Source organism: Helianthus annuus, chromosome 17 (genome assembly GCF_002127325.2).
Source record: "Helianthus annuus cultivar XRQ/B chromosome 17, HanXRQr2.0-SUNRISE, whole genome shotgun sequence".
NCBI classification, from domain to species: Eukaryota; Viridiplantae; Streptophyta; class Magnoliopsida; order Asterales; family Asteraceae; genus Helianthus; species Helianthus annuus.
This window is the reverse complement of record NC_035449.2, coordinates 100,533,115-100,605,203: the sequence shown is the minus strand read 5'-3', so window position 1 is coordinate 100,605,203 and position 72,089 is coordinate 100,533,115.

Sequence of the window (72,089 nt, the reverse complement as noted above, 5' to 3'; positions counted from 1 at the left end):
TCCGAGGTTATACCTTGTGGTCGCAATGTTAGGCGTTCCGAACGCGTTCTACGCGAACGACGCGTTAGGGTAGCATAAGCTACCTAAACGGGTCGTGATGGGGCGTAAGCACTTAGGTTAGGTTTCATTTTAGTATGTAGGCTTCGTTAAACGATATTACATGAGTCTCCATACTCGTTTGGTTTACGAACCCGCATACTATCCGATCCTTCCGATTTGGTCTGGTATATTAACATAGCTACCTATTAGGTGCCGTTTGATATCCCGTGATCTTTAGCATTATCTGGTTTTTATACAAGGAATTCAAAGCAATCTCAGGTGAGTACATAGAACCCCTCTTTTACTGTTTTCCAAACTGTTTTGGGGTGAAACACATGTGCCTATCTGTTACTTTCATGCTTTCCATATTTTCTCATCGTATATCTGCTATGCTCATTAGTACATTATAGTACATGATTTCATTACATTTCATGCTATGTATGCCCATTGTGTGCGTACTTAGTACATTGATTTACATTACATTTCTGTTGCATATGTTTACTCAGCATATGGACACATTGATTTACATGAACATTTCTGTTGCATATGTTTACTCAGCATATGGACACATTGATTTACACGAACATTTCTGCTGCATATGTTTACTCATCATATGGGCACATTGATTTACATGAACATTTCTGCTGGATATGTTTACTCAGCATATGGGCACATTGATTTACAAGAACATTTCTGCTGCATATGTTTATTCAGCATATGGGCACATTGATTTACATGAACATTTCTGCTTCGTATGTTTACTTAGCATACTTAGTACAGTTGTTTACATCACATGCCTTCATTTTGTTATGACATTTGGTTTGTTTAAACATGGGACAATGCATTCATTAACATTGATCACGCCGTTCGTTAGTAGGTAGTGGTACCATAGGAATTGACAACTCCCGTTTCTGAAATCCTGGGTTTGATAGGATTGGAAGGAATGACCGAATTCGATATACATAACTTACATAGACCTTTAATTTGTTTAAGGGTTTATCGCCGCAGTCTCAAGGCTTGGATGTATGCATAGTTTACAATACCGCATAAATGTTAATATCAATAGAGCATGCATTTTTCCACAAAACATAACATTGATTTAAACCACGTTTTACTTCAACGACTTGTTTTGTGCATTATACATATGGTTTAAGTTGATACATTTCGCTTACCATACATGATACATTTTAGGATACACATTACATGATTTACATTGAACATAAACATTTGACATGGTTTACACAATAACACTTGACATTTGGTTTATACATGAACAATTTACATGGTGGATTGGTTTGGGTAAATGATTTGAGTAACGTGGCGTATGTAATATGATTCAAACATGGTGGATACGCCGCTGGTACTTCCTATATATAAATGTTTGTATAATATTACATATCGGGGCGTTATCTAAGTCATTTCAGTTTAGACACATTACATTTTACACAAATATCATATCCTTCACAAGACATTATTTTCACAAACAACTTATCTTATTCAACTCATTTTACTAGGTTATTCATTTAACCTTACGTTTATCTATACCTATCATCTGATTTCAAATGGTTTACAAAACAAGACAATTTACAAGGTTCATGACTGACTGTTATTAAAACATTTCTTTAAACACAAGTCATGAATCCTATTTTCACAAAACCTATGTATCTCACAGGCATTTTTATGCTGACGTACCTACTTTCACATGTGTTTTCAGGAGCTGTTCCATAGGATGATGATCACGATACTAGGGCGGACCTGTGCCTTAGAGCCTAAAAATGAAGATAGGCTAGTTTAAATATGTTATGAACTTTGTATTTCTTGTTTTGGAACGATGTAGCACTCTTGTTTATAAATAAAATACAACTTGTATGCCATGGTTATGAAACAATAAATTCTGTCCTCAACACTCCCCGACATTTTCCGCAGCGGTTGCATGTTACACGCGGTCGGGGTGTGACAGAAGAGTTGGTATCAGAGCCATTGGTTATAGGGAATTAGGTTATTAGTAATTCTTTGACCTAGACTATAACTTTCTAAGACCCTAACACAAGTTATCTTGTGTTTAGAGTTTAAAACATGCACATCACCTATCCTTAGGTGATACCCACAACGGGAACTTCGGTTCCGAATCCGCTTTGAAAATTAATCATCTGTTCTAGGATGATTGATTTCTAGGTTTTGAACCCTCTGTTATAAGGTTTTGAACCCTCTGTTATATGGTTTTGAACCTCTTTGGATTTCAAAAATCCCGTCAAAGTTTTGGGTTAATAATGTGAACACGTGCGAACTAGAAGAGTGAATGCCTGTACCCTGGGTTTTCTGTCTAAGGCTAGAGTGTTCATATAAATCCACATAATCGGACCAGTCACTCTTACCTGGGAACTCTTGGGGTGAGTGTTCACTTATAGGCGAGCATGTCTTCACGATACACTAATTCTGACCCATATACTTTGACTAGACATTTCATGTCGCTTGTTTGCTTTACGATGCATAACCGCCATCTTTGCTTTTGTTGATTTTGCTTCATCTCATTCTCTTCATCCAATCATCTCACTCGTTTCATTTCATGTTTTTCTCTTCTAGAATGCCTCCTCGACGCGACAACCAGATAGCTACTGCCGAGCTGGCGGAGATTATTGCGCAGCACATGGCTGCTCAATTCCCAAATCTCTTCGCTCAATGGAACCAAGCTAACAACAACAACAATGGTATATGCAAATACAAGGATTTTAACTCGGCTAAGCCACTCAAGTTCAGTGGTTCTGAAGGAGCAACTGGGCTTCTTCAGTGGTTCGAGAGCATCGAGAACACTTTTTGCCACGTGCAGTGTCCGGATAATCGCAAGGTCGAGTTTTCTTCAAGCGTGTTTCAGAAGAGGGCTCTTACATGGTGGAATGGGGTTATGAGAGATCAAGGTGCAGAAGTTGCTCTAGCTCAGACATGGGCTGAACTGAGAGCTCTTATGATGAGGGAGTTTTGTCCTCGTCATGAACAACGGGCGTTGGAGAAAGAATTTGATGTTTTGAAGCAAGATAGTGGCGAGCACAGGGCTTATACTGATAGGTTTGAGGAGTTGAGTCTGCTTTGCCCAACTATGGTTACCCCACTCGATAAGCCCATCGAAAGGTACATCGACGGCCTACCTGACTCAGTACAAGACATCCTCACTGGTAGCAACCCTACCACACTCCGTCAGGCAATCGAGTTATCAGCGACACTGACTGAGTCGCAGATTCGAAAGAATAAGCTACACAGGAAGGGCGACAAGGGCAAGAAACAGTCGGCTGACAAGGAAGATAGCAAGAAAGGTCAAAACAAGAAGGGGAAGGATTCTGGTTCCTCAAGGGGTCAAGGAAGCGTAAGGCTTCCCAAAACTATGTTGTCACTGCCCAAGCTAACCAGGCAGCTCCCAACCAGCCTCCAGCAAAGAAGCCCTATTCAGGAAGTGCACCTTTGTGCAATCAATGCAACAGTCACCATCAGCCGCAATATCACTGCCGTTTCTATACTAACTGTGGGAAGTCGGGTCATCTTGCCGATGTTTGTCGGTTTGCTCAGAATCGCGCATTTCAGAACCCTGCGCAACAAGTTGCTCAGCAACAGGGTCAGGCTGCATGACCAAACTACCCACCAGGTGCTTGTTATAACTGTGGGGATCTGACCCACTACAGAAATCGGTGTCCAAGGCTAGCCAACCAGAACCAGAATGCAAACCAGAATCAGGCACAGGCTCGAGGTCGAGTCTTTAACATGAATGCACAAGAAGCACAAGCAGACAACGAGGTGGTGAACGGTACGTTCTTTGTTAATAATCAGCCAGCATCTGTTCTTTTTGATTCGGGTGCCGACAAGAGTTTTGTGTCATTGTCTTTTGAGACAATGCTTCGCGTGTCTAGAATAAAACTAGGTAAACCTTTGACAGTAGAGGTTGCCAGTGGAGAACCCATTGTTCTTAATTCTGTTCTACACAACTGCCAGTTGAACCTTAACGACCATATTTTTCCTATTGACCTCACGCCAATGCAACTTGGAAGCTTCGACGTTATTGTGGGAATGGATTGGTTATCTAAGCATCGCGCAGAGATAGTTTGTTCTGAGAAGATTGTTCGTGTGCCGCTGTCGACAGGCGAGATCCTACAGGTTCGTGGTGAGAAGCCTGCCGGTGGTCTCAGACTTATGTCTTGTTTTAAAGCTCGGAAGTATCTACGGAAGAAATATGTGGCTTTCTTAGCACATGTTACAGCAGATAAAGGCAAGGGTAAGACTATTTCAGATATTCCTGTCGTTCGGGATTATTCTGAGTAAATCAATGACCGAATTCGATATACATAACTTAGATAGACCTTTAATTTGTTTAAGGGTTTATCGCCGCAGTCTCAAGGCTTGGATGTATGCATAGTTTACAACACCGCATAAATGTTAATATCAATAGAGCATGCATTTTTCCACAAAACATAACGTTGATTTAAACCACGTTTTACTTCAACGACTTGTTTTGTGCATTATACATATGGTTTAAGTTGATACATTTCGCTTACCATACATGATACATTTTGGGATACACATTACATGATTTACATTGAACATAAACATTTGACATGGTTTACACAATAACACTTGACATTTGGTTTATACATGAACAATTTACATGGTGGATTGGTTTGGGTAAATGATTTGAGTAACGTGGCGTATGTAATATGATACAAACATGGTAGATACGCCGCTGGTACTTACTATTTCAGATATTCCTGTCGTTCGGGACTATTCTGAAGTTTTCCCTGAAGAGTTACCCGGTCTACCTCCAGCACGCCAAGTCGAGTTCCGTATTGATCTCGTACCTGGTGCAAATCCCATTGCCAGAGCTCCATACCGTCTTGCACCATCAGAGATGCAAGAATTATCTAAGCAGCTTCAGGAGCTCTCTGACAAAGGTTTTATCCGTCCTAGCTTTTCACCTTGGGATGCTCCCGTTCTTTTTGTCAAGAAGAAGGATGGATCTTTTACGATGTGTATCGATTATCGTGAGCTTAACAAGCTCACCATCAAAAATCGATATCCCCTACCTTGCATTGATGATCTCTTTGATCAATTGCAAGGTGCTTCATACTTTTCGAAGATTGATCTGCGATCTGGATATCATCAACTTCGAGTACATGAGGAAGATATTCCCAAGACAGCGTTCCGTACTCGTTATGGACATTATGAGTTCACAGTCATGCCATTCGGTTTGACTAATGCTCTTGTTGTTTTCATGGACTTAATGAATAGGGTCTGCAAATCTTATTTGGATAAGTTTATCATCGTTTTCATTGATGACAATTTGATATACTCTAAGACGCGAGCTGATCATGAGCAACATCTACGTCTTACTTTGGAACTCCTAAAGAAAGAGCAGCTTTTCGCCAAATTCTCCAAGTGTGAATTCTGGCTTAAAGAAGTTCAATTCTTAGGACACATTGTCAACGAACAAGGTATTCATGTAGATCCCTCCAAGATAAGTGCGATTAAGGATTGGGATACACCTACTACTCCTACTGAAGTTCGTTCTTTTCTTGGTCTAGCGGGTTATTACCGCCGCTTCATTGAGAACTTCTCAAAGATTGCAGTTCCTCTAACTGCTCTAACTCAGAAGAACAAGCCATTTGACTGGGGAGTCAAACAAGAGGAAGCGTTTCTGACTTTGAAACAAAAGCTTTGCGACGCGCCTGTCGTAACATTGCCTGAGGGCAATGATGATTTCGTCGTTTATTGCGACACATCTAAATTAGGTCTTGGCTGCGTCCTGATGCAAAGAAACAAAGTCATAGCATACGCATCAAGGCAGTTGAAGATACATGAGAAGAACTACACCACTCATGATCTTGAGTTGGGTGTAGTTGTCTTCGCTCTCAAGATTTGGAGACACTATTTGTACGGTACAAAATGTGTGGTTTTCACTGACCACAAGAGTCTTCAACACATCTTCAATCAGAAAGAACTCAACATGAGGCAAAGACGTTGGGTTGAACTTCTAAACGACTACGACTGCGAGATTCGCTACCATCCTGGTAAGGCGAATGTTGTAGCCGATGCATTGAGTCGCAAGGAACGTACTAAGCTTCATTGTGTTCGTGTCCAATCTATTATTCAAACCGATATCCAAGCCCGTATTTCTCATGCTCAACAAACTTGTGTTTCACAAGGTTTGATGGATAAGGAATTTCCTTATCACATAACACCTGCTCTTGAACTGAAGGACAATGGATCGTATTACTTCATGGACCGTTTGTGGGTCCCGAGCCAAGATAATCTTCGTACCTTGCTTATGGATGAAGCCCATAAGTCTCGTTATTCTATTCATCCTGGCTCAGATAAGATGTATAAGGATCTTCGTATTCAGTATTGGTGGCCTGGTATGAAGAAAGACATTGCCTTATATGTATCAAAATGCCTTACTTGTCTTAAGGTTAAGGCTGAACATCAGCGTCCTTCAGGTTTATTGGGGCAACCGGAGATCCCAGTTTGGAAATGGGAAAACATTACTATGGATCTCATTACCAAACTCCCGCGCACAAAGAAAGGTCACGATGCCATCTGGGTAGTCATTGATCGTCTTACAAAGACAGCGCATTTTTTGCCAATCCGTGAGGATTTTTCGGCTGACAAACTTGCTCAAATCTACGTAGACGAAATTGTAGCTCGACATGGTGTTCCTTTGAACATCATTTCTGACAGAGATGCTCGTTTCACTTCTCATTTTTGGAGAACCATGCAATCTGCCATGGGGTCCCAACTTAATCTGAGCACAGCCTATCATCCGCAAACGGATGGTCAATCTGAAAGAACAATCCAGACACTGGAGGATATGCTTAGAGCTTGTGTGATCGATTTTGGTGGTAGTTGGGATTCACATCTTCCATTGATTGAATTCTCCTACAACAATAGTTATCACTCCAGCATCAACATGGCTCCTTTCGAGGCTCTCTATGGTCGAAAATGTCGTTCACCAGTCTGCTGGAATGAGATTGGCGAGGCTCAACTTACTGGACCTGCCCTCATTTTAGAGACAACAGATAAGGTAAAGAAAGTTCGTGATAACCTTCAGACAGCTAGAAGCCGTCAAAAGAGTTACGCGGACCTAAAACGCAAGCCCTTGGATTTTCAAGTCGGTGATCGTGTATTACTTAAGGTCTCACCTTGGAAAGGTGTGATCAGATTTGGAAAGAAAGGAAAACTTGCACCTAGATACGTTGGACCATTCAAGATCGTCGAAAGAATCGGTAAAGTAGCCTACAGACTTGAGTTACCTCCTGAACTTGGAAATGTTCATCCAACTTTTCAGGTGTCCAATCTCAAGAGGTGTTTAGCTGATGAGAACCTCCACATACCGCTTGACGAGATTCGTGTTGATAAAACACTGAAATTTGTAGAGAAACCGGTAGAAATAATGGAACGTGAAGTCAAGTGGCTTAAACGCAAGCGCATTCCTTTGGTCAAGGTTCGCTGGGAATCTAAACGTGGACCCGAGTTTACTTGGGAACGTGAAGATCAAATGAAGGCAAAATATCCGCATCTTTTTCCACGAGTTTCCTCTAAATAAATTTCGGGACAAAATTTCCACAAGTAGGGGAGACTGTAACATTTGTGCTTGTAATCATTGTGAACAGTTCAGTTATCAATAAAACAATGTTATTTGATCCCAATGTTTGTTTGGTTGTGTTTTACATTTTTCATGTTTTGACTTTTGTTCAATTTCAAACTCTATATCGCTTTCTGGAGAGTTATACGCTAACTGGTACATAAACGTACTCAGTTTAATGCGACAAATACTCTGGAACATCAACATATACTCAACATACCTTAAATAACCTTTACATAACTTAGAAATAAGTTTTGAAGGCTTTGGTATAGCAAAAACAAGTTAATTCGCTTACAGGGACTAAAATTGACAAACTGCGAAAGTATGCCAATTTGAACTGTAACGAACATTCCGGAACATGTCCATAAGTTAAACATACCATAAATATCCTTTACATAGCTTAGAAATAGGCTTTGAGGGGTTTGGTATGCTAAAACAAACTTTTGGATCATTCAGGGGCTAAAAGTGTCAAAAAGTGCACAAGTTTGCACTTTTGCGCATAACTTACGTTCTGAATACATCCGGACATGCAAAAATTTATGTAAGCATCCTAATATTATGCCTTAGTGTTTGTCATGAGAAAAATCCATTCGTCGCGTCATTTGGATCGTCTTTCGCGCTTATGCGCATTCCGTCGTAATTAAGCGAACATCGCGATCGTACGGCCAAACGAACCGACATCCGGAACATTTTTGAGCATGTTTCATGTCCACAATGTTTAGGCATCATTTTAGGGCCTTAAAGTTGGCTTTACGGGCCTTAGAAGTGTCGGAAATAGCTTAAACACGCAACAGGGACCAAATATGTAAATTCTGCAAGTGGTGCAGATCAGACGGGGCCAGGCGGCCCGTGTAAGTCTGACCTGCACCTTCACGCGGGCCGCGTCAGACTAACAGATCAGATAAGATCGATTAGTCAGCGAATCTCAGCAAATTAAACCTCGTCCACATGTTTTCACTTGCCCTTTCAGCTCACTAAGGGGCATTTTCAGTAACCACAAGTTTTCGACAAGTGTACGCACGAGATTCGATCACGTTTTTCAAGAAATGATCCTAACGGTTCGGGAAATCCTATAAATACCCCCCCCCCCTTTTTTGTTAAAACCCACAAGAATCTGATCTAAGCTCTAAGTTGGAACCTTTGTTTCATACCTGAGCTATTTTGATCAAGATTAGCATTCGGGGACCCTCCGTAAGTATTCTTTCGTTCTTTTATTTGCTTTTCGAGTCCGAAAGTCAACGTTTTGTTGACTTTCTGCATTGACCAGCCTATGGTCAACCCGAAGTTCATGGAACTTCATAACGTGAGTGTGATCACGATGGTTATAGTCCGTAGTGACTATACCTACTGATTACCATGTTATCTAGGCTCAGTGACGAGTCGTAGTTACGGCCAAAATATGCATTCTTGCATATTTTGTAACCAAACTACTCGTGAGCATCAAAGCCGTTTGTTTTGATGCCAAACCTGTTTTCTAATCTTAGTTAAGCATGTTCTAACATGCTTAGCTCGTCACTTTTAGTTTAGTGCTAATATAGGGTCGTAAGGTAAGCGATCTAAACCATCGCTTATACTTTCGAACCCGACCCATTTGGTCGATCATTAGGATCCGACCAAACACATTAGGTGACCATAGCTATAACCTTCCGAGGTTATACCTTGTGGTCGCAATGTTAGGCGTTCCGAACGCGTTCTACGCGAACGACGCGTTAGGGTAGCATAAGCTACCTAAACGGGTCGTGATGGGGCGTAAGCACTTAGGTTAGGTTTCATTTTAGTATGTAGGCTTCGTTAAACCATATTACACGAGTCTCCATACTCGATTGGTTTACGAACCCGCATACTATCCGATCCTTCCGATTTGGTCCGGTATATTAACATAGCTACCAACTAGGTGCCGTTTGATATCCCGTGATCTTTAGCATTATCTGGTTTTTATACAAGGAATTCAAAGCAATCTCAGGTGAGTACATAGAACCCCTCTTTTACTATTTTCCAAACTGTTTTGGGGTGAAACACATGTGCCTATCTGTTACTTTCATGCTTTCCATATTTTCTCATCGTATATCTGCTATGCTCATTAGTACATTATAGTACATGATTTCATTACATTTCATGCTATGTATGCCCATTGTGTGCGTACTTAGTACATTTGTGACAACTCGTACTATACCGTCTCGTACATTACGTGTAACCGTTGAACTAGTGTGATTACGTGATTATATTGATTGATTGAATGTTACATGTTACGTGATTTAATGTGATTGCATATGTTACTACTTGAACCGATTAGTAAAACACTTACAAAAACCCACTCGGTCCATATGGTTGGACTCGAGACCATGAGGTAGCCCAAGTGGGGAGTTTCGGCCCACTCTCATTTCATACGTATTTATGCATACACATCCCTTTAGGGTTTAGTTTTTCCAATTAGTTGGGGATAATGTGACAACTCGTACTATACCGTCTCGTACATTACGTGTAACCGTTGAACTAGTGTGATTACGTGATTATATTGATTGATTGAATGTTACATGTTACGTGATTTAATGTGATTGCATATGTTACTACTTGAACCGATTAGTAAAACACTTACAAAAACCCACTCGGTCCATATGGTTGGACTCGAGACCATGAGGTAGCCCAAGTGGGGAGTTTCGGCCCACTCTCATTTCATACGTATTTATGCATACACATCCCTTTAGGGTTTAGTTTTTCACAACCTTGCAACCAAGAACACACACACATCAAACGCTCTCTCTCTCTCTTGGCCGGAACCAAAACCGAGGCAGCCGGACATCCCACCTCCATTCTTTGAAGTTTTGGACTAACTCTTGTTCATCTTTTAATCCGGTTAGTGTATTATTGTCGATTGTATTAATTGATTTTGTGCCATGCATGCTCTATAACTGATTTATGTTCTTGTGTGATCTTGTAATCAGTCCATGTATGATTGGGTAGGGTTTATATAAATTAAATAGATTGAAAACATATAACTGATTTATGTTGATGATCCGATTTCTTGTACTTGTTGATGATGATAATCGGCTGCATATATGAAGTGATAGATGTTCGGTTCGAGTATAACCGGTTAGGTTGCATGCTAGTTCAAGGATATGCTTATGATTTCGGTGTAGGGTTGTTTGATAACCCGATTGTTGATTTGATGCTATTATGAATATGCATGATAGATGATATGAATGTCCATGATTATAGATTAATTGCTGTTTGATCTGAATTGAGAAACTGATATTTTGTTTGCTAACATTACGGAATTGATAACTGGAAATATGGAAAGTTGTTACAATGACACGGTTGCGAGTCGAGATCATGTGATCTCGACCAAAGCAGGATAACTCGAGACTACACAACGACATCAGCCGCAATCATGGTTGCGAGTCCCGTTGCGACTCGTAACCGGACCATGATGAACCGAGACCAGCCATTGCGACTCGCAACCTACTGTTGCGACTCGTAATCTCCTGATGTGACTCGTAACCCGGTTGCGACTCGAGATCTCCGTTGCGACTCGAGACCACCTTTGCACGTATACTGTGTTGGGCTTTCACTGTCACGAGCCCAATCAGTTGGGCCAAATAATTGAACTTATGACTGCATGTTATTGGACTGTTTTCATATCTGCTATTGGACTGCTTAGATTAACTGGGCCGAGACCTTTATGTTGGACTCTTATAGTTTGGGCCGGGTATAGTTTGGGCCGGGTATAGTTTGGGCTTAGACATTGGTTCACACACGAATGTTAATGCTATGTTCTTATCTGCTTACGTGTATACGTGTTTGCCATGACTATACGTGATACAATATACGTGCTATATACGAACCTGACTTGCATAATAACCCTGTTAGGACGTGGTTGACCACTGTTAGTTCAAGAACTCTCTTTCTCTTTGTGTACCTGCCGAGCAACCCAAGGTGAGTTCACACAGCCAAGGCATGGGGTTCCCAGGGTGGGAATGGGATTGAATGAAATATACGTACATACTTAGTTAACGGAACTTAATGATATGAGTCCTCAGGGTGAGGATGGTGAATGATAAGATACGGCTAGACTAGTATACCTACTTGAACAGATCTTCGCACACACGCCAAGGGTTGGCTGCGATAATTATGACTGATCTTCGCACACATGCCTCGGGAAGGCTGCGAACTAAACATATTAGAACTTCGCATACATGCCAGGGTGGCCAGCGATACAAATATACATAGTCTAGGATATTTGGGAGTATAAACCCAAATCTTCGCATACATGCCGAAAGGGCCCGCGATACGAACCAATACTATACATGAACAATGAACGAACTAATACGATGCATGATTAGATGAACGAACGCAATGCTTGCTATACTATTCTATTACTGAACTTACTTTCTGTGAACTCGCTCAACTAGTTGTTGACTCTCTGCTGCATGCCTTGCAGGGCCTTAGGTACATTATGGAGCTTGCACAGGGAGGGGCAGGTCGTTGTGGGCAAAGGATCGTGAATGCTATTTCAACACTTATGATATTTCATGCGTTAACACTTATGTTTGAGTTTTGCTTAAATGCTTCCGCTATACTTAACTATATTATACGTTCAATATGATTGGTGGTTAAGATCCTGGTCATGTCACGCCTCCAAGCGGTGATACTCCGCAGGTGGATTTTGGGGGTGTGACAGATTGGTATCAGAGCCATTGGTTATAGAGAACTTGGTTTTAATATGGGAAAACGTTTTTATTAAAACCGGACTATAACCAGAACAGTGCTCTCAACGATCCACAACGACGCTTCGCTCCACGTGCAAGACTCGACATCCTAGGTAATAAGGTTTATGTTTATTGCCTATTTGCTAGAACTGCTTAGAACTTTGCTCGCATTACGCTTAGATACACATGACTTTGTTACATGAGAACACCTACGTGCTTACACTTTTCTGTCATCGCCCTACTCGCGAACCACTCTCATTTACGTTACTTTTACTATGAAGATCATGTCTGGAAGGATTAACATGACTCAAGCCCAGCTAGAGGCTCTCGTTCAAGCTCAAGTTGCTGCGGCACTTGCAGCTGCTCAAGCAGGTAGTAAACTCTGTAGTCATAACTTACGCTAGGATCATTAGATCCTACATTCCTAAGCTAGCCCTTGTATTTAAACTTTGCCCTATTCGTACACAATAGGTCAACCAGCGCAGCAAGTTTGCACCTTTAAGAATTTCATGGATTGTCGTCCAAATTCCTTCAGCGGCACAGAGGGGGCAGTGGGACTCCTCCACTGGTTTGAGAAGCTAGAATCAGTATTCGAAATGTGCGAGTGCCCTGAGGCTCGCAAGGTCAAGTTTGCCACCGGCACCTTGGAGGGAATAGCACTAACTTGGTGGAACGCCCAGGTTCAAATCTTAGGGTTGGCAGCTGCTAACGCCACACCCTGGAACGACTTTAAGGAACTAATTAAGAGGGAATATTGCACGCGTGAAGATATTCACAAACTGGAAGACGAGCTATATAACCTGAAAATGGTTGGGTCAGAGATCGAAGCGTATACTAAACGGTCGAACGAGCTGGCCGTTCTGTGTCCAACTATGGTGGACCCTCCATACAAGCGCATTGAGATGTATCTCAAGGGATTGGCGCCAGAGATCCAGAGCCACGTTACCTCGGCTAACCTCGAAAACATTCAGGAAATTCAGCGCCTCGCTCATCGCATCACTGATCAGGCAGTGGATCTGAATAAACTGCCAAAGCGAGTCAACGCTACTGCTACAGTCACTCCAGCTGCTACTTCTGCTACACCCAGCGACAACAAACGGAAATGGGATGGGGATTCCAGCAGGGGATCAGTTCCCGATCAGTCTCAAGCACAGCAGCGCAGGACGAATGACTACCAGAATCCGAGTCAGCAATCATCTGGCAATCAGGAGCAGGGTGGATACAGGGGAGTACACCCACTATGTAACAAGTGTAACAAGCACCACAGTGGAAGGTGTCGCAAGGAACGTTGCCAGAGATGTTTCAAGATAGGGCACGAAGCAAAAGATTGCAGGAGCTCACGACCTGCAAACCGGAACCAGCAACTTCCACCACCAGTTCCTCAAAACCCACAGCAGCAGCAGCCACAGCGTGGAAATCGGGGATGTTTCCAGTGTGGGGCAGAAGGTCATTACAAGCGCGATTGCCCGCAGTTGAACCAGAATCAGAACCACAACAACAACCAGGGCAACGGGAACAACAACAACAACAACAATGGCAACGAGGCAAGGAGTTGAGCTTTCATGCTAGGACAAGGAGACGCAGTTTGAACTTGTAACTCGTTTGGGATTTTCTTTACTATGTCTCTGTTACTCAAACAAAGTTTGGTTTGAACATGAATCGTATTGGGTTTTATGGATTATTTTAACTACTGTACTTTATGTTTGATATGATGGATGGTTTGATATATTTGAACGCACCTGCTGTATTTAAGTACCTTATGAACAGGGTGTGCAAACCCTACCTAGACAAGTTCGTCATAGTATTCGTGAAGTCCACTTCTTAGGCCACGTAGTGAGCAAGGATGGAATCCGTGTCGATCCATCCAAGGTAGACTCGACCAGAAACTGGTCTGCACCACGTACTACAGACGATTTACGCAGGGATTTCTCGAAGATTGCTCAGCCACTTACGCTACTGACACAGAAGGGTGCCACCTATTGCTGGGGAGAGCCCCAGGAGACTGCTTTTCAGCGCGATAAGGTTATCGCTTTCGCCTCTCGTCAACTCAAGATTCACGAACGCAACTACATGACGCACGATTTAGGGCTGGGAGCTGATGTGTTCGCGCTTAAGATATGGCGACACTACCTGTACGGTACCATGTGCACGATTTACACCGATCACAGGAGTCTCGAGCATATCCTTAAGCAGAAGGATTTAAACATGCGTCAACGACGATGGGTCGAGTTACTTAACGACTACGAATGCGCTATCAAGTACCATCCAGGCAAGGCCAATGTTGTGGCAGACGCCCTCAGTTGGAAGGACACTCTACCTCAGCGCGTGCGAGCGCTACAGCTTACGATTCAGTCTAGCCTTCCAGCACAGATACGAACTGCTCAGATAGAAGCACTGAAGCCCGAAAACGTCAAGGCTGAAGCCTTACGCGGCTCACGACAACAAATGGAACAGAAGGCAGAAGGCGCCTACTATGTAACGGGGCGTATTTGGGTCCCACTTTACGAAGGTCTACGCGAACTTGAGAAGGATGAAGCTCACAAGTCTCGCTACTCGGTACACCCAGGGTCGGGCAAAATGTGCCACGACATCAGCACTACTTATTGGTGGCCTAGCATGAAGGCCCACATCGCTACGTACGTCGGAAAATGCTTGACCTGTGTGAGAGTCAAGGTTGAATATCAGAAACCAACGGGCCTACTTCAACAGCCTAAGATACCTCAGTGGAAATGGGAAGAAATTTCCATGGATTTTGTTACAGGCCTACCTAGATCCCAGCGTGGGAACGATACCACATGGGTGATCGCGGATCGACTCACCAAGTCTGCACACTTCCTACCTATAAAGGAAACGGACCAGTTCTCCACTCTCGCAGACGCCTATCCTAAAGAAGTTGTTTCGAGGCACGGGGTGCCCACGTCCGTCATTTCGGATCGCGATGCACGATTCACGTCAGAGCTTTGGCAAGCGATGCACAAACCATTCGACTCACGATTAGACATGAGCACAGCATATCATCCTCAGACGGATGGGCAGTCTGAGCGTACGATCCAAACTCTTGAAGACATGCTTCGGACATGCGTCATCGATTTCGGCAACGGCTGGGAAAAGCATCTCCCTTTGGTGGAGTTCTCGTATAATAACAGTTATCACACCAGCATACAAGCCGCTCCATTCGAGGCATTGTACGGGCGTAAATGCCGGTCACCTCTCTGTTGGGCAGAGGTGGGAGATAGTCAGATCACGGGTCCAGAGATTGTGGTGGACGCCACAGAAAAGATTGCACAAATACGACAACGCATGGCGGCAGCACGCGACCGTCAGAAAGCCTACGCGGACAAGCGTAGAAAACCTTTGGAATTTCAGGTCGGGGACCGGGTTTTACTAAAAGTCTTACCCTAGAAGGGTGTGGTACGTTTTGGCAAACGGGGCAAACTAAATCCACGGCATGTCGGACCATTCGAGATCATAGAACGCATAGGCAGGGTAGCCTATGGATTGAACGTACCAGCTGAACTCGGGGCAGTTCACAAGGTCTTTCATGTGTCGAACCTAAAGAAGTGCCTATCAGATGAAATCCTCATCACTTCTTTTAAGGAACTCACGATCGACGAGCGGTTGCAGTTCGTCGAGGAACCAGTAGAGATCACGGACCGGGATGTGAAGGTCCTCAAACACAAGAGAATCCCTCTTGTCCGAGTTCGTTGGAACTCCAAACGTGGCCCAGAGTACACCTGGGAACGCGAAGACAGGATGACAGAAAAGTACCCCCAGTTATGCGAAACCAATGCTACCACTACTGAGGCTGAAGCTACTACTTTGGAATTTCGGGACGAAATTCCAGATCAACGGGGGGAGGATGTGACACCCCAGGAAAACCAGTGAACGATTGAACTTACCTAGCTTCCTCAGTAAGTGCATACCAAATTTCGGGACGAAATTTCCAATTAGTTGGGGATAATGTGACAACTCGTACTATACCGTCTCGTACATTACGTGTAACCGTTGAACTAGTGTGATTACGTGATTATATTGATTGATTGAATGTTACATGTTACGTGATTTAATGTGATTGCATATGTTACTACTTGAACCGATTAGTAAAACACTTACAAAAACCCACTCGGTCCATATGGTTGGACTCGAGACCATGAGGTAGCCCAAGTGGGGAGTTTCGGCCCACTCTCATTTCATACGTATTTATGCATACACATCCCTTTAGGGTTTAGTTTTTCCAATTAGTTGGGGATAATGTGACAACTCGTACTATACCGTCTCGTACATTACGTGTAACCGTTGAACTAGTGTGATTACGTGACTATATTGATTGATTGAATGTTACATGTTACGTGATTTAATGTGATTGCATATGTTACTACTTGAACCGATTAGTAAAACACTTACAAAAACCCACTCGGTCCATATGGTTGGACTCGAGACCATGAGGTAGCCCAAGTGGGGAGTTTCGGCCCACTCTCATTTCATACGTATTTATGCATACACATCCCTTTAGGGTTTAGTTTTTCACAACCTTGCAACCAAGAACACACACACATCAAACGCTCTCTCTCTCTCTTGGCCGGAACCAAAACCGAGGCAGCCGGACATCCCACCTCCATTCTTTGAAGTTTTGGACTAACTCTTGTTCATCTTTTAATCCGGTTAGTGTATTATTGTCGATTGTATTAATTGATTTTGTGCCATGCATGCTCTATAACTGATTTATGTTCTTGTGTGATCTTGTAATCAGTCCATGTATGATTGGGTAGGGTTTATATAAATTAAATAGATTGAAAACATATAACTGATTTATGTTGATGATCCGATTTCTTGTACTTGTTGATGATGATAATCGGCTGCATATATGAAGTGATAGATGTTCGGTTCGAGTATAACCGGTTAGGTTGCATGCTAGTTCAAGGATATGCTTATGATTTCGGTGTAGGGTTGTTTGATAACCCGATTGTTGATTTGATGCTATTATGAATATGCATGATAGATGATATGAATGTCCATGATTATAGATTAATTGCTGTTTGATCTGAATTGAGAAACTGATATTTTGTTTGCTAACATTACGGAATTGATAACTGGAAATATGGAAAGTTGTTACAATGACACGGTTGCGAGTCGAGATCATGTGATCTCGACCAAAGCAGGATAACTCGAGACTACACAACGACATCAGCCGCAATCATGGTTGCGAGTCCCGTTGCGACTCGTAACCGGACCATGATGAACCGAGACCAGCCATTGCGACTCGCAACCTACTGTTGCGACTCGTAATCTCCTGATGTGACTCGTAACCCGGTTGCGACTCGAGATCTCCGTTGCGACTCGAGACCACCTTTGCACGTATACTGTGTTGGGCTTTCACTGTCACGAGCCCAATCAGTTGGGCCAAATAATTGAACTTATGACTGCATGTTATTGGACTGTTTTCATATCTGCTATTGGACTGCTTAGATTAACTGGGCCGAGACCTTTATGTTGGACTCTTATAGTTTGGGCCGGGTATAGTTTGGGCCAGGTATAGTTTGGGCTTAGACATTGGTTCACACACGAATGTTAATGCTATGTTCTTATCTGCTTACGTGTATACGTGTTTGCCATGACTATACGTGATACAATATACGTGCTATATACGAACCTGACTTGCATAATAACCCTGTTAGGACGTGGTTGACCACTGTTAGTTCAAGAACTCTCTTTCTCTTTGTGTACCTGCCGAGCAACCCAAGGTGAGTTCACACAGCCAAGGCATGGGGTTCCCAGGGTGGGAATGGGATTGAATGAAATATACGTACATACTTAGTTAACGGAACTTAATGATATGAGTCCTCAGGGTGAGGATGGTGAATGATAAGATACGGCTAGACTAGTATACCTACTTGAACAGATCTTCGCACACACGCCAAGGGTTGGCTGCGATAATTATGACTGATCTTCGCACACATGCCTCGGGAAGGCTGCGAACTAAACATATTAGAACTTCGCATACATGCCAGGGTGGCCAGCGATACAAATATACATAGTCTAGGATATTTGGGAGTATAAACCCAAATCTTCGCATACATGCCGAAAGGGCCCGCGATACGAACCAATACTATACATGAACAATGAACGAACTAATACGATGCATGATTAGATGAACGAACGCAATGCTTGCTATACTATTCTATTACTGAACTTACTTTCTGTGAACTCGCTCAACTAGTTGTTGACTCTCTGCTGCATGCCTTGCAGGGCCTTAGGTACATTATGGAGCTTGCACAGGGAGGGGCAGGTCGTTGTGGGCAAAGGATCGTGAATGCTATTTCAACACTTATGATATTTCATGCGTTAACACTTATGTTTGAGTTTTGCTTAAATGCTTCCGCTATACTTAACTATATTATACGTTCAATATGATTGGTGGTTAAGATCCTGGTCATGTCACGCCTCCAAGCGGTGATACTCCGCAGGTGGATTTTGGGGGTGTGACAACATTGATTTACATTACATTTCTGTTGCATATGTTTACTCAACATATGGACACATTGATTTACATGAACATTTCTGTTGCATATGTTTACTCAGCATATGGACACATTGATTTACACGAACATTTCTGCTGCATATGTTTACTCAGCATATGGGCACATTGATTTACATGAACATTTCTGCTGCATATGTTTACTCAGCATATGGGCACATTGATTTACATGAACATTTCTGCTGCGTATGTTTACTCAGCATATGGGCACATTGATTTACATGAACATTTCTGCTTCGTATGTTTACTTAGCATACTTAGTACAGTTGTTTACATCACATGCCTTCAATTTGTTATGACATTTGGTTTGTTTAAACATGGGACAATGCATTCATTAACATTGATCACGCCGTTCGTTAGTAGGTAGTGGTACCATAGGAATTGACAACTCCCGTTTCTGAAATCCTGGGTTTGATAGGATTGGAAGGAATGACCGAATTCGATATACATAACTTAGATAGACCTTTAATTTGTTTAAGGGTTTATCGCCGCAGTCTCAAGGCTTGGATGTATGCATAGTTTACAATACCGCATAAATGTTAATATCAATAGAGCATGTATTTTTCCACAAAACATAACGTTGATTTAAACCACGTTTTACTTCAACGACTTGTTTTGTGCATTATATATATGGTTTAAGTTGATACATTTCGCTTACCATACATGATACATTTTGGGATACACATTACATGATTTACATTGAACATAAACATTTGACATGGTTTACACAATAACACTTGACATTTGGTTTATACATGAACAATTTACATGGTGGATTGGTTTGGGTAAATGATTTGAGTAACGCGGCGTATGTAATATGATACAAACATGGTGGATACGCCGCTGGTACTTCCTATATATAAATGTTTATATAATATTACATATCGGGGCGTTATCTAAGTCATTTCAGTTTAGACACATTACATTTTACACAAATATCATATCCTTCACAAGACATTATTTTCACAAACAACTTATCTTATTCAACTCATTTTACTAGGTTATTCATTTAACCTTACGTTTATCTATACCTATCATCTGATTTCAAATGGTTTACAAAACAAGACAATTTACAAGGTTCATGACTGACTGTTATTAAAACATTTCTTTAATCACAAGTCATGAATCCAATTTTCACAAAAGCTATGTATCTCACAGGCATTTTTATGCTGACGTACCTACTTTCACATGTGTTTTCAGGAGCTGTTCCATAGGATGATGATCACGATACTAGGGCGGACCTGTGCCTTAGAGCCTAAAAATGAAGATAGGCTAGTTTAAATATGTTATGAACTTTGTATTTCTTGTTTTGGAACGATGTAGCACTCTTGTTTATAAATAAAATACAACTTGTATGCCATGGTTATGAAACAATTAATTCTGTCCTCAACACTCCCCGACGTTTTCCGCCGCGGTTGCATGTTACACGCGGTCGGGGTGTGACAGAAGAGTTGGTATCAGAGCCATTGGTTATAGGGAATTAGGTTATTAGTAATGCTTTGACCTAGACTATAACTTTCTAAGACCCTAACACAAGTTATCTTGTGTTTAGAGTTTAAAACATGCACATCACCTATCCTTAGGTGATACCCACAACGGGAACTTCGGTTTCGAATCCGCTTTGAAAATTAATCATCTGTTCTTGGATGATTGATTTCTAGGTTTTGAACCCTCTGTTATAAGGTTTTGAACCCTCTGTTATATGGTTTTGAACCTCTTTGGATTTCAAAAATCCCGTCAAAGTTTTGGGTTAATAGTGTGAACACGTGCGAACTGGAAGAGTGAATGCCTGTACCCTGGGTTTTCTGTCTAAGGCTAGAGTGTTCGTACAAATCCACATAATCGGACCAGTCACTCTTACCTGGGAACTCTTGGGGTGAGTGTTCACTTATAGGCGAGCATGTCTTCGCGATACACTAATTCTGACCCATTTACTTTGACTAGACATTTCATGTCGCTTGTTTGCTTTGCGATGCATAACCGCCATCTTTGCTTTTGTTGATTTTGCTTCATCTCATTCTCTTCATCCAATCATCTCACTCGTTTCATTTCATGTTTTTTCTCTTCTAGAATGCCTCCTCGACGCGACAACCAGATAGCTACTGCCGAGCTGGCGGAGATTATTGCGCAGCAGATGGCTGCTCAATTCCCAAATCTCTTCGCTCAATGGAACCGAGCCAACAACAACAACAATGGTATATGCAAATACAAGGATTTTAACTCGGCTAAGCCACTCAAGTTCAGTGGTTCTGAAGGAGCAACTGGGCTTCTTCAGTGGTTCGAGAGCATCGAGAACACTTTTTGCCACGAGCAGTGTCCGGATAATCGCAAGGTCGAGTTTTCTTCAAGCGTGTTTCAGAAGAGGGCTCTTACATGGTGGAATGGGGTTATGAGAGATCAAGGTGCAGAAGTTGCTCTATCTCAGACATGGGCTGAACTGAGAGCTCTTATGATGAGGGAGTTTTGTCCTCATCATGAACAACGGGCGTTGGAGAAAGAATTTGATGTTTCGAAGCAAGATAGTGGCGAGCACAGGGCTTATACTGATAGGTTTGAGGAGTTGAGTCTGCTTTGCCCAACTATGGTTACCCCACTCGATAAGCCCATCGAAAGGTACATCGACGGCCTACCTGACTCAGTACAAGACATCCTCACTGGTAGCAACCCTACCACACTCCGTCAGGCAATCGAGTTATCAGCGACACTGACTGAGTCGCAGATTCGAAAGAATAAGCTACACAGGAAGGGCGACAAGGGCAAGAAACAGTCGGCTGACAAGGAAGATAGCAAGAAAGGTCAAAACAAGAAGGGGAAGGATTCTGGTTCCTCAAGGGGTTAAGGAAGCGTAAGGCTTCCCAAAACTATGCTGTCACTGCCCAAGCTAACCAGGCAGCTCCCAACCAGCCTCCAGCAAAGAAGCCATATTCAGGAAGTGCACCTTTGTGCAATCAATGCAACAGTCACCATCAGCCGCAATATCAGTGCCGTTTATGTACTAACTGTGGGAAGTCGGGTCATCTTGCCGATGTTTGTCGGTTTGCTCAGAATCGCGCAGTTCAGAACCCTGCTCAACAAGTTGCTCAGCAACAGGGTCAGGCTGCACGACCAAACTACCCACCAGGTGCTTGTTATAACTGTGGGGATCTGACCCACTACAGAAATCGGTGTCCAAGGCTAGCCAACCAGAACTAGAATGCAAACCAGAATCAGGCACAGGCTCGAGGTCGAGTCTTTAACATGAATGCACAAGAAGCACAAGCAGACAACGAGGTGGTGAACGGTACGTTCTTTGTTAATAATCAGCCAGCATCTGTTCTTTTTGATTCGGGTGCCGACAAGAGTTTTGTGTCATTGTCTTTTGAGACAATGCTTCGCGTGTCTAGAACGAAACTAGGTAAACCTTTGACAGTAGAGGTTGCCAGTGGAGAACCCATTGTTCTTAATTCTGTTCTACGCAACTGCCAGTTGAACCTTAACGACCATATTTTTCCTATTGACCTCACACCAATGCAACTTGGAAGCTTCGACGTTATTGTGGGAATGGATTGGTTATCTAAGCATCGCGCAGAGATAGTTTGTTCTGAGAAGATTGTTCGTGTGCCGCTGTCGACAGGCGAGATCCTACAGGTTCATGGTGAGAAGCCTGCTGGTGGTCTCAGACTTCTGTCTTGTTTTAAAGCTCGGAAGTATCTACGAAAGAAATATGTGGCTTTCTTAGCACATGTTACAGCAGATAAAGGCAAGGGTAAGACTATTTCAAATATTCCTGTCGTTCGGGATTATTCTGAAGTTTTCCCTGAAGAGTTACCCGGTCTACCTCCAGCACGCCAAGTCGAGTTCCGTATTGATCTCGTACCTGGTGCAAATCCCATTGCCAGAGCTCCATACCGTCTTGCACCATCGGAGATGCAAGAATTATCTAAGCAGCTTCAGGAGCTCTCTGACAAAGGTTTTATCCGTCCTAGCTTTTCACCTTGGGGTGCTCCCGTTCTTTTTGTCAAGAAGAAGGATGGATCTTTTAGGATGTGTATCGATTATCGTGAGCTTAACAAGCTCACCATCAAAAATCGATATCCCCTACCTCGCATTGATGATCACTTTGATCAATTGCAAGGTGCTTCATACTTTTCGAAGATTGATCTGCGATCTGGATATCATCAACTTCGAGTACATGAGGAAGATATTCCCAAGACAGCGTTCCGTACTCATTATGGACATTATGAGTTCACAGTCATGCCATTCGGTTTAAGTAATGCTCCTGCTATTTTCATGGACTTAATGAATAGGGTCTGCAAACCTTATTTGGATAAGTTCATCATCGTTTTCATTGATGACATTTTGATATATTCTAAGACGCGAGCTGATCATGAGCAACACCTACGTCTTACTTTGGAACTCCTAAAGAAAGAGCAGCTTTTCGCCAAATTCTCCAAGTGTGAATTCTGGCTTAAAGAAGTTCAATTCTTAGGACACATTGTCAACGAACAAGGTATTCATGTAGATCCCTCCAAGATCAGTGCGATTAAGGATTGGGATACACCTACTACTCCTACTGAAGTTCGTTCTTTTCTTGGTCTAGCGGGTTATTACCGCCGCTTTATTGAGAACTTCTCAAAGATTGCAGTTCCTCTAACTGCTCTAACTCAGAAGAACAAGCCATTTGACTGGGGAGTCAAACAAGAGGAAGCGTTTCTGACTTTGAAACAAAAGCTTTGCGACGCGCCTGTCCTAACATTGCCTGAGGGCAATGATGATTTCGTCGTTTATTGCGACGCATCTAAATTAGGTCTTGGCTGCGTCCTGATGCAAAGAAACAAAGTCATAGCATACGCATCAAGGCAGTTGAAGATACATGAGAAGAACTACACCACTCATGATCTTGAGTTGGGTGCAGTTGTCTTCACTCTCAAGATTTGGAGACACTATTTGTACGGTACAAAATATGTGGTTTTCACTGACCACAAGAGTCTTCAACACAACTTCAATCAGAAAGAACTCAACATGAGGCAAAGACGTTGGGTTGAACTTCTAAACGACTACGACTGCGAGATTCGCTACCATCCTGGTAAGGCGAATGTTGTAGCCGATGCATTGAGTCGCAAGGAACGTACTAAGCTTCATTGTGTTCGTGTCCAATCTGTTATTCAAACCGATATCCAAGCCCGTATTTCTCAGGCTCAACAAACTTGTGTTTCACAAGGTTTGATGGATAAGGAATTTCCTTATCACATAACACCTGCTCTTGAACTGAAGGACAATGGATCGTATTACTTCATGGACCGTTTGTGGGTCCCGAGCCAAGATAATCTTCGTACCTTGCTTATGGATGAAGCCCATAAGTCTCGTTATTCTATTCATCCTAGCTCAGATAAGATGTATAAGGATCTTCGTATTCAGTATTGGTGGCCTGGTATGAAGAAAGACATTGCCTTATATGTATCAAAATGCCTTACTTGTCTTAAGGTTAAGGCTGAACATCAGCGTCCTTCGGGTTTATTGGAGCAACCGGAGATCCCAGTTTGGAAATGGGAAAACATTACTATGGATCTCATTACCAAACTCCTGCGCACAAAGAAAGGTCACGATGCCATCTGGGTAGTCGTTGATCGTCTTACAAAGACAACGCATTTTTTGCCAATCCGTGAGGATTTTTCGGCTGACAAACTTGCTCAAATCTACGTAGACGAAATTGTAGCTCGACATGGTGTTCCTTTGAACATCATTTCTGACAGAGATGCTCGTTTCACTTCTCATTTTTGGAGAACCATGCAATCTGCCATGGGGTCCCAACTTAATCTGAGCACAGCCTATCATCCGCAAACGGATGGTCAATCTGAAAGAACAATCCAGACACTGGAGGATATGCTTAGAGCTTGTGTGATCGATTTTGGTGGTAGTTGGGATTCACATCTTCCATTGATTGAATTCTCCTACAACAACAGTTATCACTCCAGCATCAACATGGCTCCTTTCGAGGCTCTCTATGGTCGAAAATGTCGTTCACCAGTCTGCTAGAATGAGATTGGCGAGGCTCAACTTACTGGACCTGCTCTCATTTTAGAGACAACAGATAAGGTAAAGAAAGTTCGTGATAACCTTCAGACAGCTAGAAGCCGTCAAAAGAGTTACGCGGACCTAAAACGCAAGCCCTTGGATTTTCAAGTCGGTGATCGTGTATTACTTAAGGTCTCACCTTGGAAAGGTGTGATCAGATTTGGAAAGAAAGGAAAACTTGCACCTAGATACGTTGGACCATTAAAGATCGTCGAAAGAATCGGTAAAGTAGCCTACAGACTTGAGTTACCTCCTGAACTTGGAAATGTTCATCCAACTTTTCATGTGTCCAATCTCAAGAGGTGTTTAGCTGATGAGAACCTCCACATACCGCTTGACGAGATTCGTGTTGATAAAACACTGAAATTTGTTGAGAAACCGGTAGAAATAAAGGAACGTGAAGTCAAGTGGCTTAAACGCAAGCGCATTCCTTTGGTCAAGGTTCGCTGGGAATCTAAATTTGGACCCGAGTTTACTTGGGAATGTGAAGATCAAATGAAGGAAAAATATCCGCATCTTTTTCCACGAGTTTCCTCTAAATAAATTTCGGGACGAAATTTCCACAAGTAGGGGAGACTGTAACATTTGTGCTTGTAATCATTGTGAATAGTTCAGTTATCAATAAAACAATGTTATTTGATCCCAATGTTTGTTTGGTTGTGTTTTACATTTTTCATGTTTTGACTTTTGTTCAATTTCAAACTCTACATCGCTTTCTTGAGAGTTATTCGCTAACTGGTACATAAACGTACTCAGTTTAATGCGACAAATACTCTGGAACATCAAAATATACTCAACATACCTTAAATAACCTTTACATAACTTAGAAATAAGTTTTGAAGGCTTTGGTATAGCAAAAACAAGTTAATTCGCTTACAGGGACTAAAATTGACAAACTGCGAAAGTATGCCAATTTGAACTGTAACGAACATTCCGGAACATGTCCATAAGTTAAACATACCATAAATATCCTTTACATAGCTTAGAAATAGGCTTTGAGGGGTTTGGTATGCTAAAACAAACTTTTGGATCATTCAGGGGCTAAAAGTGTCAAAAAGTGCACAAGTTTGCACTTTTGCGCATAACTTACGTTCTGAATACATCCGGACATCCAAAAATTTATGTAAGCATCCTAATATTATGCCTTAGTGTTTGGCATGAGAAAAATCCATTCGTCGCGTCATTTGGATCGTCTTTCGCGCTTATGCGCATTCCATCGTAATTAAGCGAACATCGCGATCGTACGGCCAAACGAACCGACATCCGGAACATTTTTGAGCATGTTTCATGTCCACAATGTCTAGGCATCATTTTAGGGCCTTAAAGTTGGCTTTACGGGCCTTAGAAGTGTCGGAAATAGCTTAAACATGCAACAGGGACCAAATATGTAAATTCTGCAAGTGGTGCAGATCAGACGGGGCCAGGCGGCCCGCGTAAGTCAGACCTGCACCTTCACGCGGGCCGCGTCAGACTAACAGATCAGATAAGATCGATTAGTCAGCGAATCTCAGCAGATTAAACCTCGTCCACATGTTTTCACTTGCCCTTTCAGCTCACTAAGGGGCATTTTCAGTAACCACAAGTTTTCGACAAGTGTACGCACGAGATTCGATCACGTTTTTCAAGAAATGATCCTAACGGTTCCGGAAATCCTATAAATACCCCCCCCCCTTTTTTGTTAAAACCCACAAGAATCTGATCTAAGCTCTAAGTTGGAACCTTTGTTTCATACCTGAGCTATTTTGATCTAGATTAGCATTCGGGGACCCTCCATAAGTATTCTTTCGTTCTTTTATTCGCTTTTTGAGTCCGAAAGTCAACGTTTTGTTGACTTTCTGCATTGATCAGCCTATGGTCAACCCGAAGTTCATGGAACTTCATAACGTGAGTGTGATCACGATGGTTATAGTCCGTAGTGACTATACCTACTGATTACCACGTTATCTAGGCTCAGTGACGAGTCGTAGTTTCGGCCAAAATATGCATTCTTGCATATTTTGTAACCAAACTACTCGTGAGCATCAAAGCCGTTTGTTTTGATGCCAAACCTGTTTTCTAATCTTAGTTAAGCATGTTCTAACATGCTTAGCTCGTCACTTTTAGTTTAGTGCTTATATAGGGTCGTAAGGTAAGCGATCTAAACAATCGCTTATACTTTCGAACCCGACCCATTTGGTTGATCATTAGGATCCGACCAAACACATTAGGTGACCATAACTATAACCTTCCGAGGTTATACCTTGTGGTCGCAATGTTAGGCGTTCCGAACGCGTTCTACGCGAACGACGCGTTAGGGTAGCATAAGCTACCTAAACGGGTCGTGATGGGGCGTAAGCACTTAGGTTAGGTTTCATTTTAGTATGTAGGCTTCGTTAAACCATATTACACGAGTCTCCATACTCGTTTTGGTTTACGAACCCGCATACTATCCGATCCTTCCGATTTGGTCCGGTCTATTAACATAGCTACCTACTAGGTGCCGTTTGATATCCCGTGATCTTTAGCATTATCTGGTTTTTTGTCACACCCCTTTCTGCGGCGGAAGCACGAGGTGTGATCATGAAAGGTTCTCATTGCATACGAAAGGTAAACATACTATATGCTCATGAAAATAACTTCAAATACCATAATTTGAAACATACGTTTAGCGTTTACATCGCTAGGTCACATAAAACATTGTCTTAAAAGTTTACAACTTTATTTAAAGATAAACATAAGCGACATCCAAGAGCATAAGTAAGACCACGCGCACATCCATCCTAGTTACCTGAAATACATGTGAGTTTTGGAAAAAAAAAACGTCAACATAATGTTGGTGTGAATTCATGCAGTTTTGTATTTCACGTTTGTATACTTTGTATGAAAACATAGTTTGTGAATAAATCAAGTTTTCATATATATAAATCCAGTTTCATGTGTACATCACGTACTCATGTATAATTCAAATTCTTCTTGAGTACCCCACGTACTCAAGTATAATTCCCATTTTCTTGAGTACCCCACGTACTCAAGTATTCATCAAGTTTTAGTATGGTATGAAATTTTATGTAAATAAGGTATTCCTGTAAGTATTAGGATTGTTAATGGGTTGCAAAGCCATTAACATGTGACACGGCATAGGAAGTCACCAAACCTTAGGCATTTAATTGGTATATTCTGAGACACAAAAGCACTACTCGGTACTCGCCCTCACCGGGAGTGTGGCTGCCCGGCACCCGTTAGATCAAACCTTCTGTTCTGCGGTCTAGGTATATTGTTGATTAATGGTGCTTCTGTACCCTATTCGTGACACGATTCCTCGCATCATTTTTCATAGCGCATCCTACTTGGTACTCGTTTCTCACCAAGCGCGCTTCCCGTATTCTTATATCACATCACACTTGGTACTCGTTTCTCACCAAGTGTGTTTCTTGTATTCTTATATCGCTACACACTTGGTACTCGTTCTCACCAAGTGTGCTTTTTATTATCATACCATTTGTTAAACATAAAAATATTTGTAACATGTATTTCACCCCCGAAGTTATAAAACTGAAAACAGTTAAGAGAAAAGGGGGAGCATGAACTCACAACTTTGCGTTCCTGTGCGTCGTAAACTTCACCGGATTTTGCTTAATTAACGTCGTAACCTATACGCGTTTTCTTAACGTTAGTCACTAGACTTGCATCGCACAAGTACAGTCACTCTCTTTTATGTTTATATTCTTGTGTTAAAAATATTTTATATTTTTAACTAAGTATCTTACTCATATTATTTTCTCTAAAATTAATATAAGTATCTTGTGTTTTGCACTTTGCACCCGAATTATGTATCTTGTATGAGGTATGTGTATTTTTAAGTCTTAATACACTAGCACGTATAACACATACCATATCCACTTAGCACAAAAGTTGGTGATAAAATAATATATATTTTTCTCTCAAAAATATACATACTTATATCCATTTTTATTTTTGAAGAAATCCTCATTTCTTATCACCAAAAATTAGGGAAACCTTGGTAATACTCTTAAATACATTTTTAGGGAATAAGTTCTTCAAAAACTTATATTTTTCTAAGTGTCAAAATTTATAAAAATTTTGACAGAGTTTCCCCTAAAAATGGAGGTTTCCCATGTTTTCAAAACATGTGTTTATTTTCTTTTAAATCGTCAACAATCAACATCAACAATTATCAACAATAATCATCAACAACATTCACTAATTACTCCATTTCATGAACTTGAATATTTACAAAAATGTGTAGTAATTTACTAGCACATTTAGTAAGTCTTGTTATCTTTATAAATAAGTTTAATTTCTTAAAAACCTTATTTTTAAAGAATATGAAGTTTCACAACTTCTAGTCGGTTTTTATGAAAATTATTTCTTTGTTAAAACTTTTGTTACACAAGTGTCCACACACTTGTTTGTTCACAAAAACACCTCTAGTTCATGAAAGATTCGGTTTTAAAACATGGTTTCGTCTTACAGTTGGTCTTTCGAAAATACCACTTGTAGATCTTTAGATCTATTAGTTTAGAACTTCATTTTACAAGAAAAATTCCTTTTTACACAAGTTCATGATTCATGTGTAGTAGAGTTTCACCCTTTAACCGTTGTTTCTTTCAAAACATCCTTATGTCATGATCCATGATCATGACCAACCCGGGTTAAATGATGATCCGAGCTACCACAACATAGATCGGGTCCAAATAACCACACAAATCAATTACTACAACATTTACACAACATATGACCTTTTAACCATCATTATTAGTGTTTTTAGTAGACTTTAATGCATCAACTTGTAAGATTTCGAGTTTTAACCGTTACATATCATATTAACCACTTCAAAATAGTTCAAGAATGTGATTTAAGTAACATACCACTAGCTCGAGGCTAGGGAAGAATCTAGACGCAAATAGGGTGGATAAAAGCAAGAGAACGAGGTCCTTCGCTTTCCGTTTGCACCAAGCCTCCTTATACGGGATCCTTGATACTTGTATGGACTTGGAATGTGGTGATCAAAACCGAAAAATTGATGGATTGAGAGGGGGTGTTTGGCCGTAGCTTTTCTAGAGAGAGAGAGGGAGAGAGTGGAAGTGTGGTGATGAGGAAGATGGAGTGATGGAATGGTGGTATTTATAGACCTTCCATATAGCATATTCCTAGCATATTCCTAGCATATTCCTGGCATATTCCTGGTATATTCCTGGTATATTCCTGGCATATTCCTGGTATATTCCAGGCATATTCCTGGCATGTTCCTGGCATATTCCTGGCATATTCTTGGCATATTCCTGGCATATTCCTGGCATATTCCTGGCATATTCCTGGTATATTCCTGGCATATTCTTGGCATATTCCTGGGTTTGCTGCGTTGTCTGCGTTTTGCAGTGTAAGCACTGTGTCGCGTAGGAACACACGGTACGCGCTTAAACTTGAAAAATAACGTTTTTTAAGCGTTTTAATTTATTTTTCAACACGAACCTAATTAAAATAACATTTTAATCATAACAGAATATTTGTGGGATTAAATATTATCCGGGCGGCCACCAACGTTCGTTTCGCAGTTTTGTCGTAATTAGTTCTGCACTTAAAGTGTGTTTCGGGTGCCTTTTAGTGCGTGTTTTAGCTTTCGTAACGACCATAAATTATACCCTGATATGTACTCTTGGGTTTTAATGTACCTTTGTCGTAGGACCTACACCTAGGCCTCAATTCTAATGTCTGACTGCTTTCTGCGGTTCCGTTGACACAGTGTGTCTTACCGGTGAGTTTACTAATATTTCTGACGCAGCGCTCTCGATTGCATGAAGCAATATTTTGTAGTATACAACGTGCATGAATTCACTTGCTTAGCTTCTAATCAGTCAATGTTGACATTTAAGCACATAATTGCAGTCATTAAATAATAATTAAAGTGTACGGAAGTTACCGGTTTTGTGCCAGTTGTCACAGTCTCCCCCCGCTAAAAGAATTTCGTCCCGAAATTCAGGATGAACTAACCCTCGCAGGAGTCTCTTTGAATAGGTGGGGATACTTTTCCTTGAGCTGGTCTTCACGTTCCCATGTGTATTCGGGCCCATGCTTAGAGTTCCAACGTACTTTGACAGGTTTCACACTGCTCCTCCTGGTCTTGTTGACTTTCCAGTCAGTAACCTCGATGGGTTGTTCTATAAATCGGAGGGCGTCATCAATATGCACTTCATCCGCAGGGATGATCACGTTTTCTTGTGTTGGACTCTTCTTTAGGTTGGACACATGAAATGTATCATGTACTCCATTAAGTTCTTCCGGTAACTCCAACTTGTACGCCACGGTACCAATTCTCTCCAAGATTCTGAATGGTCTGATGTATCGTGGATTCAGCTTCCCACGCTTTTCGAATCTGGCTACGCCCTTCCATGGTGAGACTTTTAACAACACGTCTCCCACCTGAATTCTAAGGGTTTTCGTTTTTTATCAGCGTAACTCTTCTGTCGATCTCGAGCCGCCTTAATGCGCTCTCGGATCTGCGCAATCTTGTCGGTTGTCTCTTGTACTAGTTCAGGAACAACCATATGCTTGTCACCGGCGTCTGCCCAACATAGGGGCGATCGACACTTGTGGCCATACAGAGCTTCGAACGGCGTGGCCTTTATGCTTGTATGATAACTGTTATTGTAGGAAAACTCAACCAAGGGTAGGTGAGTATCCCAGCTGCCGCCTAGATCCATGACACATGCGCGAAGCATATCTTCCAATGTTTGTATAGTCCGTTCGCTCTGGCCGTCTGTCTGAGGATGGAATGCCGTGCTTAGATCTAGCTGAGATCCAAAGGCTTCCTGAAATGATTGCCAGATTCTTGAGACAAAGCGTCCATCACTGTCTGAAATAATGGAGGTCGGCACTCCATGACGTGCCACAATTTCCTTCAAATATATCTCTGCCAGTTTTCCAGTGCTATCCTTTTCTCGGATTGGTAGGAAATGCGCAAACTTCGTCAATCGATCAACTATTACCCATATCATATCGTGCCCTCTCGGGGTCCTGGGTAATTTTGTTATGAAATCCATCGAGATTTGCTCCCACTTCCACATGGGGATCTCTGGTTGTTGTAGTAGGCCAGACGGTTTCTGGTATTCAGCCTTAACCTTAGCGCAGGTCAGGCACTTTCCTACATAGACAGCAACGTCGCTTTTGAGTCTTGGCCACCAATAATATTCTTTTAAGTCTTGATACATCTTGTCCGACCCTGGGTGGATCGAGTATCTTGACTTGTGGGCTTCATCAAGGATGACTTCTCGTAGGACACCATAGAGCGGAACCCAAATGCGCTTTTTAAAGTATAAGGCTCCATCTTCATTTGGCGCCATGTACTTCAATGCACCCTGGAGGTATTCAGCTTTGCGATTTTCCACCTTAAGGGCTTCTTGTTGTGCGTCACGAATACGTGAAGTGAGGTTCGATCGGATAGTCATTTCCAATGCTCGAACCCGTAGGGTCTTAACTCTTTCCTTTCGGCTCAACGCGTCCGCTACAACGTTTGCCTTTCTAGGGTGGTACTTGATCTCACAGTCGTAGTCATTTAACAGCTCGACCCATCGCCGCTGGCGCATGTTCAGTTCCTTTTGATCAAGTATGTGTTGCAGGCTTTTGTGATCTGTGAAGATTGTACATCGAGTACCATATAGATAGTGTCGCCAGATCTTTAAGGCAAATACCACTGCGCCCAGTTCCAGGTCATGAGTGGTATAGTTTCTTTCGTGCACCTTCAATTGCCTTGAAGCGTAAGCGATGACCTTTTGGCGTTGCATGAGCACGCAACCCAGTCCTTGTCGCGAGGCGTCGCATGTCACACCCCCAAAATCCACCTGCGGAGTAATCACCGCTTGGGAGCGTGACTGACCAGGACCAAGCCACCAATCATATTGAACATGCATATAGTATTAAGTAAGATAAAAGAAAACCATCCGTTCAATACCAAAGGTGTTCAAAACATGTTATTGTTTTAAAGTGTAGCGGAAGCATAGTAATAATCCAACAATAGTAAATAGTTCAAAAGTTATAATAGTTCAGCATAGAAACCACGAATCCTTGTCCACAACGACCCGCTTCTCCAGTGCAAGCTCCAAGTACCTAACGATCTGCAAGGCATGTAACAGAATGGTCAACAAACTAGTTGAGCGAGTTCACAGTAAGTAAATGTGTAACAGTAAGTAACAGGTGGCTCTACAGGGCCGATAGTAAGTTATGCTGGTGGGGGCTTCCCATGTTAAGTGACCACTAGACTGTTCGTATTATTATCCCTGTTCTTCGTCCGAGAACAGAAGTGTGTATAAAGTGTGCGTAGGTTTTACGCACGTATCCTTCGTAACCTGAGGATAGGAGTAAGTAATGCGTACACGTAGGTTTTACGTGCGTATCCTTCGTAACCGAGGATAGAATGGCATGTGAACCCGTAGGTGTTATCCCAACCTACGTAACCGTCCTGACATCCGAGGACATGATAGGTGACAGTCTAGTAAAGCATATGTACGTTCCTTTCAATAACAACCTTTAACCCATTCCCACAACCCGGGAATCCCATGCCTTAGTAGGAGTGTGAACTCACCTTGGTTTGCTCGGTATGCTAAGTTATGCACTCACAAGTAATTAATCACGTCCTAGTGTATGCACGTATAACAAATCAGTTCATGTTCGCAATGATTCGCATGCAATACAATGTTCACGTAACAGTCAGTTTGTACGTCGGCGCAACACGTACCATTTCCTAGTTACTCATCAGCTAGTGCACACAATTACAAATGTAAACATTCATCATCAAGCATGGCATGTCAAATAGTTCATGTATACATTCCATCCTTCGAAGGATGTTTATAATTGCTACTATCCTTCGATCCACTGCTAACTTTCGACACATCAGTGATCTTACAAGTTTTCACAGTTATCTTTCGGACTAGTTGGTATGTTTCGTACCATCAGTCATCTTTCGACCTAAGGTATCTTTCGGTCAACTTAATTATGTTTCGGTCATATCTCTCCTTCGGTCAATGCTATGTTTCGACTACAAGCATCTTTCGACACTACCTATGTTTCGACAAACAGTATCTTTCGATCAATCAACAGTTACGTTTTCACAATCAGTTACGTTTTCACAGGAACAGCAACCCTAATCATCTATACAGCCGTCATCATCATCATTACCAAATCATCAGAATCATTTAGCACATCTAATCATAACGCAATCATCCAGAAATCATTGTCTAGTATGAACCTAGTTTAAACGTATCACGAAACCGGTTAACGCACATTAACACATCATCAAACCCTATGTGAAATCTATATCGATATTCAATCGTATTCAAAATCATAATATTCAGGCATGTATCAGTTCAGGTTACATCAACAATCAAGAACACACTACACGTGAACACATACGCATATAAACGAACGATCGAATCAAATAGATTTTACTAACCGAAATGAGGGTTTGGTCGCAAGGGTCTCCTGTGGTTACTAGCTTGCCGTCACAGTTTGGAGAGCTCTAGGGTTGGGAATATGATAGAAAATGACAGCCGGTACATGTTGATACGTACTTATACGTATTACAGAAATGGGCCAAGCCCATTGGAAGGACTGGGCCGAAACATATCGAAGGATATGTTTCGTGCTCGAAGGATATGTTTCGGGGTCGAAGGTTATCCTTCGTGGTCCTTCGAATCCTTCGAACTACATGTCATCCTTCGAGGGCTAGGTTAAAGTTAATATTATAATAATAACAATTCTAATATTATTTTCTATCACCACAAATAGTAACATATAGGCAAAACGACAATATATTCTATTAACACACAACTCGTATAATTCAAGTCCACAATCCAACAACTAAACAGTCAAAGTCAAAGTCAACGCGCAATAAATGCGAAAGTGAAAGTCAAACACTCGAGTTGTCACATTATCCCCAACTTAAAAGAAATTTCGTCCCGAAATTTGGTACGCACTTACTGAGGAAGCTAGGTATCGTTCACTGGTTTTCCTGGGGTGTCACATCATCCCCCCGTTGATTTGGAATTTCGTCCCGAAATTCAGTAGTAGTAGCTTCAGTCTCAGAAGTGGATACATTGGTTTCGAATAGCTGGGGGTACTTTTCTTTCATCTGGTCTTCGCGTTCCCAGGTATACTCTGGACCACGCTGGGAGTTCCAACGAACTCGAACAAGAGGGATTCTCTTGTGTTTGAGGACCTTAACATCCCGGTCCGTGATTTCAACTGGTTCCTCGACGAACTGCAACCGCTCGTCGATAGTGAGTTCCTTAAAAGGAACTATAAGGGTCTCATCTGACAGGCACTTCTTCAGATTTGACACGTGAAATACATTGTGAACTGCACCGAGTTCAGGAGGTAGGTTTAATCTGTAGGCTACCTTGCCAATCTTTTCTGAAATTTCGAATGGTCCGACGTACCGCGGATTTAGTTTGCCCCGTTTGCCAAAACGTACCACACCCTTCCAGGGTGAAACTTTCAATAAAACCCGGTCCCCGACCTCAAATTCCAATGGTTTTCTACGCTTATCCGCGTAGGCTTTCTGACGGTCGCGTGCTGCCGCCATGCGTTGACGTATCTGTGCTATCTTTTCTGTGGCGTCCACAACAATATCTGGACCCGTAATCTGACTATCCCCCACCTCTGCCCAACAGAGAGGTGACCGGCATTTACGTCCGTACAATGCCTCGAATGGAGCGGCTTGAATGCTGGTATGGTAACTGTTATTGTACGAGAACTCCACCAGAGGGAGATGTTTTTCCCAGCCGTTGCCGAAATCGATAACACACGCTCGAAGCATGTCTTCTAGAGTTTGAATAGTTCGCTCAGACTGCCCATCTGTCTGAGGATGATATGCTGTGCTCATGTCTAATCGTGAGCCGAAAGATTTGTGCATCGCTTGCCAAAGCTCTGACGTGAATCGTGCATCGCGATCCGAAATAATAGAGGTGGGCACTCCGTGCCTCGAAACAACTTCTTTCATGTAGATGTCTGCTAGGGTAGAAAACTTATCCTTTTCTTTGATAGCCAAGAAGTGAGCAGACTTTGTGAGTCGATCAACGACCACCCAGATAGTGTCATTCCCACGCTGGGATCTAGGTAGGCCAGTAACAAAATCCATGGAAATTTGCTCCCATTTCCATTGTGGTATTTCTGGTTGCTGAAGTAGGCCTGATGGTTTCTGGTACTCGATTTTAACCCTTGCACAAGTTAAACACTTGCCGACGTAAGTTGCGATAAGAGCTTTCATGTTTGGCCACCAATAAGTTGTTCTGATATCGTGGTACATCTTATCCGACCCTGGATGTACCGAGTAGCGAGACTTGTGCGCTTCATCCATCACAAGTTCGCGTAAACCGCCATACAGTGGGACCCAAATACGCCCCGTTACATAGTAGGCGCCGTCTTCCTTTTGTTCCATTTGTTGCCTTGTACCGCGCAAGGCTTCAGCCTTGACGTTTTCGGGTTTTAGTGCTTCTATCTGAGCTGCTCGTATCTGTGCAGGAAGACTGGACTGAATGGTAAGCTGTAGCGCTCGCACGCGCTTAGGTAGAGAGTCTTTCCGACTGAGGGCATCAGCCACAACATTGGCCTTGCCTGGATGATACTTGATGGCGCATTCGTAGTCGTTCAGAAGTTCAACCCATCTTCGTTGACGCATATTCAAATCCTTTTGCTTAAGAATATGCTCGAGACTCCTGTGATCGGTGTAAATCGTGCACCTGGTACCGTACAGGTAGTGTCGCCATATCTTAAGTGCGAAAACAACAGCTCCCAGCTCTAAATCGTGCGTCGTGTAGTTCCGTTCATGAACCTTGAGTTGCCGAGAGGCGTATGCGATCACTTTATCCCGTTGCATCAATACACAACCAAGCCCTTGTATCGATGCGTCACAATAAACCACGAAGTCATCCGTGCCCTCGGGCAGTGAGAGAATAGGCGCGCTGCAAAGCCTATCCTTTAAGTACTGAAAAGCGGTCTCCTGTATATTACCCCATCTGTAAACGACACCTTTCTGTGTAAGCATAGTGAGTGGTTGCGCGATCTTGGAGAAGTCTTTAATAAATCGCCTGTAGTAACCCGCCAAACCCAAGAATTGGCGTATTTCTGTCGGTGTACGCGGTGCTGGCCAGTTTCTGATCGAATCAACCTTGGATGGATCGACATGAATCCCATCCTTGTTTACCACATGGCCTAAGAAGTGGACTTCACGAAGCCAGAAGTCGCATTTTGAAAACTTTGCGTACAGTTGCTCGTTTCGAAGAAGTTCCAAGATAACGCGTAAGTGCTGCTCGTGCTCCTCCTGACTCTTGGAGTAAATCAAAATGTCGTCGATGAAAACGATGACGAACTTGTCGAGATACGGTTTGCACACCCTGTTCATAAGATCCATGAAGACTGCAGGTGCGTTTGTAAGCCCGAATGGCATGACCAGAAACTCGTAGTGACCATAACGAGTTCTGAAAGCAGTTTTGGAGACGTCCTCATCCCGGACTCTCAGCTGATGATACCCTGACCTCAAATCGATCTTGGAAAAGTAACACGACCCTTGCAACTGGTCGAATAAGTCATCTATGCGTGGAAGAGGATAACGGTTCTTCACCGTCACCTTGTTGAGTTCACGGTAGTCGATGCACATCCTGAACGTACCGTCTTTCTTCTTCACAAATAACACTGGAGCTCCCCAAGGCGAAGAGCTTGGACGAATAAAGCCCTTTTCCAAGAGCTCTTGCAGCTGCTTCGACAGTTCTTCCAGTTCGGTTGGAGCTAAACGATACGGTGCGCGGGCTATTGGTGTTGCTCCAGGAGTTAACTCCATCTGAAACTCGACTTGACGATGAGGAGGTAAACCAGGTAAATCTTCAGGAAACACCTGAGGGAAGTCACGTACAACTGGGATATCCTCCAGCTTCTTTTCCTTTGCCGATGCATCAGTAACGAGAGCCAGAATGGCAGTATGCCCCTTTCGTAAACATTTCTGCGCCTTCAAGTAAGAGATGATGCCAACCACAGCACCACTCTTGTCGCCCTGAACTTCGAGAGGTTCTTGACTGGAGCGAGGAATACGAATAACTTTTTCCTTGCATAAGATCTCTGCGTGATGTTGAGATAACCAATCCATGCCGATGACGACGTCGAAGCTACCCAAGACTATGGGTATAAGATCAATCGTGAAAGTCTGACCCGCTAGAACAATGCTACAACCCTTGACTACATGAGCGGCTTCTACACTTTTACCATTCGCTAGTTCTACGACGTGTTTAGTGTCTAGAGGTGTTGGTGTACGTTTTAATAATTTACCCATTTTCAGTGACATATAACTTGTATCAGCACCCGAATCAAATAAGACAGTAACATAAATATCGTCGAGAAGAAACTTACCCATAACCACATTGGGATCATTCACTGCATCTCCTCGACCCAACACAAATGCTCGACCACGAGCTTCATTGCCGTTGTTGTTGTTGTTGTTGCCCCCATTATTGTTGTTATGGTTCCCGTTGCCCTGATGGTTGTTGTTGCGGTTCTGGTTCAACTGTGGGCAATCGCGTTTGAAGTGACCTTCAGCCCCACACTTATAACACCCCCTGTTGCCCTGTTGCTGATTCTGCTGATTCTGTGGAGCTGGTTGCTGAGGCTGCTGATTCTGATTTGCAGGGCGAGCGCTTCTACAATCTTTGGCCTCGTGACCCATCTTTAAACACCTTTGACAACGGCCCTTATTGCACTGGCCGCTGTGATGCCTGTTGCAGTTGTTACACTTTGGGAGATTTCCGCGATACTGTCTGTGGCTGCTCGATGAGTGCTGACTGGGACTTTGGTAACTGTCCGTCTTTCGCTGCTGAGACTGTGACTGTACCGATGCTGATCCCTTGCTAGAATCCCCCTCCCATTTTCTCTTACTTTCGCTGGGAGTAGCAAGTGTAGTAGTAGCAGTAGCGGTAGCACTGATACGCTTTGGCAGTTTGCCCTGGTCTACTGCCTGATCTGTGATGCGATGAGCGAGACGCTGGATTTCCTGGATGTTGTTGAGGTTAGCCGAGGTAACGTGGCTCTGAATCTCTGACGCGAGCCCCTTGAGATACAACTCAATTCGCTTGTATGGAGGGTCCACCATAGTTGGACATAACACAGCCAACTCATTCGATCTTTTGGTGTAAGCTTCGATTTCCGAACCAACCATTTTCAAGTTATACAACTCGTCCTCCAACTTGTGAATGTCTTCTCTAGTGCAGTATTCCCTCTTGATCAGTTCTTTGAATTCATTCCAGGGTGTGGCGTTAGCAGCTGCCAACCCTAAGATCTGCACTTGTGCGTTCCACCAAGTGAGCGCAATCCCTTCAAGTGTGCCAGTGGCGAACTTCACCCTGCGAGCCTCAGGGCATTCACACATTTCGAAAACCGACTCGAGCTTTTCAAACCAGTGGAGGAGTCCAACTGCCCCCTCCGTGCCACTGAACGAGCTAGGACGACAGTCCATAAAATTCTTGAATGTGCACCCAGGTTGTTGCTGAGCGGGTTGACCTATTGTGTACGAACAGGGCAAAGTTAAGTACAAGAATTAATGTAGGATCTAAAGATCCTAGTGTCTATATTGCAGGGTGTACTACCTGCTTGGGCGGCTGCAACTGCCGCAGCAACGAGAGCCTCTAGCTGGGCTTGAGTCATGGTAATTCGTGCGGCCATTGATCTTCACATCAAAGGCAACATAAGTGAGAAAGGTTCGCGAATAGTGCGATGACAGAAGAGTGTAAGCACATAAGTATTCTCATGCAATGTCAAGTTGTGAGCAAGTAATGTAAGCATACTACGAGCAAAGTTCTATGCAAATTCTAGCATGTAGGCAATAAACATAAACCTTATTACCTAGGGAGTTGAGTCTTGCACGTGGAGCGAAGCGTCGTTGTGGATCGTTGAGAGCACTGTTCTGGTTATAGTCTGGTTTTAATAAAAACGTTTTCCCATATTAAAACCAAGTTCTCTATAACCAATGGCTCTGATACCAATCTGTCACACCCCCAAAATCCACCTGCGGAGTAATCACCGCTTGGGAGCGTGACTGACCAGGACCAAGCCACCAATCATATTGAACATGCATATAGTATTAAGTAAGATAAAAGAAAACCATCCGTTCAATACCAAAGGTGTTCAAAACATGTTATTGTTTTAAAGTGTAGCGGAAGCATAGTAATAATCCAACAATAGTAAATAGTTCAAAAGTTATAATAGTTCAGCATAGAAACCACGAATCCTTGTCCACAACGACCCGCTTCTCCAGTGCAAGCTCCAAGTACCTAACGATCTGCAAGGCATGTAACAGAATGGTCAACAAACTAGTTGAGCGAGTTCACAGTAAGTAAATGTGTAACAGTAAGTAACAGGTGGCTCTACAGGGCCGATAGTAAGTTATGCTGGTGGGGGCTTCCCATGTTAAGTGACCACTAGACTGTTCGTATTATTATCCCTGTTCTTCGTCCGAGAACAGAAGTGTGTATAAAGTGTGCGTAGGTTTTACGCACGTATCCTTCGTAACCTGAGGATAGGAGTAAGTAATGCGTACACGTAGGTTTTACGTGCGTATCCTTCGTAACCGAGGATAGAATGGCATGTGAACCCGTAGGTGTTATCCCAACCTACGTAACCGTCCTGACATCCGAGGACATGATAGGTGACAGTCTAGTAAAGCATATGTACGTTCCTTTCAATAACAACCTTTAACCCATTCCCACAACCCGGGAATCCCATGCCTTAGTAGGAGTGTGAACTCACCTTGGTTTGCTCGGTATGCTAAGTTATGCACTCACAAGTAATTAATCACGTCCTAGTGTATGCACGTATAACAAATCAGTTCATGTTCGCAATGATTCGCATGCAATACAATGTTCACGTAACAGTCAGTTTGTACGTCGGCGCAACACGTACCATTTCCTAGTTACTCATCAGCTAGTGCACACAATTACAAATGTAAACATTCATCATCAAGCATGGCATGTCAAATAGTTCATGTATACATTCCATCCTTCGAAGGATGTTTATAATTGCTACTATCCTTCGATCCACTGCTAACTTTCGACACATCAGTGATCTTACAAGTTTTCACAGTTATCTTTCGGACTAGTTGGTATGTTTCGTACCATCAGTCATCTTTCGACCTAAGGTATCTTTCGGTCAACTTAATTATGTTTCGGTCATATCTCTCCTTCGGTCAATGCTATGTTTCGACTACAAGCATCTTTCGACACTACCTATGTTTCGACAAACAGTATCTTTCGATCAATCAACAGTTACGTTTTCACAATCAGTTACGTTTTCACAGGAACAGCAACCCTAATCATCTATACAGCCGTCATCATCATCATTACCAAATCATCAGAATCATTTAGCACATCTAATCATAACGCAATCATCCAGAAATCATTGTCTAGTATGAACCTAGTTTAAACGTATCACGAAACCGGTTAACGCACATTAACACATCATCAAACCCTATGTGAAATCTATATCGATATTCAATCGTATTCAAAATCATAATATTCAGGCATGTATCAGTTCAGGTTACATCAACAATCAAGAACACACTACACGTGAACACATACGCATATAAACGAACGATCGAATCAAATAGATTTTACTAACCGAAATGAGGGTTTGGTCGCAAGGGTCTCCTGTGGTTACTAGCTTGCCGTCACAGTTTGGAGAGCTCTAGGGTTGGGAATATGATAGAAAATGACAGCCGGTACATGTTGATACGTACTTATACGTATTACAGAAATGGGCCAAGCCCATTGGAAGGACTGGGCCGAAACATATCGAAGGATATGTTTCGTGCTCGAAGGATATGTTTCGGGGTCGAAGGTTATCCTTCGTGGTCCTTCGAATCCTTCGAACTACATGTCATCCTTCGAGGGCTAGGTTAAAGTTAATATTATAATAATAACAATTCTAATATTATTTTCTATCACCACAAATAGTAACATATAGGCAAAACGACAATATATTCTATTAACACACAACTCGTATAATTCAAGTCCACAATCCAACAACTAAACAGTCAAAGTCAAAGTCAACGCGCAATAAATGCGAAAGTGAAAGTCAAACACTCGAGTTGTCACATCGCAGTATACCACGAAGTCGTCCGTGCCTTCGGGTAGTGACAATATTGGTGCATCGCATAGCTTGATCTTGAGTAGCTGAAAAGCTTCTTCTTGCTTAACACCCCAGTCATACTTCTTGTCTTTCTGTGTAAGGGCGGTTAGTGGCTGAGCTATTCTTGAGAAATTCTCGATGAATCGCCTATAGTAGCCCGCTAAGCCCAAAAATTGCCGAACTTCAGTCGGGGTTTTGGGAGCTTCCCAATTCTTTATGGCTTCAATCTTTGACGGGTCTACATGAATTCCCTTCTCATTCACCACGTGACCAAGAAATTGTACCTCGTGAATCCAGAATTCGCACTTTGAGAACTTTGCATACAGTTTCTCTGTCTTCAGTAGTTCTAGGATGGTTCTGAGGTGTTGCCCGTGCTCTTCTTTCGTCCGTGAGTAGATCAGGATATCGTCGATAAATACAATCATGAATTTATCGAGATATAGTTTGCATACTCGATTCATCAGATCCATAAAGACCGTTGGTGCGTTCGTCAGTCCGAATGGCATAACAAGAAACTCGTAATGTCCATAACATGTTCTGAATGCCGTCCTTGGTACGCTTTCTTCTTGGATCCTTAACTGATGACATCCAGATCGAAGGTCAATCTTGGAATAGTAGCTTGATCCTTGCAACTGATCAAATAAGTCATCAATCCTCGGTAGTGGGTACCGATTTTTTATAGTGAGCTTGTTCAGTTCTCTGTAATCGATGCACATTCGCAGAGTTCCATCCTTCTTCTTCACGAACAATACTGGAGCTCCCCAAGGCGAGAAGCTTGGCCTTATGAATCCTTTATCCAACAACTCCTGGAGTTGTGTGGATAATTCTTGCATTTCGGATGGTGCAAGTCGATAGGGGGCCTTGGCTACAGGAGCGGCTCCTTGAATCAAGTCTATACGGAATTCGACTTGTCGTTGCGGAGGTAGTCCTGGTAGATCTTCGGGAAAAAAAAAACATCAGGAAATTCCTACACCACAGGAATGTCTTCGAGTTTCGGCTCCACAGCCTTTATATCTACAACATGTGCCAGGAAAGCGACACATCCTTTCCTTAAGCACTTCTGTGCTTTTATGCAGCTGATGATTCGCAGAGGCGCGTCTCGTCTTTCTCCATGTACGATGAGGGTTTCATCATTCGCCAAAGGGATGCGAATGATTTTCTCATGACATACAACTTCAGCTTTGTTCTTGGACAGCCAGTCCATGCCGACTACTACATCGAAGCTACCTAATTGGATAGGTAAGAGGTCGATGCTAAATTTTCGTTCACCAAGTTCTAGTGTGCAGCCTCTAACAACTTCGCCCGATTCAACAAGTTTACCATTGGCTAGTTCTATGGAATAAGGAATTTCTAATCTACTAGATTCTATTCCAAGTCATGCCATACGCGGCATCATCGCCTAGGGTTTGGACTTGCAGGTTCCACCAAGTCAAAGCTTCATTGACAAATAACCCAGTAGCAAAGGTGACTGGTTGATCCGCGGTACACTTGCTCATGCGGATAGTGGCCTCAGTCTTCTCCGTCCAACGCACAAATGCTACCGCTCCTCTAGTGCCATCGTAGTTCATTGGTTTGCCGTCGAGGAACTGCTTGAAGGTGCAGCCTTGGGCTGCGTTTCCTCCTGACGAATCTCCATGTCCGTTACGCCTAGCATTGCTTGGCCCTCCATTGTCTTGGGTACGGTTCGCCTCGTACTGGGCGATAGCAGCGGAGATCCTCGCTTCCAGTAGAGCGTCCAGCTTTTCAGCAGTTCTTGGCAGTGGGGGAGGAGGAGGTTGATCACCACCTTGAGCATTCACAGCTCTCCTGGGTGCCATGTTCTGATAGAACATGACACAACAGGGTTAAATATTTGTTTGATGTCGTCGTACTAAACAGTAGTAGCATATATATTCACAGGTATATATACCACATAAGTGACATCAAACAATTATTACTCCAGCAGAGTACATAGTAGGCTTGAACTGAGGGAATCTACGCGTGACGAGACTTTTTGTGGTTTCTGTGAACTGAATTCCATAATTATGTATGCATCCATAATTACGTAACTCCTTGCACAGTCCACACAGTTCGTTTCATCCTCGTATTTCTTCCTTCAGATAGGCCATTGTTTTCAGGCAAAGTCACATATACTTGTGACATTCTACTTCTAGTACATGCTAATTATCACACATAATTGCAAGTAATTTCTCAGTTAAAGACAAGTGCTACTCCTGTGCACCCTAAGTCTCGTAGTGTCTTTTCTAGACTCATGTAGACAGTTTCAGGTAGTGGATGTCGCGGGACGTTTTATGCAATGAAAACTCTTTGAAAATTTGTTTTCGTGATAGGATCCTAGAGATTGTAGTCTAGACTCGAGAAGGAATCCTGGTTCACTACAATCGCAGCTCTGATACCAATCTGTCACACCCCTTTCTGCGGCGGAAGCACGAGGTGTGATCATGAAAGGTTCTCATTGCATACGAAAGGTAAACATACTATATGCTCATGAAAATAACTTCAAATACCATAATTTGAAACATACGTTTAGCGTTTACATCGCTAGGTCACATAAAACATAGTCTTAAAAGTTTACAACTTTATTTAAAGATAAACATAAGCGACATCCAAGAGCATAAGTAAGACCACGCGCACATCCATCCTAGTTACCTGAAATACATGTGAGTTTTGGGAAAAAAAAACGTCAACATAATGTTGGTGTGAATTCATGCAGTTTTGTATTTCACGTTTGTATACTTTGTATGAAAACATAGTTTGTGAATAAATCAAGTTTTCATATATATAAATCCAGTTTCATGTGTACATCACGTACTCATGTATAATTCAAATTCTTCTTGAGTACCCCACGTACTCAAGTATAATTCCCATTTTCTTGAGTACCCCACGTACTCAAGTATTCATCAAGTTTTAGTATGGTATGAAATTTTATGTAAATAAGGTATTCCTGTAAGTATTAGGATTGTTAATGGGTTGCAAAGCCATTAACATGTGACACGGCATAGGAAGTCACCAAACCTTAGGCATTTAATTGGTATATTCTGAGACACAAAAGCACTACTCGGTACTCGCCCTCACCGGGAGTGTGGCTGCCTGGCACCCGTTAGATCAAACCTTTTGTTCTGCGGTCTAGGTATATTGTTGATTAATGGTGCTTCTGTACCCTATTCGTGACACGATTCCTCGCATCATTTTTCATAGCGCATCCTACTTGGTACTCGTTTCTCACCAAGCGCGCTTCCCGTATTCTTATATCACATCACACTTGGTACTCGTTTCTCACCAAGTGTGTTTCTTGTATTCTTATATCGCTACACACTTGGTACTCGTTCTCACCAAGTGTGCTTTTTATTATCATACCATTTGTTAAACATAAAAATATTTGTAACATGTATTTCACCCCCAAAGTTATAAAACTGAAAACAGTTAAGAGAAAAGGGGGAGCATGAACTCACAACTTTGCGTTCCTGTGCGTCGTAAACTTCACCGGATTTTGCTTAATTAACGTCGTAACCTATTCGCGTTTTCTTAACGTTAGTCACTAGACTTGCATCGCACAAGTACAGTCACTCTCTTTTATGTTTATATTCTTGTGTTAAAAATATTTTATATTTTTAACTAAGTATCTTACTCATATTATTTTCTCTAAAATTAATATAAGTATCTTGTGTTTTGCACTTTGCACCCGAATTATGTATCTTGTATGAGGTATGTGTATTTTTAAGTCTTAATACGCTAGCACGTATAACACATACTATATCCACTTAGCACAAAAGTTGGTGATAAAATAATATCTATTTTTCTCTCAAAAATATACATACTTATATCCATTTTTATTTTTGAAGAAATCCTCATTTCTTATCACCAAAAATTAGGGAAATCTTGGTAATACTCTTAAATACATTTTTAGGGAATAAGTTCTTCAAAAACTTATATTTTTCTAAGTGTCAAAATTTATAAAAATTTTGACAGAGTTTCCCCTAAAAATGGAGGTTTCCCATGTTTTCAAAACATGTGTTTATTTTCTTTTAAATCGTCAACAATCAACATCAACAATTATCAACAATAATCATCAACAACATTCACTAATTACTCCATTTCATGAACTTGAATATTTACAAAAATGTGTAGTAATTTACTAGCACATTTAGTAAGTCTTGTTATCTTTATAAATAAGTTTAATTTCTTAAAAACCTTATTTTTAAAGAATATGAAGTTTCACAACTTCTAGTCGGTTTTTATGAAAATTATTTCTTTGTTAAAACTTTTGTTACACAAGTGTCCACACACTTGTTTGTTCACAAAAACACCTCTAGTTCATGAAAGATTCGGTTTTAAAACATGGTTTCGTCTTACAGTTGGTCTTTCGAAAATACCACTTGTAGATCTTTAGATCTATTAGTTTAGAACTTCATTTTACAAGAAAAATTCCTTTTTACACAAGTTCATGATTCATGTGTAGTAGAGTTTCACCCTTTAACCCTTGTTTCTTTCAAAACATCCTTATGTCATGATCCATGATCATGACCAACCCGGGTTAAATGATGATCCGAGCTACCACAACATAGATCGGGTCCAAATAACCACACAAATCAATTACTACAACATTTACACAACATATGAGCTTTTAACCATCATTATTAGTGTTTTTAGTAGACTTTAATGCATCAACTTGTAAGATTTCGAGTTTTAACCGTTACATATCATATTAACCACTTCAAAATAGTTCAAGAATGTGATTTAAGTAACATACCACTAGCTCGAGGCTAGGGAAGAATCTAGACGCAAATAGGGTGGATAAAAGCAAGAGAACGAGGTCCTTCGCTTTCCGTTTGCACCAAGCCTCCTTATACGGGATCCTTGATACTTGTATGGACTTGGAATGTGGTGATCAAAACCGAAAAATTGATGGATTGAGAGGGGGTGTTTGGCCGTAGCTTTTCTAGAGAGAGAGAGGGAGAGAGTGGAAGTGTGGTGATGAGGAAGATGGAGTGATGGAATGGTGGTATTTATAGACCTTCCATATAGCATATTCCTAGCATATTCCTAGCATATTCCTGGCATATTCCTGGTATATTCCTGGTATATTCCTGGCATATTCCTGGCATATTCCTGGTATATTCCAGGCATATTCCTGGCATGTTCCTGGCATATTCCTGGCATATTCTTGGCATATTCCTGGCATATTCCTGGCATATTCCTGGCATATTCCTGGTATATTCCTGGCATATTCTTGGCATATTCCTGGGTTTGCTGCGTTGTCTGCGTTTTGCAGTGTAAGCACTGTGTCGCGTAGGAACACACGGTACGCGCTTAAACTTGAAAAATAACGTTTTTAAGCGTTTTAATTTATTTTTCAACACGAACCTAATTAAAATAACATTTTAATCATAATAGAATATTTGTGGGATTAAATATTATCCGGGCGGCCACCAACGTTCGTTTCGCAGTTTTGTCGTAATTAGTTCTGCAATTAAAGTGTGTTTCGGGTGCCTTTTAGTGCGTGTTTTAGCTTTCGTAACGACCATAAATTATACCCTGATATGTACTCTTGGGTTTTAATGTACCTTTGTCGTAGGACCTACACCTAGGCCTCAATTCTAATGTCTGACTGCTTTCTGCAGTTCCGTTGACACAGTGTGTCTTACCGGTGAGTTTACTAATATTTCTGACGCAGCGCTCTCGATTGCATGAAGCAATATTTTGTAGTATACAACGTGCATGAATTCACTTGCTTAGCTTCTAATCAGTCAATGTTGACATTTAAGCACATAATTGCAGTCACTAAATAATAATTAAAGTGTACGGAAGTTACCGGTTTTGTACCAGTTGTCACATTTTTATACAAGGAATTCAAAGCAATCTCAGGTGAGTACATAGAACCCCTCTTTTACTGTTTTCCAAACTATTTTGGGGTGAAACACATGTGCCTATCTGTTACTTTCATGCTTTCCATATTTTCTCATCGTATATATGCTATGCTCATGATTTCATTACATTTCATGCTATGTATGCCCATTGTGTGCGTACTTAGTACATTGATTTACATTACATTTCTGTTGCATATGTTTACTCAGCATATGGACACATTGATTTACATGAACATTTCTATTGCATATGTTTACTCAGCATATGGACACATTGATTTACACGAACATTTCTGCTGCATATGTTTACTCAGCATATGGGCACATTGATTTACATGAACATTTCTGCTGCATATGTTTACTCAGCATATGGGCACATTGATTTACATGAACATTTCTGCTTCGTATGTTTACTTAGCATACTTAGTACAGTTGTTTACATCACATGCCTTCATTTTGTTATGACATTTGGTTTGTTTAAACATGGGACAATGCATTCATTAACATTGATCACGCCGTTCGTTAGTAGGTAGTGGTACCATAGGAATTGACAACTCCCGTTTCTGAAATCCTGGGTTTGATAGGATTGGAAGGAATGACCGAATTCGATATACATAACTTAGATAGACCTTTAATTTGTTTAAGGGTTTATCGCCGCAGTCTCAAGGCTTGGATGTATGCATAGTTTACAATACCGCATAAATGTTAATATCAATAGAGCATGCATTTTTCCACAAAACATAACGTTGATTTAAACCACGTTTTACTTCAACGACTTGTTTTGTGCATTATACATATGGTTTAAGTTGATATATTTCGCTTACCATACATGATACATTTTGGGATACACATTACATGATTTACATTGAACATAAACATTTGACATGGTTTACACAATAACACTTGACATTTGGTTTATACATGAACAATTTACATGGTGGATTGGTTTGGGTAAATGATTTGAGTAACGTGGCGTATGTAATATGATACAAACATGGTGGATACGCCGCTGGTACTTCCTATATATAAATGTTTGTATAATATTACAACAAATAAAAAGCCATTTAGTGACACACAATAAGTGCCACAAAAAGTAAAATAAGTGCCACTAAAGGCCCTTATTAGAATGAGTGGCACACACAAAAAGTGCCATTAGAAGCGGTGACGCTAAAGCCTTTCAGTGGCACTTTTTTTGTGTGCCGCACATTTTGATAAGGCCTTTAGTGGCACTTTTTTGTGCCGCACATTTCAATAGGATCTTTAGTGGCACTTTTTTGCCACTACAAACATTGGGGTTTTTAATGACACATAATTTTTGCCACAAAAAAACACATCAAATTAAATGCCACTATAGTCATTTATCATGTTAACAGTAATTATCTAAAATCATTATTTATTTACAACATTAAATAAAAATAAAAATAAAACTATAAAATGTAGAAATTGTAATATCATCACTTCAATTAAAAGTTAAAGCATGTTCGAGATATATTCCAAGCATCAAATAAGTGTCAATTTAGTAAATACCAGACATATAGAACACAAACTAACAAATGTTTGAATAAAAACATGAAACTTCATTGCAATCATGAACCTCTTTCACAATCTTCATGCGAATAAAATGATCTTGATGTTAACTCTTTTCTTAGCAATGATACTAGTGGATACCTGCTAAAAAAAGTAAAGCCCTTTTAATATGCAAACAACATGGAAACTATTCGATGTGCAAATAATAAAATATTGTCCACTACTTATGTAAAAACTGCGAAGATAAAAGTAATTACCATTATCAATATGGCTTCTTTCAAAAGATATATGGTTAACTTATAAAGGGTTGTTAGGGACCGAAGAAACAATAACAGGGACCTATACATATAACTGAAAACATATGTTAATACATAAATTCGTAACTATAAAGAGAACAAACAGTAGTACATGCAAGTACCTTTATGTTCATATTGCTAAGAAAGACAAGATGATATTTTACCATAGTTCTTGCCTCACATTTAATTTTCTCCGCCTCCGATATTTTACTTCTAATTTGGAATAAAACTGAAGTAAAACGAACAAAAATTATAAAAATAAATAGAGAATTAGCATCCTGGTAGCATATTTCAAAAGATTCTACTGAACAAGGGTCGTCATCATCCAAATGCTTCTTGTTATCTGGCTGCAAAGGCTTCCTTGCTATTAGAGGACGAACTGCTTGAACCCAAAAGAAAGAAAAAAGAAAGCATTATTTAGATCACAACGTTTGAAGATCACTAAGTGTCCAAGTGTAGTATCTAATCTAGTAATCTTTGTAGCATATGAATAAACAGTTAGTGTAAACATTCAATAATCAATTAGCGTAAAAAACAAAATAACAGATTATTGGATTAATAATTTAATATTTAAGAACCAGGTTCAAAAATCAGTTATGATAACAAAAATCATAATACTAGACCACTAGATGATGGCTAAGAACCAAGCAAATAAGCAAATTAACTTACTTGTCGATCGTAATGATAACAAAAATCAGTTATGAAGAAAAAAATGGGAAAAATGTGGCCATTACATTGCGATCCATTGGACGATTCCACCGACAATTGCTCTTCCAAACAATTGTTTCCAAATTTCTAAAGATTTTGCTCCATTTCTCTGTTTCCAAATTTCCAATGGTGCGCATCATGAATAGGGTTACCAAACACCAATATACTTGATTTGTCAAAACTTGTAAGATTAAAAATTAATTTCCCCACTGCAACAAAGTCTACCCTTATGTGAACCTGTACCAATAATCATTGTTATATTAACCTAAGAGTGAGAAAGTTTGTGTGTACACAAATGTTATAATTGATTACCTGGTTGCCAGTCCGCAGGTAGGGTTCAGCCCATTGCTATAGCTATTATATGTGAGCAAGAGACAGATATTACATCCACCCTTTAACAAGATTTTGCTAGCAAACTACATTTTCCATCATCATACACCATGAAACTTGATCAATAGCTATACGATGGCAAACCAACAAGGTTGATTAAATACATGAGAACCGATGGACCGCACATGTCTGATGCATTTTTGTCCTCACTAGCATCCACCGTATTAAAGCATTTTTTCCTGAGGTCAATCCACAAGCACGTTACTTTCTATTACAATGGGTTGATCCTTGGTTGTATTACCAGAGGTACTTTCCCCATCAGCCATCTGCATACATCACCAACTAATGAATTAAACAAACTTCTTATTAACAAAATACAAATAACAAACATAGCTCACCAGTTATAAAATACATTCTCAAACCCACCAATTATCTCCTCAAAAGCCCCAGAGACATCTTTATCAAATTCCTCTACTTCTAACTTCACTTGTTCCACCTGAGACCATTTTCCATCACAAACTCCCAAAATATATCACAAAAACCCTGGATCCCTAAAACCCACAACACCCCAAAAAAACCCCTAAATTAGACAAACAAAGCAACCGCCCACACATATTCAATTAAATACCAATAATAATACAATCAAACACAAGTCAATACATACTTTAAAAAGATATGCAGTCAACAACCATACATAAAGTTCAAAACTTGAACTCGAATTCCAGATAAAAACTAGGGTTTGACGAAAGAAAGTGATAAAAAGATACAAAGGATAGAAGGTGATACCTGAACCTGTGGATGGACGCTGATGATAAGAAAAGATGAAGAAGAAGAAGAAGAAGAAGAAGAAGAAAAATTAGAGAATTTTATCGCATCCCTGTTGGAGCCATATCTTACACCTAAACTACCGACGACCCCGTTCTCCAAAACTAGAAATTAGAAACTACCTACGACCCTCGTTCTCCAATACTAGAAATTAGAAACGGTGAAAGTACTGAATTTGGGGGGAATTTGAATCGAAAGCGGGATTTGGTTTAGATTGAAAATCTTAGGAGGGAACTGAATGTATGTGGGGGAAAAGTTAGGGAAGTTAATTTTTTTTATTTTATTGACTAAACTTATTGACTTAATCAAAAAGTCAATAAGAAGTTTTAGGGGCTGTTTGGTAGCCTCTGAATGGTCATTAAGAGCCTACCACTTAATGGAACCATTAAGAATTTTACTAATGAGAAGGTAGAAGAATGTGACATGTGATGATTTGCCATTCAGAGGTTACCTCTTAACCATTCAGACTTGAGATTACCTCTTATTCATTCAGAGGTTTTAAACCATTAAGAGGTAGCATCTGAATGGTCATTAAGAGGCTACCAAACAGCCCCTTAGTGTTTCACAATTGCAAAAGTCCTTTTTCAAAATGACTTTTTAAGAAGGAGAAATAGTCATCAAAAAGTCATTTTTAAAAAGTTAAAATGTTGTGACTTTTTGAAAAATTAGTCATTTTACGTCAATAAGCTAAGCCAATCACTTTTTAAAAACAACTTATTGGCCTTTCCCACCCCATAAGGCATAAGCTAATCCAAACATTTTTTTAAAACTACTTTTCAAAAAGTCATAAGTCAATAAGTTCTTTTCCCAAAAATCTCTTTTAACTTAAATAAGCTTAGCCAAACATGAGTGTTAAATAAAAAAAATGTTTGATTACAAAAGTATAGAAATAGTAATATGTAAATCAAAATTTACAAGCGTTAATGTGTTAGACGTTAAAAATTAAGAACATTTTTTATATGAATACTCAAGTTTGGCTACGTCTCATCAAGCGAAACTAGTGATCACATTGCAGCATGATTTTTTAGAATAAATTCTATGGGGAGAGAAATGATTGAAGATAATATTTTATTATTTTAATGAGTAAAAGAGTAAAATTTGATGTAGATTCTGATGCCAAAAAAATATAGAAAAAAATAGTGACATATGTAAAGTGCCATTAAAAACCTATTTTAGTGGTATAAAAACTAAATGCCACTAAAAGGAGTGCTAAACAAGTATGACATACAAATAGTGCCATTAAAAACCTAAATTAGCGGCACAAAATGTATATGCCATCAAAAGCGTGTGCCACTGAATGGCATTTTTTTTGTAGCACATTACATTTTACACAAATATCATATCCTTCACAAGACATTATTTTCACAAACAACTTATCTTATTCAACTCATTTTACTAGGTTATTCATTTAACCTTACGTTTATCTATACCTATCATCTGATTTCAAATGGTTTACAAAACAAGACAATTTACAAGGTTCATGACTGACTCTTATTAAAACATTTCTTTAAACACAAGTCATGAATCCTATTTTCACAAAACATATGTATCTCACAGGCATTTTTATGCTGACGTACCTACTTTCACATGTGTTTTCAGGAGCTGTTCCATAAGATGATGATCACGATACTAGGGCGGACCTGTGCCTTAGAGCCTAAAAATGAAGATAGGCTAGTTTAAATATGTTATGAACTTTGTATTTCTTGTTTTGGAACGATGTAGCACTCTTGTTTATAAATAAAATACAACCTGTATGCCATGGTTATGAAACAATTAATTCTGTCCTCAACACTCCCTGACGTTTTCCGCCGCGGTTGCATGTTACATGCGGTCGGGGTGTGACAGGTTGATTATGTATTGTACAGGGGTTAAATATGTAATTTTGTGATGTTAGTGGACGAGGTCCGCTTATATGGTCACATGCCATAAAAGCGGATCTACATGTAAGAGGTCCGCTCATATGGTCATGTCCATATAAGCGAACCTGTCTCTTCTATAAATACCCCTAGTCAGTTTTCACATTTAGAACTTTGATGTCATCGGGTAGCCGAACTGCTGACCGTGTGTTTTCTAAAGATTTAATGTGAAAACAAGTTAAAAGTGAATTCTATCTGTTTCTACTCATTTCTTCTACAGTTTTGCTTTGATTCATGCCAAATATGTATTTCCGCTACATGTTCGGTAGGTACTAGCTCGAATTGACTCAATTAACTGTCAAACTCGGTCCTACAATTGGTATCAGAGCCAGTTGTGAGCTAGTTTCCGCGAATCAAAGCTTTTTACCTACACATTTTGAGTTTCTGAGATTTCCTACGGACAGAGTGGACTGAAAACTTGTCACATAGTGTAAAACTGCTAAATAACAAACCCTTGAGAAATTCAGGCTTAAAATCGGATTAAAAATGACCTAAAACTGCTCGTGAATAGGTTCCGCTTATACGTCACTTGAGAGGTTTCGCTTTTTAGGTTCTCTCATAGTGACATGTTTGCTAAGGTTCCGCTCCTGAGGTCCGCTTATTGGATCATTTAGTAGAGGTTCCGCTCCAGAGGTCTCCTTATTGGATCATTTAGTAGAGGTTCCGCTCCAGAGGTCCGCTTATTGGGTCATTTAGTAGAGGTTCCGCTCGTAAGGTTCGCTTATTGTGACATATTAGAGGTTCGCTCTTGTGGTCTCGCTTATACAGACATCACATAGGTTCGCTTATTTGTCCCTAGGTGGTTCCGCTCATAGATACACTTAGAGTATAGGTTCGCTTAGTTGACCTGTTAGTGTGTGAAATTCATATTTTGAGCGTTCAAGTTCGTTTTGTACGTGATCAAGTGTTGGAAGTTCAATTTGTGTTAAAAGTTTTTGATAAAAACAACCTGTTTTGTGAAAAAGTTAAACATTTTCAAAACTTGTCATTAAAAATGGAACACCAAGATTTTTTCAACATGTTTGCGGGAAGTGGTGCGGCTATAAAAAGTCCAGCTAGTATCGTACATAATGTCAACATGGAAAATGAACTGGGAACAATGCAAAAGCCACCCAAACTGATGAGCTTAGATGAATATGCTGGATGGTCCGGAAGGTTTAAAAATTGGGTTCAGGCCAACCATTTCGAGTGTTGGATGAAGATTGAAGTGAAATACGTACCTCCAGTTGACGAGCTCGGGTTGGTTAAAGGCATTGAAAGTCTTACGGATACTGAACAGACAGAGTTTAAAGCTAAAAAGAAAATGGTGAGCATCTTGCAGCAAGCAATTAAAGAAGACATTCTTGTGTTATACAACATGACGAAAGTTCTCAGTCAATCTGGCAAGCGCTACAACTGAAGTTTAAAGGAAGTGTTTCTATGATCAAGAGCAAAAAGGCGCTTATCAAGAAAGAATTCGATATTTTTACTGGGATCAAAGGAGAGTCAACAAAACAGTTAATCGAAAGATATTGCCACCTTGTAGTTGAAATGAAAAGATTAGAAATTGAAAAAGCAAATGAAGAATGGATTGATAAAATTTGTGATGCACTTCCATATGATGAGTGGGGAACGTATCTTATGATGCTGAAAAACAGTTCTGATTTTGTGAATCTCAATCTGAGTTCATTTATTGAAAAGATCGAAGCCCACGAGCTTGAGTTGTTGAAGATAAAGAAGATGAATTCTGCTAGCATACAACAAGACGTATCTTTATACTACAAAGGCAGCCCTTCAGTTGCGAATCTTCAAAGCCCAAAGATACAAACAGGATTCAGTGCTGATAACACTTCAAATGCTACATCAAGTTCTCATCAATCAAGCAGTTCTACACCTTTCGCGAATTTTGAACCGAATGTCAAAGTTCAGGAACAGTCTTCGCCTCAAAGCTCTACCGGATCAAATCATCAGGCATATGTTTCTGGAGTACAGTGTAATATGGCAGTGAACATCAAAAAATGGAAACGAGATAACGGAAACTGCTGCAAAGCAACATATTGCACTACTCGCTTCCGTTCTCGAGGCATATGAAGGTCTAGTTGCGGGGAGAATTGGAAATCCGGACATGACAAAGGAGGACTATGACGAAATAGACCACGAGGAGCTTGAACTGATTGACATTAAATGGTGTATGGCAAGCTTAGTTCGTCGTGCTCAAAGGTTCATGGAAATCACGGGAAGAAACAGTTTATCAGGTCCAGATCAGAAGTTGGGATTTGATAAGTCGAAAGTAACGTGTTTCAAGTGTAAAGAACGCAGTCACTTTAAACGAGAGTGTCCAAACCGTGAAGTCAACAATCACCAAAACCCGTTCACCAATGATTACTATCGACAGGCAATCTACCATCGACCGAACCAACAGCAAACTGTTCAAAGGCCACAGATAGAAAACAAACCTGAAAAGGCATTGATTGTGAACCAAGATGATGAACAGGTAGCTGCAGGTTTTAGTTGGGATAAATATATCCCTAGTAGAGATGATCAGGCCATGATGGCAGAGGTTGTTGAGATTTCTGAGGTAGTGTCTGAACCGGAGATTGTTGATGAAGTTGTTTCTGAAGTTGTTGAAGAGATTCCCAAATGTTATAGATGTTGAGGAAATAGCAGCTGAAGTATACTATTATCAATCACAACAGGAGGAGTTAGTTTATACTATGAAATCAATTATGCCTCCTAATGTGTTTGATTCTTTTGCAGGTTATTTCGAGGAACCAAGAACCGGATCTTGTCCTAGATTTGAGGAGAAGAAAGAAGCCGTCGAAGAAGTGATTGACGTGTCTAAAGAGATGACCAGAGAAGAGAAGTTCTGAAAGACATTGCTGACAAAGCTCTAATGGGAAAGCTTAAAGAGGTAGATTCAGAACCCAAGGAGTCACAGTCTGTCGATAATGTGTCGGTTAACAGAGAGGAATCTGGAGTTCAGGAGGTCAAATCTGTCAAACAGTCTGTGTCTGAGTCAAAGCATGTCGGTAAAACTGATTGTGATGAAAAGGTTGATGAAAAGGTTGTTCCAATCTCTGAAACGCCATGCCAACGTTGTTTACAACCGTGCGTGGAGTGTCTTGAAAAGGACACTAAGTATCGAGAATTGAAACATCATACATATATGATTAAGTTTAACCTTGAACAATTAAAAGAAGCTTATGATACCTTAGCCAGATCAATTAAGATGATTCAAAAAGAAAGTGTCGAAAATGATAAAGCTACTAAATTGGCTAAAGCTACACTGTTTGATAAACAAAAAGAAGTCAATTATCATCTTGACACAATTGCGTCACTAAGAAAAGAACTTCAATTGGCCAAGATAGAGAATGACAGGATTGATAAAAAGTTAATGAGCTATGTGGCTTTGTCTTATGTTTTGGAACAAATCGTCCCTCAACAGCCACATGCTACACCTGTTTTCAAGAGCGTTCCACCCCCAATGTGGAACCACTACACTCAGAAATATCCAGGTGGGGTGGAAGCTGCTTTAAATCTTAAGCTGAAAACGATTGAGAGTGATTTACCTGACAACATTGATATCACTTTCACTGCATCTGACACTGATAACGAATCTCAGGTTATCAAAACTGTTGTTGATCAGGTGTTGGATGAGGAAAGTGACAAATCCGAAAAGGCTCAATCTGAAAAAGTTATTAGTGATTCTGAAGATGATGGAAATTTCTTAGATCAATATATACCGAAATCGGGAAAGAGTGAGAATGATGATCTGATTATGGTGGTTTACACCATGATTGGAACTGACAAACTGTATTCCGATTACGAGTATCCACTTCAGAATGTTAAAATTGAAAATGTGGAAAAGGTGTTTAAATTGGTTAAAATAAACATAAAAGAGGTTAACAACAATGCATTCTTTTCGAAACCTAAAAAGTCATTTGTGATATCACGTCCAACTAGTTCGGGAATGAAAAATGAGGATGGTAAAGGTCAAAACAAGAAAAATCATCTTAAAAACAAAGGAATTGGGTTTGAAAAGAAAACGGCTAAACAAGTGGTTAAGCCAAAAGAAAAGATAAATGATGTTTTTGTTGCTGGTCCTAGTACTGATGTTGAAAAGGAATATATTTTCAGTCAAAAAGCTGTGGACGATTTCAATGCAGCACAGAAGCTTAAAGAAGAAACGGTCAATACTACTTTTGTCGAGTATGATAAAAGGATGTGCTATCGCTGCAATGAGATTGGACACATGGAAAAACAGTGTCAAAAAGTTTTTAAGAAACATGTTGTTGAAAAACCAGTTCAAAAACAAATGGTTGAGAAACCAGAGGTTGAAAAACCAAATGTTCAAAAACAAAATGTTCAAAAACAAATGGTTCAAAAATCTCGACCTAAATCACCAGTTGTTTCAAAAGGTAAAAAGGAAATGGTTTCTCCGATCCGTATTTTGAAAAGAGGTGAATCGTTGAAGTCGGAGGATAAGCCGAAATCGACTTTCAAGATTGGCGAATCCTCTAAGACTAGCAAGACTTCAAAGTTTTACCCTAAGACGAAAATTTTTGAAAATTAGTCTTGGATCGCGAAATCAAAACCGTCGGTTGAGGTCAAGAAGATGGAGAACGCTTTGAAAATTGATTCAAATCTTTTTAAAGATGATGTGGTTGATTTTGAAAATGAAGTTGATAAGTTTCTTTATGAATTTCCACCAATAACTAACAAAGTTAAAACAATTGTGAAAGAAGAGGTTCCAAATGTTACATTTAATTTTCCGAAAACAAATGAAAAGTGTGATGTTGTGTTCGGAAGTGTGTCGGAAGTAAAGAAATCATGGGCTTCATTGTTTGAATAAATTGTTTTTGATGTTTGCAGGGGCTGCCCAAGTCAATTCTATCAAGATGGATTATGGATAGTGGAGCTTCACGACATATGACTGGGACTTTAGCTCTTCATTATGATGTTAAGTCAATCAGTGGAAGCTATGTTGGGTTTGCAGGGAATCAAGGAGGAAGAATAGTTGGTCAAGGAACACTTACAAACGGAGTGATCTCATTTGACAAAGTGAACTATATAGTCGAGCTGGAAAACAACTTACTGAGTATATCACAGATTTGTGATAAAGCGTTTAGCGTACATTTTACTAAATCTGAATGTTTAGTTTTGAAACCAGGGTTTAAAATCCCTGATGAGTTGGTGTTGTTGCGCGCTCCGCGGGTAAATTATCTTTATATTTTGGACATGAGTGTCGCAACGCCAACAACTCATCAAAAACAGTGTTTTGTCACTAAGTCTAAAGCTACTGAAAAGGAGTCCATAATGTGGCACCGGAAAATGGGTCACATTCACGTGCAAAAAATGAACTTTTTAGTACATAATGATTTAGTTGAGGGTGTTAATGTGAAAAACTTTCACTTAAATGATGATTGTATTGCATGTAAAAAGGGAAAGCAGACTCGGAAGTCACATCCACCGAAGATGCTCAACTCTATCAGGTTACCTCTTGAGAGATTGCACATGGATCTCTTCGGGCCTGTCAACGTCAAGAGCATTAGCGGAGATTTATATTGTTTGGTGGTGACAGACGACTTTACGAGGTTTTCGTGGGTTGTGTGCTTAGAACGAAAAGATCAAACTTTTGAGTCATTGATGGTGCTTTTCAAGAAGATGGAAACGGTGTATAAACTGCCAATCCGGAGGATTAGGAGCGATAACGGAACGGAATTCAAGAACAACAAGATGTACGAGTTCTGCAACGAAAAGGGAATTCTTCATGAATTCAGTGCGCCGTACACACCACAGCAGAACGGCATTGCTGAACGAAAGAATCGAACCCTGATTGAGACAGCACATACGATGTTAGCCGATTCCAAGCTTCCTATCTTTTTCTGGAGTGAAGCAGTTTCAGCGGCCTGTTACACATTGAATAGAGTTCTCATTGTCAAGACATACAAAAAGACTTGCTTTGAGCTGCTGCATTGTTACAAGCCGAATCTTGAATTCTTGGAGCCATTTGGGTCTCCTTGCACGTTTATTGATGAAAATGGCAAATTTGGAGCCAAAGCGAATGAAGGATTCTTTGTAGGTTATGCCAGCCCGCTAAAAAGGGTGTTTGTACCGTGCTTGGGGAAGGTGATCCAAGTCCAGCACGTGGATTGTCAGAAGCATACTCCGTCGCCACAACTTCCCGGACAAAGATTCCTATTCGATTACGACAAACTCTGGGAGTCGTTTCAACTGCCTGTCGAGCCGAGTGATGAGGAACTAGCTTTTCTGTACCAGTATCAGCAATATACTTCACAAGAGCCTGTGTCTAGTCTGCTAGAAGTTTCTCAACCCACCGCGGGTACTCACGACAATGAAGCAGGACCAAGTGGAACTACTCACGAAACACCAGAGGAACCAGCTCCATCATTTGACGTTTCTGACGACTCAGAGGAGGAACCCGCTCCAACCTTTGACGAGGAGCCAAATGATACTTCGACGGAGGCTGAGGATCATATTGTTGATCTCGACATATCGAATTTGGAATCGGAAGTGATAGTGCCTGAAAATCCTATGCCACGGACTTTGTCTTACCACCCTTCAGAACAGATCATTGGTGACCTACAAAGTGGTGTCAAGACCCGACATCAAATAGACCGAGCTCTTACTTGTTTTTACTCTTCTATTGTTGATATGCAGAAAGAAGTCTCACTTAAATGTTTCATTTTGTAGATAGAGCCCAGAACCTACAAAGAGGCATTAACCGAGGATAGCTGGGTGAATGTTATGCAGGAGGAGCTGCAACAGTTCGAAAAGCTGGGCGTCTGGAGACTTGTCGATCTGCCAAAGAATCAGAAGTTAATCAAGACAAAATGGGTTTTTAAGTGTAAGCGTGATGACAGAGGTGTCGTGGTGAGAAACAAGGCACGACTTGTGGTTCAAGGCTTTAGTCAACAGGAAGGAATAGATTACGATGAAGTTTACGCACCGGTTGCAAGACTTGAAGCAATTCAGATTTTTCTAGCCTTTGCGTCTTGGAAAGATTTTAAATTTTATCAACTTGACGTCAAATCTGCCTTCCTATACGGCACAATCAGAGAAGAAGCGTATGTGGGGCAACTGCCGGGGTTCACAGACCCACAGCACAGAAACAAGGTGTATCTACTGGACAAAGCGCTGTACGGACTTCACCAGGCCCCAAGATCCTGGTACGAGACGCTTTCGACATACTTGCTGGACAACGGGTTCACAAGAGGCACAATAGACAACACTTTGTTCACCAAGGAAGAAGCAGGCCACTTGTTGATTGTGCAGATATATGTTGACGATATCATTTTTGGATCCACCAACGACGACCTGTGCAAAGAATTTGAAATGGTAATGAAGAAAAAGTTTGAGATGAGTTCAATGGGGGAGTTGAAGTTCTTCCTCGGGCTGCAGGTGGAATAAATGCCCGACAGAATCTTCATTCACCAAACGAAGTATGTAAAGGACGTGCTCGACAAGTTCGACATGAGAGATTGCAGTCCTGCATCCACCACCCTCGCGCAGAATCATGGAATTTGTCCAGACGAGCAAGGTGTGAAGATGGACGAGACATTGTACCGATCTATCATTGGCTCACTAATGTATCTCACGGCTTCCCGTCCAGACATCATGTACCCGACGTGTGTCTGCGCCAGATATCAGTCAAATCCAAAGCAATCACACCTGACCATTGTGAAACGTATCTTACGGTATTGGAAGGGCTGCCCAAGCATCGGCTTGTGGTACCCTCGATCGGGTGACTTTACTTTATCTGGTTTTGCTGATTCTGACTTTGGGAGCTGTACGCAAAACGCAAAGTCCACCACTGCTGGGTGTCAGTTCTTCGGAACTTGACTCGTTACCTGGCAGTGTACATGCGAGGCTGAATACGTTTCAGCCTCCAGCTGTTGCTCGCAGATCCTTTGGATCGAACAGCAGATGCGAGACTTCGGTTTGCAGTTCTTAGATACTCCTATCTACGTGGACAATGAAGCAGCTATCAATATAATCAAAAATCCGGTTCACCATTCAAAAACTAAACATATTGAGATCCGTCACCACTTTATCCGTGATTGTCACGAGAAAAAGTTAATTCGGATTGAACATTTGCACACCGATGATCAGAAAGCGGATTTTTACACTAAACCATTCGACAAAAAGAGATTTTATTATCTTTTGAAATTAAACGGGATGAAGAATCTGCAATCTGGGAGGGTAATCGAATGTGAAGCCGAGTTGGGCAGCAATCTGACATGAACCTGTGTCGTGTTGTCAATTTTGTTTGTACAGTTTATTTTATGCTTTTCGATAAAAACAAAAAACCCAAAAATATGTTTTAGTTTTAGGGGGAGAAATTCGCAGAAAAATACAAAAACATGGTAAAATTCAAAAATCCAAAAACATTAGAAAACTTTAAAAGAGTTTGTGTAGAATAGGGGAAATGATAGTACATCATCTAGACGGACACAGTACGCTAAATATTTGTAGTGTTTAAAATGCATTTAAGCAGTCTCGCTAAAGATGTGATGATAGGTTTTTACAAAATTAGTAGATCAGTTTGGGATATAAACATAAAATTCACTTGCGTCTACGTGGGGAACACCTCCAGGATATATAGGTAACCCCTGAAATCCTGTTTGAATGGTCCCATATTCTGAGATACTAGGTCTTTATGCTCAGTGATATCTGGGGTATTATCCCGGGACTTCTGCTGTATGGAAGTACTGACCTAGTCCCCGGATAATACTTTCTGCAAAAGCTTTGAAATATAAGCTCGCCCTCAGCATGCTGATGAAACAATAAAATTGATAGTCGCTGCTGTTGAAAACAAAAGATCCTCTAAAGGGGACACACCTTAAAGTCGAAGCCGTCATCTCTCTGCGTATACGGAAGTATCGACCTGAGCTCTCACGGCCCTCGCAATTACCCCTAAACAAATATCAGCTGTGGTATACTCATCTGTAAGACTGAATACTGGGGTCTGGATACGGGAGTATATACTAAGGTGGGACACATGTAAATGTTTAAGTCCTAAAACACTAATTTAGTATCCTGAACAGATTGAAAATCTTGTGAGAATTTAAGAGGATCAATATATCAGCAATCTACGTGAATTGTTTAAAAGCTTAGTATGAAATAAACAGCTTAACGGTGCTCGTGTCTGGTCGGCAGCTGATATGATCCCCTAACACACTCGCAAAAATATTGTGTGTACATAGTTTCAGTTTATCCAATTAAAATCCAAAAAGATTTTCTTTTCTCATTTTATTTTTCGACAACCGACGTTGGGAATTGGAAGGTCAAAGCCTAAGTGCAGAACATGTCCGTGTTTTGATGAAGGATGGGTAAGCTGGAGATTGCTATACTGTGATTGGTATATTGTTTGAAAGTTAAAATGTGTTTGAAAGTTTGAAATGTTCAAAAGTTCATTCATTTGAACTGTTTTCAGAATGAAACGTCAGCAAACTTCATAAATGTGATCATCCAAGGCCATTAATTTGGACTTGGTGGGTCAAACAGTTGACCAAAGTCATTGATTTGGACTTGGTCAGCTGGGTGTCACAGTGTTTAACCAGAAAATTGCAAAAATGAAATTTTTGAAAAAGATCATCACATGTTCGCTTATTTGTCAACATTTCATAAAGGTTCGCTTATATGTCAGTTAAACAAAGTGATTCGCTTATTTGATCATAAAGGTCCACTTATATGACATTTGTCATAAAAACGGATCTTCACCACATATATAAGCCGGGGTTCCGCTTTTAATGTCACTTTCACCCTTTCGCTTATTTGACCATCTTCTCCGGCGATTTGAAGTGGAACCCATATACGACCAATTTCAGGCGTTGTGCTGCCCGATTTCCACCAGATTTTGTTAATTTCTTAGTATATCAATCATGGGCAAGGTAAGTCTTCGCTTAATTTGTTCAATCTCATGTTTATTTTGAGATGTCGGTCATGTCTGTAGAACATAGCTTAGATTTAGGTCATATCATGTTAAATCAGAGCTTGCAAACAAACTTAAGTAGTCGTCTGAGTGTGTAGATCATGATGATGTGTGTTAATTGTTTCGAATTTGATGATTGATAGTTAGTCGAGTCACAGATGTGACATCTGTGCTTGTGATCATTGTAAACAGTTCAGTTATCAATGAAATAAAGTTATTTGATCCCGATGTTTGTTTGTTTATGTTTGATGTTTTTCATGTTTTGACTTTTATTCGATTTCAAACTCTATATCGCTTTCTAGAGAATTATACGCAAACTGGTGCGTAAACGTAGTCAGTTTAACGCGACAAATACTCCGGAACATCAATTTATGCTTAACATACCTTAAATAACCTTTACATAACTTAGAAATAAGTTTTGAAGGCTTTGGTATGGCAAAATCAAGTTAATTCGCTTACAGGGACTAAAATTGACAAACTGCGAAAGTATGCCGATTTGAACTGTAACGAACATTCCGGAACATGCCCATAAGTTAAACACACCCTAAATATCCTTTACATAGCTTAGAAATAGGCTTTGAGGGGTTCGGTGTGCTAAAATAAACTTTTGGGTCATTCAGGGACTAAAAGCGTCAAAAAGTGCATAAGTTTGCATTTTCGCGCATAACTTACGTTCTGAATACATCCGGACATCCAAAAATTTATTTAATCATTAAAATATTATGTTTTAGTGATTGGCTTGTCAAAAATCCATTCGTCGCGCAATTTGGACCGTTTTTGCATCCGTTACGACTTCCGTCGTAATTAACCGAACAACGCAATTGTACGACCAAACGAACCGACATCCGGCATATTTTTGAGCATATTTCAAGTCCCCTATACTTTAACTTCATTTTAGAGCCTTAAAATAGGGTCAACGGGGCTTAAACGTGCCAAAATGCATCAAAAATCAAGTTTGGGGACACAGGGGCCTGTTCTGCCAATTAAAGAAAGTTTCTGTCAGCAAGCCAGGTCATTACGGACCGTATGGACTTGCTTACGGTCCGTAAGCATGTCCTAGTTCAGCAGAATTGTGCAAACAGCTGTTTAACACCCCAAAACCACTTGCAACTGGTTTTTAACAATCCTAGGGGCTCCCATGGGTTTGTAATTCAGTGGGTGTGTGTTGTACGTCTCAGATTTAACGCTTGGGGAACAAGAAACGATCTTAACAGTTCCATGTTTCCTATTAATACCCAACCCCAACTTCATTCAAACCCACTTGATTCTGAGATTTTCTCTAAGTTGGAGTTATAAACACTTCATACCTGAGAAATACTCGGAAATCAATCTTGCGGGGACCTTCTGTAAGTATTCTTTTGCGTTTTTCGTTCGTTTTAGCGTTAAAGTCAAACTGTATTTGACATTCTGCATTGACCAGTTTTTGGTCAACGCGAAGTTCGTTTGAACTTCATAACATGAGCGTAATCACGATGGTTATAGTCCCTAGTAACTATACCTACTGATTACCACGTTATCTAGGCTCAGTGACGAGTCGTAGTTTCGGCCAAAATGCGTTTTCTCGCGTATTTTGTAACCAAACTACTCTAGGGTATTAAAACCGTTTGTTTTAATACCAAACCTGTTTCTAACTTTACTAAACATGTTCTAGCATGTTTAGCTCGTCGCTTTTAGATTTGTGCTTGTTTAGGGTCGTAAAGGTAAGCGATCTAATCAATCGCTTATGCTTTCGAACCCGACCCATTTGGTCGATCATTAAGATCCGACCAAACACTTTAGGTGACCATAGTTGTATAGGGAATAACCTTCCGAGGTTATACCTTATGGTCACATCGTTTAACTAGTTGTATGATAGGTAACGTATGTGCCTTAGGTAAATTACCAAAATACCCTTTTTTACGCCAAAATTCATTTTAAGCCTATGTAACATAATTTTTGGTATCTAAACTGATTTAACAACAATATTGAACATGTGAAGGCATATCTTGCTTGTCATAGGGCTAGTTAGGCATTCCAAACACGTTTTACGCGAACGACGCGTTAAAGTAGCATAAGCTACCTAAGAGGGTCGTAACGGGTCAAAAGCACTTAGGATAGGTTTCGTTTTAGTACGTAGGCTTTGTTAAACCATATTACATAAGTTCCCATACTTATTTGGTTTACGAACCCTCGTACTACTGACGTGATGTCGTGGGTCACGCAAATTTAATCCCCAAACAACTATAGATAGTGGTAAGAGGGTATCGAACTCAGGGAGTATGTGGAAGGTATGTCAATTGTATAGCTTTGTACTTAAACTAAAATTAAACTAAATTGCAGAAATTAAAATTCAAGAGTTTGGATTGTTGTTTTAGAAAACTAAATTAAAAACTAATTTCAAATCAAATGTTGGTTGTAAAACAGATTAGGGGAGAACAATGATCATCTTAGGTTTCAGTTTCTTTAAACAATTGTGTGTAATTCCAACTAGAAAGAGTTACATAGACATAACTCGTGTATAGATGATTGAAGTGATAAAAGGGGACAAAGTACTCGGATTATACAAACGCGAGGTTGTTTCCCGATGACCAATTAATCAATAACCAACCCTAACCCTTCCCGTGATATCTCGATTGCCAACGGCACCAAGAACGTACGATTAAGACTAGAAATTGTAATATCGATTAACAAGTTACAAGCAATCAAACATACACCATGATATTCAAGCAACGCAAGTTATCATTCTAGAAATTCAGAAATAAAACACACAAAAGTTCAAGAAACCTTCACCTAAGATGATCACCGAAGAGTTTAGCCGGACATGGCTTGGTGAATCATCATCATAATCAAACCAATGTTCATACGAATCGAAAATAAAAACCGGATGATAAGAATTGTTCAAACACCAAGTAAGCAGCCAAAATTCGCCCCCAAGATGATCCAAAACCGTCCAATGATGAGGAATGATGAAAAGACCCCCTCAAACTAACTTAAATGTGGCAGTTACAAGTTTTCTCGCAGACACCACCGTAAATTACGGCATCACCGTAATTTACGGTGAACATAAAAGTTTTATGGTGATTCTCTACTGATTTACGGTGAGCATAAAAGTTTTATGGTGATTCTCTACTGATTTACGGTGAGCATAAAATGAAATCCAGGTCCACCGTAAATTACGGTAGGACCGTAATTTATGGTGATGAGCTGATTTTTCTTCTTTGTTTTGTCTCTTGTTCCATGCTCGACCCGTTCATCACCAAAGTCTCCAAAGCTGCACTTAATCCATTTTTTAGCCCCCGAAATGCACCTGAAACATAAGCAACAGTATGTCACACCCCGACCACGTAGAACATACAGAACGTGGCGGAAACGTCGGGGAGTGTTGTAACAGAATCAATTGTTTCAAATCCATGGCAATTGAAGTTTCGTTTTATTGATCAAACATGAAAGTTTACATTGTTCAAACAAGAACCAAATAGTACATAACATAAATTAACTAGTTCTTGTCTCGTTTTAAGTCACTAAGGCACAAGTCCGCCTAAGTATGTCTTGATAAGTCCTATGCATCATCTCCTGAAAACACATGTGAAAATAGGTATGTCAGCATAAAAATGCCTGTGAGATACATTGGTTTTGTGAAAACGGAATTCGTGACTTATGTGTGAGAAAATGTTTAGTCATGAACCTCGTATTTTGCTTTGTCTTGTAAATCATTTGAAAAACGGTAAGATCAAATGATATGTATAAATATGAGAACACTGTATGGTTAAACGGATAACCATGTAAAAATGAGTTTGTATAAGATAAGTCGTTTGTAAAACAATGTCTCGTGAAAAGTGTGTTGTTTGTATAAAATGTCATATGTCTTGATTTAAATGATTCAAATAACGCTACGATATGTAATACCATACAAACACTTATATATAGGAAGTACCAGTGGCGTATCCACCATGCTTGAATCATATTACACACGCCTCGTTACTTAATCATTTACTCAAACCAAACCATCAAGATGAAATGTTTAACAACGGAAGAAATGTTTATGTATAGTCAAATGTCTATTGTCAACTGTAAATCATGTCAACGGATACAACTGGTTTACACGGTTCAATGGTTACAGACGGTTCATGAAATCAAAGGGGTAAGACGGTTCACATAGTCAAATGGTTACAACGGTTCAAAATGTAGTGTAATGTGTTCATATGCTGGATGAGCATATGCAACAGAAATGCAATGTGAAACAATGTACTACGTATGCACACAATGGGCGTACGTAGCATGAAATGTATTATAGAGTACAACGGTTCGAAATGTAGTATACTGTGTTCATATGCTGGATGAGCATATGCAACAGATATGCAATGTGAAACAATGTACTACGTATGCACACAATGGGCGTACGTAGCATGAAATGTATTGTAGAGTACAACGGTTCAAAATGTAGTATACTGTGTTCATATGCTGGATGAGCATATGCAACAGATATGCAATGTGAAACAATGTACTACGTATGCACACAATGGGCGTACGTAGCATGAAATGTGATGTAAAGCAATGTACTAAGTACGCACACAATGGGCATACATAGCATAAACACAATGAAATCATGTACTATATATGTACTATCGAACATAGCAGTATATGATGTGAAAAACCGGAAAGCATGAAAGTAGCAAGTAGGCACATGTGTTTCACCCCAAAACAGTTTGGAAAACAGTAAAAGAGGGGTCCAATGTACTCACCTGAGATTGCTTTGAATTCCTTGTATAATAACCAGATAATGCTAGAGGTCACGGGATATCAAACGGCACCTAATAGGTAGCTATATTAATATACCGGACCAAAATCGGAGGGTCGGATAGTATGCGGGTTCGTAAACCAAACGAGTATGGAGACTCGTGTAATATGGTTTAACAAAGCCTACATACTAAAATGAAACCTAACCTAAGTGCTTACGCCCCATCATGACCCGTTTAGGTAGCTTAGGCTACCCTAACGCGTCGTTCGCGTAGAACGCGTCTGGAACGCCTAACATCGTGACCACAAGGTATAACCTCGGAAGGTTATAGCTATGGTCACCTAATGTGTTTGGTCGGGTCCTAATGACTGACCAAATGGGTCGGGTTCGAAAGGATAAGCGATGGTTTAGATCGCTTACCTTACGACCCTATATAAGCACTAAACTAAAAGTGACGAGCTAAGCATGTTAGAACATGCTTAACTAAGTTTAGAAAACAGGTTTGACATCAAAACAAACGGCTTTGATGCTTACGAGTAGTTTGGTTACAAAATATGCAAGAATGCACATTTTGGCCGAAACTACGACTCGTCACTGAGCCTAGATAACGTGGTGATCAGTAGGTATAGTGACTACGGACTATAACCATCGTGATCACGCTCACGTTATGAAGTTCCATGAACTTCGCATCGACCATAAGCTGGTCAATGCAGAAAGTCAACAAAACGTTGACTTTCAGACTCGAAAAGCGATAAAAGAGCGAAAGAAGACTTACGGAAGGTCCCCGAGTGCTAATCTAGATCAAATAGCTCAGGTATGAAACAATGGTTCCAACTTAGAGCCTTAAGATCAGATTTTGTGGGTTTTTGGAACAAAGGGGGGGGGGGTATTTATAGGAAAAGTGGAACCGTTAGGATCGTTTATCGAATATCGTGCCGCGATCTCGTGCGTACACTTGTCGAAATGTTGTGGTAAGTCAGAAAATGCCCCTTGGCTCTTGATTGGGTGAAAGGGCATCGCCCCTTGATCGATCGAAAGGCCAACTGCATTAAATGGGTACATTGAATCTGTCTGACAGTCCCACGCGGCCCGCGTCAGGATATGCAAAAACTCAGGCGGGCCGCCTGAGCCCTTCTGATCTGCACCAAGTTTCAGAAATGACAGCTTTGGTCCCTGTTGCGTATTTAAGCCATTTCCGGCACTTCTAAGGCCCGTAAAGCCAACTTTAAGGCCCTAAAATGATGCCTAAACATTGTGGACATGAAACATGCTCAAAAATGTTCCGGATGTCGGTTCGTTTGACCGTACGATCGCGATGTTCGCTTAATTACGACGGGATGCGCATAAGCGCGAAAGACGATCCAAATGACGCGACGAATGGATTTTTCTCATGCCAAATACTAAGGCATAATATTAGGATGTTTACATAAATTTTTGGATGTCCAGATGTATTCAGAACATAAGTTATGCGCGGAAGTGCAAACTTGTGCACTTTTTGACACTTTTAGTCCCTGAATGACCCAAAAGTTTATTTTAGCATACCAAACCCCTCAAAGCCTATTTCTAAGCTATGTAAAGGATATTTATGGTATGTTTAACTTGTGGACATGTTCTGAAATGTTCGTTACAGTTCAAATTGGCATACTTTCGCAGTTTGTCAAGTTTAGTCCCTGTAAGCGAATTAACTTGTTTTTGCTATACCAAAGCCTTCAAAACTTATTTCTAAGTTATGTAAAGGTTATTTAAGGTACGTTGAGTATATGTTGATGTTCCAGAGTATTTGTCGCATTAAACTGAGTACGTTTACGCACCAGTTTGCGTATAATTCTCCAGAAAACGTTGTAGAGTTTGAAATTGAACAAGAATTGATATGTGCAAAAGATACACATATTTACACAAGATCCCAAGTATGAAATACAATATTTCATCGGCTTGGTATTTGTTTGATGGTCGCGGTGACACAGGTGTCACAGTCTCCCCTACTTTAGGAAATTTCGTCCCGAAATTTATTCGTAGGAGTCTATTTGTGACTTTGCCAAATACCCACCAGCGATATGCAAGGCAATATCCTGTCATTTCCTTAACGGTCATTCTTCAGAAACGAAAATGAACAGACGGAGTCATTTTCCTCAACGTGTATTCCTCAGAAATGGAAATGACGGAATAAGCAACGGATGTTCATTTCCTTAACGGACAAATCTTCAGAAACGAAAAATGAACAGACGGAGTCATTTTCAATGGTTGCTTCATCAGAAATGGAAATGAAGGATTACACAACGGATGTTCATTTCCTCAACGGATAAATCTTCAGGAACGAAAATGAACTAACGGAGTCATCTTCAACGGTTGCTTCCTCAGAGTTGGAAATGAAGGATTACACAACGGATATTCATTTCCCCAATAGATAAATCTTCAGAAATGAAAATGCACTAACGGGGTCATTTTCAACGGTTGCTTCATCAGAGTTGGAAATGAAGGATTACACAACGGATATTCATTTCCCCAACGGATAAATCTTCAGAAACGAAAATGCACTAACGGAGACATTTTCAACGGTTACTTCATCAGAGTTGGAAATGAAGGATCACACAACGGATATTCATTTCCCCAACGGATAAATCTTCAGAAACGAAAATGCACTAACGGAGTCATTTTCAACGGTTGCTTCATCAGAGTTGGAAATGAAGGATTACACAACGGATATTCATTTCCCCAACGGGTAAATCTTCAGAAACGAAAATGCACTAACGGAGTCATTTTCAACGGTTGCTTCATCAGAGTTGGAAATGAAGGATTACACAACGGATATTCATTTCCCCAACGGATAAATCTTCAGAAACGAAAATGCACTAACGGAGTCATTTTCAACGGTTGCATCATCAGAGTTCGAAATGAATAGGGTTAACTCTAAACACATGACAGAACTTGCTGTGATTTCTGTGCACTAAATTCCATAATTATGTATGCATCCATAATTACGTAATCTCTTGCATAGTCCGCACAGTTTGTTTTGTAATGTTTTGGGGAAGGATATCAAACTTGTGATGAGGGTGAATAGACTTCCATCGGTTCCCTTTAATTAGATCTACAGGGGATCTTCTTAGTTAGGCCACCAAGGAGTCCTTTCAGCTATATCATCACATGATATCCCTAGCCAGATTATTGGATCAATCTGTTTAGCTAGACCACTCAAGGGTCTAATTATGAAGTAGTACTTTATAATCCGAGGGACTCAACTATAACATAGAAGTCCATTGAGGATTTTAAGTAATACCCCTGGGTATCCTACGATGAATCTCTTGTACAAGGAGATGTAAGATTCTACGAGGATTTGGATAGCATAATTTGGATCACACAACAACACATAAGGGAACACATAAGCACAAAGTCACATACTTGTTTAACTTGATCATAATTTGTTTTTAACTTGTTATTGATTGAATACGGATATGGAAATCAATCGACGGGTCTCAATGTTCACTGGAATCTATCTGAGAAGATAGGCAGATCTCCCAAAATTCGATTTTTGATTACAAAGAATCACCACATTCGAATGAAGGTATACAACAATTAAAGACTTATGGGAAATCCTTAGGCACCCTATTACGGATTTATAGTGGTACCTTGGGTATTCGTCTTGTGTTGTAACCTGCGCCTTGTACTTCGTTTCCTTAGAATAAACGGGTACTTAGAAATTTTGTGGAAGACACAAGTGATTATAGAATGGGAGAATTTTGGGGGTAGTTTGTTCTTCAAGGAATACAGTTTCTTGATTGTCGGTATTGTAAGGGGGTATGTCGTTTATACATGCAATCACAGAAATACATTGCAAGGTAAATAAAAAATTATTTATAAACAACGAT